Genomic DNA, 72,089 nt, shown 5'->3' on the forward strand with positions numbered 1-72,089 from the left:
TGACTTTGTCAACCGATCGATTACCACCCAAATCGCATCGTGATTTGACTTGGTTTTAGGTAATCCTACCACGAAATCCATCGCGATATGTTCCCATTTCCATTCGGGTATGTCCAGTGGCTGAAGCAATCTGCTTGGCCTTTGATGTTCCGCTTTAACTCTTTGGCACGTGTAATATTTAATTATCCATTCCAAAATTTCCTTTTTCATGTTTGGCCACCAATAATTTTCTTTCAAATCCTGGTACATCTTCGTACTCCCAGGGTGAATTGAAAATCTCGAGTTGTGCGCTTCTTGTAAAATCTCGTGCTTTAGTTCCACGACATTAGGTATCCAAATACGTGAGTTAACACGGTATATCCCTTTTCCATCCTTTTGAGCTTTAATTTCTTCTCCCATCAACTTATTCTTTTCGTGATTCATCACTTGCTCTTGACAGTATCGAATCTTTTCCAAAATTTCAGGTTGAAACATCATTGCATAAATAGCTTCATCTCCACATTCTGGAGTCTGCACCTCTATTTCCATTTTGTCAAAGTCCTTGATTAATTCTTCCGATGACGTTAACATATTCAACCTTTCCTTTCGACTTAAAGCATCAGCTACCACATTTGCCTTTCCAGGATGATAGTTTATCGCACAATCATAATCTTTGATCAATTCCAACCACCGTCTTTGTCTCATATTCAGTTCTTTCTGAGTAAAGATATACTTTAAGCTCTTATGGTCCGTATAAATCTCGCACTTTTCCCCGTACAAATAATGTCTCCAAATCTTAAGGGCAAATACAATTGCTGCCAATTCCAAATCGTGTGTTGGATACTTTTGCTCATGCGGCTTGAGTTGCCTTGACGCATATGCTATGACCTTCCCGTGTTGCATTAACACGCATCCAAGTCCTTTATATGAAGCATCACTGAATATTACAAATTCCCCTTTATCATCAGGTAATACCAACACTAGGGCGGTTACCAATCTCTTCTTTAACTCTTGAAAACTTTCCTCACACTTTTTTGTCCAAACAAACTTCTCGTTCTTTCTCGTCAACTTTGTCAATGGGATGACAATCTTTGAGAAATCTTGCACAAATCTTCTATAGTATCCGGCTAATCCCAGAAAACTTCTGACTTCCGTCGGAGTCTTGGGTCTTTCCCAATTCATTACAGCTTCTATCTTGGCTGGGTCCACTTTAATTCCTTCTTTATTAACTACATGACCAAGAAATTGCACTTCCTTTAGCCAAAATTCACACTTTGAAAACTTCGCATACAGCTTCTCTTTTCGCAGAATTTCTAAGGAAATCCTCAAATGTTCCTTATGATCTTCTTCCGTCTTGGAGTAAATTAGTATATCGTCGATAAACACAATCACGAACTTGTCCAAATACTGTTGAACACTCTGTTCATAAGATCCATAAATGCAGCTGGCGCATGCGTTAAGCCAAACGCCATCACCAGAAACTCGTAGTGTCTGTATCTTGTTTGGAACGCTGTCTTGGGTATATCTTCCGCTTTGATCTTTAACTGATGATACCCAGATCTTAAATCAATCTTTGAAAAGCACGAAGCTCCTTTCAATTGGTCGAACAAGTCATCGATCCGCGGTAGAGGGTACTTATTCTTGATCGTCAACTTATTCAGCTCACGGTAATCGATACACAATCACATACTTCCATCCTTTTTCTTTACAAACAACACCGGTGCGCCCCACGGGGATACACTCGGTCGGATCACTCCTTTATCCAGCAATTCTTGCAACTGAGCTGCCAATTCCTTCATTTCGCCCGGCGCCATGCGATAGGGAGCTTTCGACACTGTTTTCGTACCAGGAGCCAAGTCAATCGTAAACTCGATCTCTCTGTCTGGAGGTAGTCCAGGCAATTCATCACGAAACACATCCGGAAAATCTCTTACTACCGGAATATCGTCGATCTTTACAGATTCTTTCTCCACGTCCACGACATGAGCCAAATAAACTTCGCATCCTTGACGTATTAATCTTCTTGCCTCAATAGCCGTAAGAAATTTCTTCTCTTGCCTCTTTCCTTTAAATATCACTTCCTCACCATCCTTGGTTCTTAACTCCACCTGCTTACTTTTACATTCTATTTGCGCCTCATGGTTTGACAACCAATCCATTCCTAGTATAACCTCAAATTCTCCTAACTTAAAAGGAATTAAGTCAGCAGAAAAGTGCCGACTATCTAGAGCCACATCACAATCGGGACAAATCTTATTAACAACAACTTTCTCCTGATTTCCTACCTCTATAATCAAATTAGGCTCTAGAGGGTACGCAACACAATTTACTTTATCAAGAATACTTTCAGAGATAAAAGATCTAGTTGCTCCAGAATCCATCAAAACTTTTACTTCTACTGAGTTTATAACAAGCATACCTGCTACCACGTCCACATCTTGCACCACATCTTTCATTGTCATGTTAAAGGTTCTAGCTCTGGGTTGAGCTGATGGTGCTGGGAGAGACGGCGGTCCAGCAATTCTGAGAACATTAGCCTTCTGCACAGGCTCCTTGCAATTCCTGGCCATATGGCCCACTTTGCCACACTTGAAACAAGCCAAATCAGGCTTCCTTATTCCATTTAAACATTCTGAAGAATAATGCCCCTTCTGGTTGCACTTGAAACATGTTATGTCCAGCTTATTACACCTCTCTGGGTGTCTCTTTCCACAGTTCCTGCATTCTTGTATCTGGGGTCTGCTATCCTTCCTCGGTTGTCCAGCTTCTTGGAAACGGTTCTTCTGAGCTCCATTCCCGGGTCTAAACTTTTGGAACTTTTGGTTCTGACCTCCACCATTCTTCCCAAACTTCCCTCTGAACTTTGAGCTTCCTTGCTCTTGCTCAGCTTTTGCAACAACCTGTGGCCCCAAAAGTTGGAAATTTCAAGCACTTTCAATCAGTTCATCCTCCAGAGTTCTTAGGTTTGCTAGACCTGATTAAAGCGCAGTCGTGGTTGCAACTTGTGACGCCCTCAATCTCAGGATTAGGAAGTGAGGACTCACACACCTCTAATCTATTAATTAAATATGCATAAACCCCGATTACTACTAACAGGATCAACATGATAAAGTATGAGACAAGATCACAACTACCGATTATAAAATATAACTTACAAACCCAAAATATTATTAAATAAACAATACCGATTCCGGCTGGGAACCGACAGATAACCCGTTGTATCTTTATACACTTCTTTCTAGGCGGAAGCTCACTCATAAAAACCACTACCTGCTCTGGCAACCGGAAGCCCTCAACACGGTAGGGACCACCAGGTACGCTTTTACGAGCAGTGCGCCTAAGCCTGGCCATCTTCTTGCTTAACTGCCATGGTTAGATTCAGACAAAATGAATGAGTATAAAACTCAACAAGTAACTATATAGCAGTTCTACAATATCAAATCACAATATACTTGAACAAACTAGGGCATTCTACTTTAATTAATCTAGGTGGCAGATTTCCATCTTTTGGGATAAGGAAAGGTATCCGACATTCATCACAAATCATTATAGGATCAAAATAGATCTTTCAATAGAGGAAAGCAACAGTTTTTCAAGATAGAATCAATCATATGATCAATAATTTCAAGAATCAGGGTTCTCGAGCTTTAAGCTCCACAACAACATAATCAACTCTTTTCAAAGCAATATAAACCATTTTCATTTCCATAGATCAATTTACTGAATAAAAGTTTCAGTTCCCTTTTAATCAATTAATTAGAACCCTTGATTGGATCACTTTATCTTTCCATTTCATTATGTACGGGTGATCAGCCCGTATCGACCTCCATTACGGTCTTTAAGGTACCGATCGACATAATTTCAGCCTTAAATTGGACTAGTCCCACTAGTCTCTTTCCATGACTGGACTAGTCCCACTAGCCTCTTACGTCTCAATCCAATCCATCAGGAATTCATTTGGAAAACCTTGAGTTGGAAAAAAACAAATAGCTTTTCTAAAATCCATTTTATCATTACCAAGCATTAGAAATCATTTGGACTCTTTCAAGTCGAAACTCATTCTTAAATCAAATTTTAAAGAAACAAGGTTCAGGGAGTGAATCAAAGATACGCAAGGAACAATTCACAAGGATTCTGTGTCAAGGATAACAAAGCACAAAATGTGAAGGATTGACATTGGTTTAGGGATCAATAGGATGATCAGAGAAACAGAATATCATTAAACAGGGTTATCCAAGATAATCAATAGGTTCAATATGATTCATGGCATTATAGGTAACTTGAACAGAAAGACAGATTATCAAAGGGTGAAATCAATAGGATTATCAATAACGGGTTATTAAGAACAAGGGTACTTCAAATCAATATCAGGGTTTCATAAAGCAAGGGTTTCATATTTTAACAGTTCAATACTCTACATGGTATGAACAATATTCTCTTTATAATCGTTTACACAAGTAATCAGAGTTACTTGCTTGGATTTGCTTTCCTGAAGGTTGTACTACTGCCACCTAGTAAATCCTTTCCTTTCCTAGCCTGAATGCCCTCACGCTTCGAATCTACAATAAAACCGAAATCTTAATCAGATTCTCAACTCTCGTTCCCGGAACGATCACTCTATATGATAACTCGATTATATCTTTGACTCGAGCATACGAATATAGCTTATACATATAAGCACATAGCACTTAGCACATAGCACATATCATATTCCTTTCTTGTAGCTTTTATATCCTTATATACAATTAAAGCGTACTCGCTTAACCTTGGCTATTTCTCAAATCATACTATCATAACTCTTTTACGACCATAGCTATCACTTATAGCTCTTAATAACAAACGATTTAATTTCCTTTTTCTTCTATCCCTTAAGTCAAACCATACATACAAAACACATCCACATATATTCAATTTCAACCTCATATAAACAAACACAACTAATGCAATTCACAAGGATCATTTTAGCACTTAAACTTCATCCCTTTTTAACAAAAAATCCGAATCCTACTTTCATTAAGGATCGAAATCAACACTTTTGTTTAATTATTAAAATTCGAACATACCACTTCTTAATCTTTGTCATACAATCAAAATCTCACTTAGCAATTCAATTCACTCAATTTCACCTTTTATTCCTAAGAATCAACATTCAAGAATGGATTTTAACATGCAAAGCAATACATCATATTTCCCACTTATTTTAGTTCTTAACTAGATCATTCCATTCACTTAAACATCAAATCATACAACAACTAACTCATTCAACCAACATGCATTTACTTAATCAATAATTAACCCCTTTTTATCTTATTTTCATTCGGCAAAAACATAGTTTTCAACTCAAAGACTAATCACTAACATAAATTAATTGATCTTCTTTAAAACTATCATGCAATCACTTTTAGGCTACATAAATTTAGTGTTCAACAAGATTAATTCACAAAAACCGAATTCCTCTTCTTTATTTAACAAAACCCGAAGCAAAAATTCACATGCAACCTCAATTTTTGATTTTCTAAGCAACAATCATGTGCATGCATTCATTTACTTCCTAACACAATCAATGGAATCATTTAATCAAACATCCACTTGAATTTCATCAAAGAAGCAAAGCCCTTTTCTAAATTTTTCAAGAAATCTTAACATGCATGCATCATTTCAAGTTTATAAATCACAAACTTTCTATTAACAACTATCCAAAATTGATTTCATTGTCGAAAACCAACTTGATCACTTTAAAAACAAAACCCATTCGGTTATATAGATAAAGACCACATGCAACCACTAAAATTAGAGTATACTTAGTTTAGAGTTCAGTTTACACATCACAACTCACCACCGATTCACCGGAGTTCATCACCGGTGGCGGTGGCTTCACCGTGGTGCCCTCATTCGAGGGTGTCCAACCACGAAACCCCCGATTTTGTCAATTACGCAAGATAGACTAACATGCACACACTTCTACCTACACATAAGTGTTTAGCAAGAAGATTTAGGGATGATTGATGAGTTTGATCATGGAAAAAGGGAGGTATACCGAGAGAGATTGAAGAGAGAGCCGAGAGAGAGAGTTGTGAGAGAGAGAGAGAGTGAGAGAAAAAAAGGAGAGAAAAGAGTGAGTGCACAGAAAAGAAGAAGAAAATGGGGGAGGAAGGAGTAATTTATACTACACCAACACAAGGGCAAAATGGTAATCTAATAACTCCTTTTTCAATTCACATATTCTTTCTCTTTTTACTCGAATGCAACGAAATCCAAAATAAAAAATATTTCTCTCTCGGAAAGTCGAGAATTATTGAAAATGACAATTTTAACACGTAGGTCTCGAAATTAGCTTTTTATCCATTACTCATAATGTATTTTTGAGTGAACAGTTGATTTTATATGAATTTCGCAAACTTGCTTTAATAAATACATTTTTCTCATAAAATCAATTTAAAAATGCAAAGATCAACAATTAAATTCACTCATTATTTTTAAAAAGTCTCTAGGATCTTTACGAAGATAACAAAACAAATCCCATATTTTTATCCTTCTCGGATGATTTTATAAAAATGCGCGAAGGTTAATTAAACCTTTACTTAAATCACGTAATTCCTTTAAAATTCAGAAAATTGACACAGAACACATAGTCATGCATACAGTCAAGCAATCACACATATACAGTCACATAACGACTCAAGTCTGATCATAAAATTCATCCTTCTTCATTCTTTATCCTCTTTTACGCGTACCGGGTCATGTTCAGCCTGACGGCTCGACGCTCAGCGTTTTGATTACGCTTCTCAATATCTTTACCAATCAACACGTCACTTAGGACGAAATACTTTATTTACTCATTCATTCATTCAATCATATAATTCATATTTTATATTCTTTAACTCCGTATTAGGACGGGTTCCGTTCTACCTGACGGCCCGACACCACATCTTATCTTTTAAGCTGACTCTTTAAATTGGAATGTTTTTATTCATGCTACTAAACTCTAGTATACAGATAAGACAAATAATCATCACTTAATCACATAATTATAATCACATCACATAACTCACTATTTATTTACTTAATTACGACGCAAAATTTCTCAGTCGTCACAGATGAGGCTCCCAAGGAAACATGGATGACGCCCATTCTGGCTTATATTCGCAAGGGAACACTCCCCGAGGATAAGTTTAAGGCTCACCGACTCCGCTATCAGGCTACAAGGTATGTGATATACGACGAAGTTCTATACAAGAGAGGGTTCAACCAACCTCTGCTTAGATGTGTTGAAGAAGAAGAAGGAAATTACATCCTAAGAGAAGTACATGAAGGAATCTGTGGCAATCACTCGGGGGCTAGCTCGTTGGCAATGAAAGTTTTGCGCCAGGGATATTACTGGCCCACAATGAAAGAAGATGCTATAAATTTTGTCAAATCATGTGATCGCTGCCAGCGCTTTGCAAACTACTCATCTATGCCGGCGACACTCTTGACGCCTATGGCAAGCCCGTGGCCGTTCGCCATGTGGGGAATTGATCTTATCGGAGAATTGCCGAAAGCTAAAGGAGACGTCAAGTATGCAGTGGTTGCGGTCGATTACTTTACTAAATAGGCGGAAGCTATGCCACTGGCTACTATCACCGCAAAGAAAATCAGGGATTTTGTTTTCAACTCCATCGTATGCAGGTTTGGAATCCCTTACAAGCTTGTCTCCGACAATGGAAAGCAGTTTGATAGCAAGGAGTTGCGACAACTATGTGAGGAGTTGAAAATCAAGAAGGAGTTTGCAGCGGTCTATCATCCTCAAAGCAATGGACAGACAGAAGCTGTTAACAAAATAATAAAGCATACCCTCAAAACCAAACTGGAGGAACGCAAAGGGAATTGGCCTGAAGAACTCCCAAAGGTGATGTGGTCATACAACACTACGCCACGATCTACTACGGGAGAAACGTCGTTCATGCTGACTTACGGCTATGAAGCTATGGTCCCCGTGGAAGTTGGATCGGGATCGTTTCGCAGAGATTGTTACAGGAAAGAAGATGCTGAGGTTAATCAAAGGCTTCATTTAGATCTCTTAGAGGAGACGAGGGAGAATTCTCAGCTAAGGCTAGCGGCGTATCAGCAACGCGCCGCAAGGTATTATAATAAGAAGGTAAAGGGACAATTGCTGAAGGTGGGAGATTTGGTACTTAGGAAAGTGATGCCCAACACAAAGAACCCCCAACATGGAGTGTTTGGAGCTAATTGGGAAGGACCGTACAGAATAAAGTCCATCCTGTGGAAAGGGACTTATCACCTTGAAGATATGGAAGGGAAGCTGGTTCCGCGAGCTTAGAATGCGGAACATCTCCGAAAGTATTACCAGTAAGGCGCGGCTTTGGCCCCTTACGTACCTCTTTTATTATATATTTAGGGTTATGCCCGGATTATAGGCTAGAATTAAATAAATTCCTCCTAGCCTAGGGGGTAGTGCATGTACTACTTACCTTGGAACTAGTTGAAGGGTCATTTTTTCGAATTTATTTCCCCATAGAGCATAGTAGCCGTGGGACTGGTGCACTTTTGACACCAGAGCGCATTATAAATAAAATCTTTGAAATTTTTCCAAAAAGTTATTTTGCTTTATTTGCTTGGTTGCATGACGCGTCCTAGCCATAGGGCGCGCCCTGATTGATAGTTCTATGCGAATGCTAACTGAATTAATGGTTGTCAAAAGGATCAATAAAACTCAAGTAAAAATGGAACTAGGAAGTGTACTATTTCCAAGGACGCGCTCAAGTTATCTTGGTTGATGCTCTTTTAGACTGAATGTTACTGTAACTTTGACAAAACATAATTAAAAAGGAAAAGTCCTTGCTAAGGACGCGTCCTGCCTGAAGGATGATGTGTTTTTGGATCGAAGGTGAGGCGCGTCAAAACCTTAAGACGCGCCCAATTGTGCTTTGTGCCTTGATTAAATACGCAGGTACGACATGGTGCCATGCTCATAAATTTTTGAAAACAAAAATATTCATTAATTAATTAAAAGACGCGTCCAATCAAAGAGGACGCGCCCACGACGGGTATTTGCTTGACTTGTGATGGTCAAAATAGACGCGTCCTAAGAATAAGACGCACCCATATGAATGGCAAAATAGAATACTGAAGTAAAAATATGCATGGATAAGGCAGAGAGGTTTTATAAAAAAGTGCAAGCGAATGAAGTTCAAAAATAGATACTACAACTTGCAAGGCTTCAAGGGGCCCGCACCATTAAAATAGTTCAAGTACATAAAAAACAAAGGACGCGTCCTAAGCAGGAGGCGCGTCCTGAGGCTTGTCTTGGTCGTCCGCGGGGGGAGGCTGAGTCTGAAGCGGAGCAGGATCTAGGGACGCGTCCTCTTCCTCTAAGCCCAGAAAAATCCTTTTGTTCTTGATAGAATCTGCGGCCCTAATCCTAAAATCATTGACCCATATCTGGTTGTCTGCATCAAACTTTGAAAATGTATACCCTGGGTCGTTGGCAATAAACCTAGAGCACCACTCTTCAAACCCAGCCTGGAAGCCATGCTGGTAAACCAACTTTTTCTCCTCCGTCCATCCATGCAGCCTGTCATCGTTCAGAGTGTCAAGCTCCAGCTACATGGTGGAATTTAGTGCGATAACACTGTCCATTGTTTTCTCCATTGAGGAGACATTACCTTCCAACACAGCTTTTTCTGACTCTAGACGCGCCCTCTCCCCCTCCAGGCATTTGATCTCAGCATCTTTCTTTTGGACAAGCAGGGTAATGTATCTCTCCAGGGATTTAACCTTGTCTTCGGCCTGGCTCCTTGCAGTGTCGGTAGCAGCAAGACGCGCCATAAGCCTTGCAGCCATATTAGCACTTTGTCTAGCGTGCAAGTGGAGCTCAGCTGCAGCCCTCACCATGGCCTCTTCTATTTGTTGCTCTGTTCTGAAGGTCCATCCTCTGACTTCATCCTCTGTGAAATCCCCAGTTGAGGACGCGCCCAGATATCGAAGCACGAAGGATTGATCATCTGGCACTACCTTTTGGTGTTTGGAGGGCGCGTCCTCCACCTTCTCGGGAATGTCTAACACAGTAGTGTCAATTATCTTTGGTGGAGGAGAAGGAGTTACAACAGGAGGTGGGGTTTTTGCCTTCGGATCAACCTTTGTAGGGGCCTGTTTCCTGGCCCTTAGCATTTTGGAGGCCCCAATTGCGAATCCTTTGGGGAGAGAGGCCATATCTGAGATATAAACATAAAAAAGTATTAGTTAAGTACAAGAGGACGCGTCCTGAATATAAGACGCGCCCATATTATGATGCTACATGCATGACAGATAAAGGTGGGGAGGGGCATGAAAAGATGGCAATCAAAATGTATAAATGCGTAAAGATATAACAAGGAAAATGAAAGACATAGGTAATGCATATATGTATCAAGCAAAAAAATACGCGCCCTACACATATAGCGCGCCCTGCCTAAGGATATATTGGCTATGACAGGTTATGGAAAAACATAAGTCGTGGGAATATATAACAAGTCCTAAGTGACAAAACACAGGACGCGTCCTGTGAAAAAAGACGCGCCCTTAGAAGATGTATGTGCATGAAACACCCTTGAAACTTATGTAAGTTAACAATTTTTGAATGGGGAGCTAATTTTTGTAGCTGTGGACGCGTCCAAAATTTATGACGCGTCCTCCCTCACTTAAACTTACCTTGTTCTAAGTTGAATTGCTTACTAATGTCAATCTTGACCACCTATACGGCGCTGAGGCCCCTGGTTTTTTCTGAAGTTGTGAGAACAGGTTTGCCGTTATGAAATTCACGGAACTTGCAGATAGAGCCAACCCGGGATGATAACGCGCCCATCAGTTTAAGGTTGTCTTCTGTAATCATGTCCTTGAGATTAAAATGCTTCTCTGCATACTGAAGAACCTTGTCTGCCCTCTTTTCCTTTTCCCTGATAGTTCCTTCTGGACTCTTTTGTCTAGAGATAAAAGATAGTAATAATTTGTTAAGGGAGAAGGGAAAAGTTTCTTAAAGGAAAAGGAAGGATGTGCCACATCAAGAGGACGCATCCAGTGTATGAAAACATGCTTTGCGAGTCACTTACTTGGTTCTAGGTTGAAACGAACACGGGATTTCTTGACGTCATAGATATAGAAGAAGGGTTCTTTCCAATCCCTTTCATGGCTAATCTTACCTTCATTAAATCCTTTGTTATTCAGCCACTTGTTGACAACAAATAAGTGATAACCAGGAACTGATTTTCTTATGCTGTAAAAGAAGCTGAATTCCTTCATGGAGGGCGCGCCCAGCCTGAGGTTGTGGTACATCATGTACAAAGCCCAAGCCAGTTTGTATGAGTTTGGAGACAATTGGATCGGGGCAACGTCATACCACTTCAGGATCTTCTTAATGTATGGGTGCAAGGGCGCACCCACGCCTAGAGAAATCAATTTTGGTATAAGCACTATTATGGGGATCCTTTGGTTCCCGATGTTGAAGATGTGTGGTCTCATGGTCCGAAGAGGGCGCGCCCAGATGCCTTCCATGTCGTAGTATTTCATGTGCCACTGGATTTCCAGGTCAATCGCAGTAGAATCAAGAGCTACGCATGCCAGCTTACCTTCTTTTTTCCTTCTAGCATTTTTCTCTGCCTCAGTTAGGGCACCAATCCTTGCCCAGTCACAATCTACTTCGACATCTGAAGGTTCCCAGTGTTCCAAGGGAGAATCGGATTTTTGGGGGGACACATGGTATGTCTCGGGGTCAGGAACCCTCCTTTCAAATTCGCTCACACTGAGAGGGGACGCGTCCTGAGAAGGAGCCGCGTCTTGAGAATCTGACGCGTTCTGAGAGGTGGAAGCGCCCTTATCAGAAACAGCCTTTCCTTAAGGCTTTTCGCCTGTGGTAGGTACAATCTCATCATCCGTCCAATCTTCGATGGCGGCCCTGGTATGGAGAACTGGAGTTCTTTGCCTTTTAACTCCCTTCTTTTTCATTCTAGAACTTATGGGGACATGATCCATGGAGTCAGAACTAGAATCAGACATTATAGAGCTTCTTGATTTGAGGGAGCCGAAGACGCGTCTTTCTGCTCTAAGGAAGGAAATCGTCCTGTGAATTTCGGGAAAGTTGGGTTTGAAAGAGATTAGGTGCGGGGAGTAGATTCCAAGGCGTTTGTTGAGGACTTTAAATGGATGAAATGGTGAGGAAGAAGACGCGTCCTCCAGCTGCAAAAGAATGAATAAAAATTTGAGGACGCGTCCATATATAAAAAAGAAAAGAAAAAGAAGAAGAAAAGAGGGGAAGAAGGGGAAGGAAAGAAAAAAGAAGGGAGGATACTGAAAATATGGAAGGACGCGTCCTAGAAATCTACCGCAAGGGGTGTACTATAAAGACGCGTCCTAAGATGCCTCTGGCCCTATGTTACACTTGCTTGGAGCAGCTTAAACGTGTCTTAAATAATAGGATATAAGACGCGCCCTGACGGGATGACGCGTCAGTTATGGTTGCAACGCAATGGAATCTTAATCGATTACAGTCGATTTTGGGGAAAATTCTCTAAAAAAAACTAGAAACATGTGACTACAAGATTGAAGAATCAAAGTATGATACAATTGTAGATATATACACATATACATACAAGGAGAATTAAGAACATGCATGGAAACTCGAAGCATATGAACGGGTTTTTGCTCATTAAAATCGATTTACTCAATCGAATAAGGAAGTAAAAGAAGATTTGTGTACCTTGTGAGTTGGCGGTTGGATTGAGCTAAAGAAATCGGGAAATGGCTGGATAGATCGCCGGATTTTTGGACCTTGAAACTCCTGCTTAAAAGGGCGGCAATGGCGGTTTTGGGGAAGAAAGAAAATAAGGTATAACTGTTAGTTGGGAGGATATTTATAGGAGGAGGACGGCTACGTGGATGACCGCTGTGTGCCACGGGTATAAGGTGAAAGCAAGACGCGTCCCGCGGCCATGACGCGTCCAATTGTTTTGGGCCAAATTTTGTTACTCGGATTCAAGGATAAAAATTCCAGTTTTGTTGTTAACTGCAAATGGAATTTGGGGGGTAGTTGTTATACCCAAAATTTGGCATTGGAGTGACTCGGGTCAGACGCGGGTTGATTAGAGTCAAACTCGACTCTGCAAAAGGGGTGACGCGCCCAGTTCCCTAGGACGCGTCCATTTTAGTGGAAGTGTTTACCAAAAGGCGCGCCCATGAATGTAAGACGCGCCCACGTTTTGTGGAATGTTTTTTGTGATAATTTTGTTATAAGAAGATTTGAAAGCACCTATCTGGTGTAGGGCGCGTCCGGGAACGGTAGGCGCGTCTACTGTGGTGGAAGTATCTAGCAATGGTGGTCAATGAAGGTTGAAGTACGCGTCCAAAGGCTTAGGACGCGTCCTTTCTCTATGGAATGTTGTGAGGAGTAGTTGGAAGAAACAATGCAGGTTTTATGAAGGTCAAGATGCGCCCAATGTCTTAGGACACGTCCTTTGTGTGGCAGATGCATTCTCAAGGATGAACTCAGGACAAAGCATGCATGGAAAGGAGAAGTGGAGAGTTATTGTTACTAACATATTTGTTGCAGGTACTCTTTGAAGAATTCCCTCCTTGAGACGGTCAAGGAGGGGGATGTCCGTGAAAAGCTTGAAGGCCTCCAGGGGTATGCCTGATGATTGAAGGCCACCTCCTGTATTCAACGGGTGTCCTCGTTGGGGATGCGGGGTTAAATTTGGTGTGTGCTTTGGGAACTTTGTTCTTGTATTCAACGGGTGTCCTCGTTGGAGAACTTTGGAGTCATCCTGCACTTTGCACCCAAGAGCTTGGGATCACCTGTCCTGCTATCTGGGGGGTTATCCTCATTCGGGGGACAGGGACGTGTCTGACACTTGGGGTGAACCGTGGTTATACCTGGGTCCGTACGTCAAGGGAGATAGCTGTAGCGGAGTGTTATCCTTGCACAGGGAGATGCACTATCCGTGAAGTCCTGCGATTACAGACGAGCCTTGGGCCTTCGCGGTTGGGTCTCATAGTTGGACATTCCTAAAGCTAGCGGAAGGCGGACTTTGGATAGGCTTCTACTGGACCTAGGAATAAGAAGTTTAAGCCCGTTAGACTTCTTGTTCTACGAGAACTACGTCATGCTTGATCCCTATATAAAGGGTACGTAGGCACATTGAGAGGGTAAGAAGTTGAGAGCTGATAAGAGAGCCACCACTTACTCTGATCAATCTCAACCTAAAACAACCACAATCAACCACACACCGCCTAAGTTTCTGACAAAGAACCACCGTCACAGATCTTAATTCCGGCGAGAAACCTCAATCTTTGTTGTTACCAGATTCCTCCGTCAACAGAGGAGTAACAAAAATATCACGTAACAAAAATATCACGTTTCATGCGCCCCTCCTTACACTAGCTTGGATATGCTACGAGCCTACAAGGCTTCATCTTTTTTTTTCGTGTACAGGAGATAAGCCTTGTTTTATTATCTTATGAATTTAGGTGGCGGGGGGTACGGCGCACCTCTGCAGGAAAAAAACTTACACATTGTACATAATAGGAGTTTTTAGGTCAGCATAATAATTCATCAACTGCATGCAAGACACGTAGCACATACGCGGCAGGCCTCGGGCTTCCAAGCTGCTAAAAATATAATTTAACTATCATTATAAAACAAGTATATATAGTACATGAGTAATGTGATATATATATTGTACAGTTGATAACATCGATTTGCCCAAGTTTATTTATTCATAGCATATTCCTCTGCAACAGACATAGTACTTGTATTTGACGGCGAGAAATGCATTATGTGAAGGAGAAGGTGAGTAACGCAGCGAGCGCTGGTCAGGAGCATGTTGACATCACCAAAGCCCATCTTCAAGAAAAGGTTTTTTTTTTATTTAATAGACATACATATGTACATATCCATAAGATTGTTATCAACAGAGGGTTTATATTTGTATGGAGTGCAGGCAGAGAAAGCAACAGCAAGAACAAAAGAGGAGAAAGTGTTGAGAATCTCACTAACAAGTATAGCAACATAGAGGCAAGTGTATAAAGAATTTAACAAGTTTAGGCCAAGACCACAGTTAACAAAACAAAACATGCAGGTAAACAAAATCAGTAACTGAAATAACGTAGAGAGAAATAAAGATGTACCCGAAACCATAGCTTTCAACAGTGACTGAAATAAAGGTTTACAGATACAAAACGCCAAGAAAATGATTACAGCTGAGTCACCAGGCCTTGCTCGAAGTCCTGGCTGCTCTTGAAGAGATTATTGCCCCCACACCTGCTGCGTTTGGGATGTGCGCAATATCTCTACCAGGATAAAACAGCTCGGAGTTTATGTTAACAGCAGCAACAAAACCTCCACTTCGACCAGCACCTCAGTCGCCGGAAAATATCAGCACTTCAGTTCTTGTGGGAGAGAAATGCAGAGAGGTTGAAGAGAAGAGATGAGAATGTAGTGTGTTGTATTATATTATTCATTCAGTTTAGCCTCTATTTATAGGAGAGGAAAAATGAAACTGTCAACACACTTAATGTCTGAATTAAACTGCTTCATTAATAAAAAATAAAAACTGATCAGATTTTGAATTCATTAATGAAAAAATCAAAACTGATCAGCTTTTGAATTTAAATTATTTGTAACAGCTTTTCACATTAACACCCACATTATTATCAGAACTTAAGTTAAGTTCTGATTTAACTCATCAGTACTTAAGTTCTGATTCGACTCATCAGTACTTAAGTTCTGATTCTGATATCAGAACTTGTTAAGTTCTGATTTTATTCATCAGTTCTTAAGTTCTGATTCTAATATCAGAACTTGTTACAGATCAGATTATTTGCAGGTTCAATATATTTAGACTACTTAGCCTATTTCAGAACCCAGCCCAATAATCCAATCACCGATAAATAAATTCGAATTAAAATAATTCTCAAATAAATAAAATCCTCGCCCAGGTCGCCTCGCGTACGCGAGACGCCGAGACATTCGCCCAAATCGCCCTTCGACCCGACCCGGTCCGGTCCGGGGCGTGGCGGGGCGGGCGCGCGCGTGTGTGTGTGTGTGTGCGCGTGAAGCACACAACAACACAATGGACCATCACACACCTTAGTAGTTGTATACTACTCATGTGGGTAATACCATATAAAGCACACAACCCCCTTTATTTATTTCAATGTGGGACAAACATTCTCAAATTTTCCAAGCTTTTCCAAGCTACTTTCAACTCTCATTTCATATGGATTTCATTAAGAAAATTCTTAAAACCATACATGAAAATTTAAGGTCAAATATCATTGAACAATTTCCAATCATTAGATTTTAGGATTAACATCAAGAACATAATTAAATAAAGCTCTAAAATCCTAATTTTCTAACAATCCCCCACAAATCCATACAGAAATGTGATCAATTTCCCATCATGACTTGTTTTTCAGAGTCGGTACCCTTCCGGGTTTGAACCCTCCTAATTCCTCTACTTCAATGGCTATCGGACTCAGATGGAATGTTTCACCTTGAATCTTAATCCGTTTAGTATAACCATATTCCATAGACGACGACAAGTCAAAGGTTATGGTGCCAATCTACGGCTTTGAGACATTAATGGTCATGTCTCGATCCTGTTCGTCGAATGCTTCAAGGATTAACCCTATCCTCTAATTGCGACCACACAATTACATTCGCTTAGCTGGGCATCTCCAGAGATATACTGCCTCTATCTCGTCAAATGACTTGATCCCATTCAGAGTTTTAACACTCTTGCTTTTCTGGCAGTGTCAGTACCTTCTAGGTTTACAGGGGATAGACTCAGATACTATAGTATCATCTATGTAGCAAAGGTACTACCAACTCATCCTTACAGCTTGTTATTACCCATTGAATACACTTCGAGGGATCTCCTCTCATGTGTATTGGGTTCCCACTGTTGATGAATTATGATGGGTTGACAATCCCATCCCCAACCTTGACTTAAGGACCACTGCAGGTTCCAGTCCTTTAGTAAGAGGATCAGCTATATTATTCTGAGTTCCTATGAACTCTATAGCTATGATCCTATCAGTCACTAAACCCCTTATAGACTTGAGTCTAACTTGGATGTGTCTCTTAGTTTTAGCATTATGCTTTTTACTGCTAATCTTGTCGATAGTTGTTCGACTATCACAGTGAATAGCAATAGCAGGGAGCGGTCTGCTTACTACAGGTATTGCAGACATAAGTCCGTGTAACCATTCAGCCTCCGTCCCTGTGGCATCAAGTGCACACAACTCAGCCTCAAAAGTAGACCGAGTAACAATAGTCTGTCTGCTTGACTTCCAGGATATTGCTCCACCAGCCAAGGTGAACACGTATCCAGTCACTCCATTGGAACCAGACTTCTTAGCTATCCAACTTGCATCACTGTACCCTTCAAGCACACCAGGAAATCTCCTGTAGTGTAAACTAAGGTACATTGTGCCTTTTAGATATCTAAGTACTCTATCAAGAGCATCCCAATGAGTTCTGTTTGGACAGCTTGTATATCTCACCAATTTAGACACAGAATATGAAATATCTGGTCTAGTACAGTTAGCAAGATACTGCAAGCTCCCAATAATCTGAGAATACCTTAACTGAGACACAGGCACTCCTGAAGTATTCTTGACAAGGGCAACTTTCGAATCATAAGGTGTACTAGCGATTCTACACTGTGAATAACCATATTTCTCAAGTATAGATTTCTCTATATAATGAGATTGAGTCAAGGTTATTCCTTCAGTGGACTGAATCAATTTGATTCCAAGAATCACACTTGCCTCACCAATATCCTTCATTTCAAAATGCCTTTTCAAGAATTCTTTAGTCTCGTTAATAATCTCAATATTGGTTCCAAACAATAAAATATCATCCACATATAGGCACAAGATAACACACTCATTACCTTTAACTTTAGTGTAGACACACTTATCACTTTCATTAATCTTATAACTGAAAGGCAATATAGTTTCATCAAACTTTTTATGCCAATCTCTGGGAGCTTGTTTCAAGCCATAGATGGACTTGATCAACTTACATACTTTCCTTTCATTGCCTGATGCAACAAATCCATCAGGCTGATCCATATAAATCTCTTCCTCAAGTTCACCATGAAGAAAAGCCGTCTTTACATCCATCTGATGAATGATAAGACCATGGACTGAAGCCAATGCTATAAGCATTCGGATTGTTACCATTCTTGCAACCGGAGAGTATGTATCAAAATAATCAATTCCTTCCTTTTGCTTAAAACCCTTAGCTACCAGTCTAGCTGTGTACTTATCTATTGAGCCGTCAGGGTTCAACTTCCTTTTAAAGACCCATTTGCACCCAATAGTAGAACACCCAGGAGGGAGATCAACCAACTCCCATGTTCCATTGGAAACAATAGAGTCAATTTCACTCTTGACAGCGCCCTTCCAGTGCCTTGACTCAGAAGAATCCATAGCTTGCCGGAAAGTTAAAGGTTCGTCCTCGATATTGTAAGTGATGAAATCACCTCCAAAATCCTTGACTATTTTTGCACGCTTACTTCTCCTTGGTTCCTCTAATTCCTTAGGAATAGAGCTACTACTAGGTTCCGCCCCCACATTTGTCATCTTTTCCACATGATCAGGAATAGAACTTGATGTGTGAGTAGGATCTTCCTCAGAAGTCGTTTCAGGTATTCCAGTCTTCATAGGGTAGACATCCTCAAAGAATGTCGCATCTCGAAATTCAACTATCGTGTTTGCCACTATACCATCTATGTCAGATTTTAACACTAAAAATCTCATAGCTGTAGTGGTTTCAAGATAGCCCAGAAAGATACAGTCAACAGTCTTTGGACCTAGTTTCTTTCTCTTGTGTTCAGGAACAAGCACCTTAGCAAGGCACCCCCACACACGAAGATACTTAAGACTAGTCATCCTGTCTTTCCATAACTCCAAGGGTGTTTTATCCATGTGTTTCAGAGGGACTCTATTCAAAATATGGCAAGCCGTATTTAGAGCCTCTCCTCACATGTATTTAGGCAACCCAGAGTTAATAAGCATACTATTAATCATATCTTTAAATGTTCTGTTCTTTCGCTCAGCAACCCCATTAGACTCAGGTGTGTATGGTGGAGTAACTTCATGAACTATACCATTGTTTGCACAAAATTCATTAAAAGCATTACTCGTATACTCACCACCTCTATCAGATCTCAATCTTTTAAGTAACTTACTAGTTTGTTTTTCTACTTCAGTTTTATATATAATGAATTTACTAAGTGCTTCATCCTTATGTCTAAGTAAATAAACATAACAATATCTACTACTATCATCTATAAAAGTAATGAAGTATCTAAATTCAAACTTCCCAAAATGGGATCCGCATTAATAACAAATAAACCATTTGACAAGTAACCCTTGCCAAAGAATGTACCAGTGTGAATAAGAACTACTTTATTACACTTGAACGAAATTTCAAAACCACTAGAAACTAAACAGCTTCCACTTATTATATTTCTACGCATGTCGGGAACATGATGCACTCTCGTCAGAGATAGAATACGTCCTGAAGGGAACTTCAGATCCACGTTTCCAACTCCATGTACTTGAGCAGCACTAGCATTCCCCATCTTCACAGTCAGGCTATGACTCTGTTGATAAGATACAAATAAACTAATATCAGCACAAATATGTACATTAGCTCCAGTATCTATCAACCATTCATTTGACAGATAGGTAGAAAATATCGCAGGGTTGTAGGATACATACCGGTCAACGTTGGTTTCAGAAGCCGTAGCCTCACCAACAACCATGTTCACTACAGGCCCACTTGCGGTTCCAAGCACAACATTTGCTTGTGCTACCTCGGTTTTCTTCGCTTTCTTCGTAGGGCAGTCCTTACTCCAGTGCCCAACCTGCCCACAAGACCAGCATGGTTTGTTTGCCTTGGGTTTCTTGGCCTTGTCCTTGTCACTCTTAGGTTTATTACTATTAGCTTTCTTAGCAAAAGCCTTCCTCTTTTGTCCTACAGTTGCTATGTTTACCTTCGAGGTACCGTGTTCAGTTGGCATCACATGTCCCTGTTTGGACTTGTGTTGTTCTTGTACCGAGATGTCCAGCATAAGGTTGGTCCAGGTGATCTCTCCTTTCTGTCTTTTCAGGGAGAGAGAGAACTCTTCCCAAGACTTCGGGAGTTTTTCAATCACACTCATCACCTTGAACTTCTCCGGGAGATTCATTCCAGACTCCTTCAAAGCATGCACTATCATCTCGAACTCATGCACCTGCTCAGTCATGGACTTATTGTCCACCAGCTTGAACTCGAGGAACCTTGCCACAGAATACTTTTCTAGACCTTGTGAGTCAGTATTATGTGTCTGGTCCAGCTTCTCCCATAAGAGTTTTGCAGAGTAGGCATCAGAAGAATAGACATCAAACAAAGTGTTTGTTAGTGCCGCAAGAATGGCCGCTCTAGCCACTCCATCCTTCTCAGCCCACTTCGCAAAAGCCTTAACTGTGTCAGCCTTCTCTTGATCCACTACTGGTTTCTCATATTCCACAACCGGCCACAAACCCTTTATAGTCAACCACAGCTTCATCCTTTTCTGCCAGCGAGAAAAGCCAATGCCACCGTTGAATTTCTCCGGTAAACCGGTTAGTTCAACAGCCTGTGGGAAACTATAGGTGGTCCAATCAATGGCCCCAGCAGTTACACCCGAACTGCTACCACCACCAACGATAACCTCACTTTCGTTAACCATTATGCTAAATTCTAAATAACTAATAATCTCTTCAAGAATGTTGAGAATCTCACTAACAAGTATAGCAACATAGAGGCAAGTGTATAAAGAATTTAACAAGTTTAGGCCAAGACCACAGTTAACAAAACAAAACATGCAGGTAAACAAAATCAGTAACTGAAATAACGTAGAGAGAAAGAAAGATGTACCCGAAACCATAGCTTTCAACAGTGACTGAAATAAAGGTTTACAGATACAAAATGCCAAGAAAATGATTACAGCTGAGTCACCAGGCCTTGCTCGAAGTCCTGGCTGCTCTTGAAGAGATTATTGCCCCCACACCTGCTGCGTTTGGGATGTGCGCAATATCTCCACCAGGATAAAACAGCTCGGAGTTTATGTTAACAGCAGCAACAAAACCTCCACTTCGACCAGCACCTCAGTCGCCGGAAAATATCAGCACTTCAGTTCTTGTGGGAGAGAAATGCAGAGAGGTTGAAGAGAAGAGATGAGAATGTAGTGTGTTGTATTATATTATTCATTCAGTTTAGCCTCTATTTATAGGAGAGGAAAAATGAAACTGTCAACACACTTAATGTCTGAATTAAACTGCTTCATTAATAAAAAATAAAAACTGATCAGATTTTGAATTCATTAATGAAAAAATCAAAACTGATCAGCTTTTGAATTTAAATTATTTGTAACAGCTTTTCACATTATTATCAGAACTTGTTACAGATCAGATTATTTGCAGGTTCAATATATTTAGACTACTTAGCCTATTTCAGAACCCAGCCCAATAATCCAATCACCGATAAATAAATTCGAATTAAAATAATTCTCAAATAAATAAAATCCTCGCCCAGGTCGCCTCGCGTACGCGAGACGCCGAGACATTCGCCCAAATCGCCCTTCGACCCGGGGCGGGCGCGTGTGTGTGCGCATGAAGCACACAACAACACAATGGACCATCACACACCTTAGTAGTTGTATACTACTCATGTGGGTAATACCATATAAAGCACACAACCCCCTTTATTTATTTCAATGTGGGACAAACATTCTCAAATTTTCCAAGCTTTTCCAAGCTACTTTCAACTCTAATTTCATATGGATTTCATTAAGAAAATTCTTAAAACCATACATGAAAATTTAAGTTCAAATATCATTGAACAATTTCCAATCATTAGATTTTAGGATTAACATCAAGAACATAATTAAATTAAGTTCTAAAATCCTAATTTTCTAACAGAAAGCAATGGCTCATGAGAAAAGAAAGGCTAAAGAAGCTGAAGCTAAGATGAATCTGCACGAGGCCAAAGCTGAACACGCGGCTGATAAGCTCCATGGGAGTCACCACCTGCCTGGACAACCCCACCACAACCAACCACTTGGAAGTGGCAGCGTTGCAGCTCCTACACACCCGCTTGGAGGACACCTTCCAGGACACAACACTCATATCTAGGGAGTAGCCTATATATATCCCAAGTCTTTGTACTTACAGCTTTTCTCAGTTTCTGTAATAAATGTCTACTTTAATTTGTGGAATTGTGGTTTGTGATTTGCGTTTGTAATTGTTGTACCCTCTTTGTAGCTTCATGATTTGGTTTATGAAATCTCTGTTGTGTTGCCTTCATTTCTTTTTCTCTAATTTCTGTCTCGTTCCCCTCCACTGAAACTTACCCAACAAATTTATAAAAATGCCATTTTTAATTGAGCATAACTTAATTTCATGACGGATTCCTTCATCTCTACTCATACATATGGGTTTGTATAATATTATTAAATAAATTATGACTTGTTTATAATGATTCTTGAGTTTTCATTTCTATATTAAGTTAAGGGAGACGGCTGTTTTTTGAATTTTGGATTACACACAACATTGTCAGGCTTACCTGCCCCCCATTCGTCTGTCAACTCTCTCGGAGAGATTTACACGTAGCTTCATACGTATAGTTTTGAAATTTTTGTTTTCAGCACTGTATTTAAAAAAAATTAATTTAGTTTATAATCGCAGATTATATATTTTAATTGCCGATAATAACTTATAATTATCATAATTTATTTTATATCAAGGTTTAATAGTGACGGTCGACGAACCCGAATTTGGGGTTACATGAGACACCTATCACATACCTGCACGTCTCCAAAACTCGAAGCCTACTTTTAAAACATGCAAGTATTTTCATTCAACAAGTATAATTCTATACAAGGCAATATAGAATAGACATTTATATGTTACATTGGTATTATATATCTATCTTGTTCTTTAGCTATATAATTTGTGTTGAGAAACTAGCAATAGAGCATAGAGCGATATCATCAAGATGAATCCTGTGGAGGAGGAGGTGAGTAAAGTAACACAGTTATACATTTAGCTACTGCTGCTCAAGAGAATGTTGTTATCTACAAACCCTTCCTTTTCCATATTTATATGTTTGCTTTTCCATATTTTCTTTTTCTTAAGTAGAGATTCATAATTTTTAGTATTGTAAATGATATAAATTGTGGCTATAGGTTTCGTAGTCTAAAACAGAGTTGTGCTGAATGGAATTCTGTTCGACTGCAGGCAAAAAAAGAAACAGGAAGAACGATAGAGGAAGTAGTTACAGCCCGTGAGAACAAAAAAGCCGAGGAAGCTGAAGCTAAGAAGCACCTGTTTGAGGCTAATGCTGAACACTCGAACCTCCCCTATGAAGATAACCCTGTCCTTCCGGGGCAAACCGATGTTGCAGATGGAAGTAAGCTGTGGCCACCGAAACCGGCCACAACCTGCCTGGACCTGGACCTCGAATCACTCCGGCTCACACTCATGATGTGTAGGCCTCTGATTCGTGATTTGTCTTTATTAATATGTAAAACAATGCGATGAACGCTTGATTGTCTGCTACACTTGAGCTTTAACACTATTTGGTCTGTGTATGTATGTGTGTCTGTTGCTAATTTGATCTTTTTGATACCTTCAACAATACTATATTGTACAATGTGGTGTACTTGGCTGCTCTTGAGTCTTGCTTGATCATCTGATTGTGAAGTTTATTTGCTATCTGCTTAAATTCTGCTACAGTGACCATATTCACTTTAGAATCTTGGATGGGAGGGGAAAAAAAGAAAAAAAAGTTGCTGTGTTTACCAACTGGATCAGCTTAAATTATTTGTGGACAAATTACTTCTTTGGGTAGTTCAGCCAATCGGGCCCTAGTGACCAATGCCAAGGAAATATAACCATACTTTAGCCAAACAAAAACTTAAAAGATTTACAGAACCTCAACTCCAGCAAGGTATGCTGTAAACATAGCAACAAATTTTGTTAAATCACACCAAGTACCGACAAGTAGCAACCTTAAATATCAAGTAACAAGTAGAACACTTGAGTAAAGGCAGCGACAACCTATTTTGCACACTAACAGGTACAGTTTACACTTTACAACAATCTATACCACTTATCAAATGCTATCATGACATAATTTGATACATAATTTGTTATTAAGATGATTAGAAAGTTGTTCTTACATATGTATATAGGTATCTCTAGATATCCCCGTGCAATGAATAGGTCAAAGACTACAGCCAAAGTACCATCAGCCAAAACCAACTGCCAACTAAAGATTACACAACCTTTTTTCCATGGACCGAACAGAATACAACAAAATAGAAGACTGAAAAAAGAATGCACAGATGTTGCCACAGTAGCATATCACTAAACCACAAACACCCATTAAGGAAAATTTTAGACCACTAGTGCACATATCAAGCACTTCTTCAGTTAAAGACTTCATTCATCTTTCGACCACACATCAGTTATATTTAGACCCACAGCAATCTTCCTTGATGTTCAACACTATGTTGGATTCTACCTTCGGTTAGCACTTGACTTTTCACCTTGGCAGGCAAGGTGCTGTACTTCACTTCAAAAGTTGGTAGAGATCTGTGCCTATTTTCTCCTGTCATGGACACTGTTTTAACCTCTGGTAGAACCTCATCCAAGAATTCATCTGCAACGTCTCCTTCTTCATCAATCCTGAGCCGTCTCGCATACCATTTAAACCCCTGAAAGCGGTACACCACTAAGAATATAAAGATTCAAATACCACAAACACATAACAAGGATATGCAAAAAAACATTCAAAGTAAGAGGTCAAAGCTGTACTTTTTGATGCTTCTAAATTATGTGAATGAGTACTTCATCATTTGGGACATCAGACAGCTATGGCACAAACTAATCTCCTCAAGATTGGCCAAATGAGGGAAAGAAAGAAGACTGCATATGTGAAGAATATAGTCTAAATTTTGCTTTTCTCAGTCTCATTGCCCTCCGCACAACTGAGCCCAAAAACAAATAACCCTAACACTCGACGACTCCGGTCTCCAGATAGCAACATCTTTTACTATGTGTACTAGAGCAAGCACTACCAGGCAAGTTATAAATTCCACTAAACCATTACACACAGATAATAATAGATAGTTTATGGATAACGAAACAAGAACAGGAAATAGATAGGCATCACATAGGATTGATGCTCTATTTCATCACTGAAATGAGCATGAACTTGCGGTAACCTACTGAGTCAGAAAAGATTACAATCATATCACTTCGTTAATCTTAACTTGCAATGAACACTTAAAAATCACAGCAATGGAAATATGTGTGCCACATATGACGCCATATCATATTCCAGAAAAGCATCCCACCTCAATAGCTTAGTTGGATCTAGATCGTTTCACTACAAACAAAAACCCATATATTTGTTACACATATATAATCTATTATTGCAACAACTTCAATCGTAATTGTAAGAATTTTATCCATGTATATAAAAACATCTAGTAGATATTTAATTTAGTGAAGTGTGGGTTGTATTCTCTAACATTTATATATTATATAGTATATATGTATACAAACGAGTTAGAATAAACATAACGAGCAGAAAAATCAGCTCTAAGTATACATGTATCTATATTATGCATTATGTTGTATGTATAAACAACTCATTAGACATGTGTATGTGTTTGTTATCAAAATTTTGAATAAAACAAGGGAAGAAACTGTTGTTGATTGTTAATAAGTTGTAATGGAACTTCAAAATGTTGATTGTTCAGTGGGTTTAGTTGGATTTGTTCATTAATTTCAAATAAATTTGATATTGATTATTGTTGTTGATTGTTGATTTGGGAAAATTTTGTGGGAAAGAAAAGATAGATGGAGATCATGAAGATGGATGATGAAAGAGAGAGAAGTTGGATCAAGTTGTAATCCAAAAGGTTCGGGCTGGGTGGGTTTAGGTTGAGTGGGTTAAGCTTATGTTTGCCATGTCATTGTACCACATCAATATTCCGTTAAATAAATAACGAGACTAACGGACAAAACCTATATGAAATGTTTAAAATGTTCAGTCAACTGTAAAAAAAAATCTCGATAGGCCACTTGCAAGTTGTGACTTCCGTGATGAAATAGAAGCAAACCTATCACATATTATAGATGACATATTCAAGTTCAAGTTCTCCTAAACATGCATAAAAAAAATTAATTCTTATTGCTAAATAGAATCTCTATTTGAAACAGCTCTCTATCAACGCAAACTGTTCGCATCCTGAAAAGGGATATACAAGCATTTAATACAGCTCACTATTACTTGGGTTTACTAGAGGCGGTCTCTTTTTCATGCTGGTAAGAGTATAGATGGCAGTCCATAAAAACAGCAAATTATGTCATTGGGCACTACAAAGTGGCAACTTACTAAGAAAACCACCAAAATGCTATTTCTATTTCAAAATTTATATCCCTCATATATCTTTATTTTTTACTGCGTACACACGGAGTCAACTTTCTATCATCATTCTCAATCATAGAAGTGCAGCCATCCAATAATCTATAAAATATGAAGTAGTAATATTCTATTAGAGCTGACATAAAGCATGTTACTATGTAATATTTTAGATTATACAAGCCCTAATATTTTCTGACACGAGTATATAACCAACAGAATTTTGGCTCAAGGGAAGATAAACGAGGGAGGGATGCTACATAGACGTGGCATACCCAAGTAGTGGACAATGAACAGCCAGATTTCAACCCAAAACCTTTTGTGGAGCAATAATAACATATCACTACTTTTTCATTTAAACACTTCTGGTTCCTAAAATTCAGATAAAGAAACAGCTGGTCTGCTAATATTTTTTAAACAATAGAAGCTAAATTCCAGCAACCATTATGCGGTTCTCGATTAACTAAAAATCTTACGGAACCCCAATGAGACAGGGATATGAAAGCACAACAGTCTTCCCATGCTATGTACAGTGGAAAACATGTACATGACACTATGATGGAACCACCTACTTACAACGATTAGCTGTACCCAGAAAAAACTTATCAAGTTTCTCCGGTCTTAAAAATCCTCCTTGTTCCCTTACTTTAAACATCCCACAATTAGTACTACATGAACCAAAAAGCTTTTCCTTACATACAAAACCTTCACGCATGTCAGTATTACTAGCACAAACTATGCTATCAAAGAAACCTCTTACATTTCCCAAGTTATGTCATAACGCTCAATAAATTTGGAGCTTCCAGCCTTCCACCGCTTCAAGCAACAAAACTGTTCCCTCGGAAACTCACATCTAAAATTCCTAAATTAATATATCTTACTCCAGTCTCCAACACAGTGTTCAAAAACTTAGGCCTTGTCAAGGAATTTTAGTTCAAAAACTGAGGCTTTGCAAAGGAATTCTAGCTAAGAATGCAACTACATTTCAGTAATTGTGTTAGCTAATTTACGAAAATTACAATATTGCATTTAACTCAATCGTAAATTAAACCCGACAGTTACCACCACCGAGCACATAACACAAACTAATCACTAGTACATAAATTAGGAACAAAATACAACTCAGCACAAATAAAATTACGAAACAAACAAAATCGAACTAAAGCACCCAAAAAAATCAAAAAACCAAAAAGTATTAAAATTACCTGCACACCGCCATCACGACCGCTAGTAGGAAGCAAAATCGGACCGGTCTGAGCTCTTTCAACCGGAACTTGAACCGCAACACTAAAGCCTTTACGAGGAAGATTTCGTGTTTGATTCTCATCTAAAACAACTCTATGAACATCATCCAATTGTTCATCTTTCAATTCGTGCGATTCGTCTTTTGCAAGCCCCAACATCCCTGCGATCTTCTTTAAAAACTTCATTGCCCTAATTCACGACTATAGTCTGTTGCGCATATACGTGTGTGCGTGTTTGTGTGTATATTTATGGTTGTATAAGTTGATGAATAGGGTTGCTTAAGAGTCGCCGCCGGCGATTCGATTTCACGCAAATCTTTAAAATGGATCGTCGGCTTTGGTTAGTAAAGAGAGCAGAGACTCTAGAGAGATAGATATTATCGTTTTTAATTGGTTTTCTTATCACATTACTTGGAAATTAATTTATCACTACGTTTGCTTAATATTTTTTTTTTAGCTTATCTTGTGTTACATGCTTGTAAAATAAAATAAAAACATACTAATGTAGGTTTAAATAGATATAATAAAATTTTAACTATCATACAATTATAACTAGCATAATAACTTATCCGAGTCACATGTCATTTTCTACAATTTTTTTATACATCATTCAATTATAATGTTCTTAGTTGTCATTTGTAAACATTGGACAATATCTAACGTATATCAAATATGACTTGATTGTTTATCTATATCAATGAGTATTATTTTCATACAAAACATTATTATATGGATCCTGTTACTTGCAATCATGTGTCAGGGAACTGTTAACCAACACACTATTTCCTAGCCGTTGGATTCCAACGGCCGAGATTTAAAAAAAACCACTGTCGGCGCTTTTTTCCCGCGAAACGCTGCCTTTCCGCGCTTAATATATGCGGAACGGGTAATGACAAAAATGACCTTAAATTGTTTCCGCGCTTATTTTACGCGGAAGGCCTGGAGAGACGATTAAACACGAATTCGAACCTGATAGCAGTTAGTCTTATATTTCAACCACAATTACACACGATTCTGAGTTGTAGGAGGGCGATTGGAGATGGATTCGAGAGTAGAAAGCATAAACACGATTCAACACCCATAAAGAGTCCGATTTTTATCTATTTCTATGTAGTTTTGTCGGGTTATTAGGGTTCAATCGGGTTTTGTTGGGTTAGGTTTGTTCTTCAACACGATTTGGTGATGATGATCGTGTTGTTGTCGTTGATAATCTGTGTGCTTGTGCTTGAATTTGTATTATGTATATTTTTAATCATGTATTATTGGTTAATTATGATTATGTATGTGATTTATGTATTTATATATATATATATATATTATTGAGTTTTTGTGGTTAAATTGTTGTGAGAAATCGAGAATTAGGTCGAAGATCATTGTTTATGCGATTAGTTTGATTTGATCTGATGAATTTTTATTGTTTTTTGAGTGAAACTAATTGAATTGTTAGATTTTGCTAGATTAGATTGAATTGAATTGAATTGACTTGAATTGAATTGAATTATCAACGGATGTGTTATTGGAATTATCAACGAATGTGTTAGAGGTTGAACATCCATAACTCTGAATGTTCAGCGGATGTAGATTATCAACGGAAGTTAAGATTATTATTAATTTTTAATTCTTGTGAAAGCAGGTTCCATTGTTAGTGAATTGTTAGTGAATGTATTGCTGAATTTGTGTAACTGCTTGGTTCATTATTGAAGGACTAATTCAGATTTAGTTAGTGATAGGATTGTTTGATTATGTAGTTCGTAGTATATATAATCGAATGACTGTGTTATTCTTTCGGAAGACGAACGTTATTTGTGAAAGTAGTTAAATTATTGAATAGAATATTCAAAGTTGTGCTTATATAATTGAGAATTGTTGTGTATTATTGTCGTTGGGATAACTTATACATACAAATTTGTGGATTATATGATTTACGTTAGTTTATTGAATTGTTTTCATGTTTATTATTTCAGGATGGATAATATATTGTCGGGTCCAGTTAGTCATACTGTTATCTTTGATAAGGAGTATCACGTGAGTTCGGATGTTTGGGAGGGACATGAGCGGGGTCCTTTGGAGTGTTATTGTGGGAACATGAACATGCATAATTGAGTACTTTCTGATGCACAGAAGAACTTGTTGCATAGTATCGGTTTTGGTGTATTTGCAAATCCAGGTGTTGTTTTGCAGAATGATGCGAGGCTTGTCACGACACTTGTCACGATACTTCGGGGGAAATGACAGTGACTTTGGAGGATATTGGTTATATCTTGGGTTTACCGGTTGCTGAACTTCCGTTTGTTGGCGATGGTCTGGAGAATGGCTAGGGGTATTTTGCGAGACATTGGTTTGAGCCGTTGGATGAAGATGAAGTGAAGTTGGCATGGGCCAGAGCCAGCATAAAGTACACATGATTGTATCAGAGATATGGGAGGGTTGATCCGGGTCCTGATCCGAGGAGGATCGCTATCCACACACAGGCATGCTTGCTCATGGTTATTGGATGTTTTTTGTTTCCTACCAGTAGTAGGAATGTGGTGCACCTGAAGTACACTGAAGACCTCCGCTTTCTTACGGGTGTTCAGAGATGGTCCTGGGGTTCTACAGTTCTTTCATATCTATAAAGGGGGCTCAAGCATGCAGCACAGAAGGGGGCGAAGAGGATTGCTTGTTGTACGTGGTTGTTGCAGTTGTAGGCATATGAGCGGTTCTTGATTGGGAGACCTCTTCCTGATCCTATCAGAGATTCATATCCAGTTGTTGAGTTCTGAGCTAGGCCGATTGATGAGGTGGTTGCTGAGGAGGAGGAGGACGAGGAAGAGGAGGTGGAGGAGGAGGCGGAGCCTAAGGGGAAGAAGGGGGAGAAAGGGAAGGAGGTGGAGGAGGTGAAAGGGAAGCAGGGGAAGGAGGTTAGGGGGAAGAAGGTGACAGAGGTGAAGGAGGTTAGGGGAAAGGGAGGGAAGGGTAAGGTGCAGGCTGATGTTGTTCTTGATGATGCTATGGATGAGGATGTTCCTGGGACTGGGATTGTTGTTAAGAGGAAACGGGCTATAGGTAGGCATGATAGTAGATTGGCGCCTCATCATAGTTTGCCACATTATAGAGGCGAGTTTGATGGAGTTGCAGCTGATATTGTGGCGTGGACGCCATATGCCCACTTTCACGAGGTGGAGGAGGATTCAGATGGGGATCATGACATATTAGCTGAGGATTGGGAGGCTCGTTTCTTTGGTCTTGCCAGGATTCTAGTGTTATGCTATGATGTTGTTGAGTATCAACATTCTGATAGGGTGATGAGACAGTTCGGGTTCAGACAGGGTATCCCACGGTCACCTATTAACATGACAGAATATAGGAAGCCTATGATTTCGTTTAATCCCTATGACTGGTGGGGTATATGGTTTGCTGAGATTGGTGAGTGGACCCGTTTTAGTCAACACCCCGAGGTTGTAGTGGCTCATCAGCCAGACTCAGTGGATGACACAGGCTACATGTAGTGGTACTCAGAAATTACACGAATGCATGTTGGGAAGCCACAACCATTGCCAGAGCCACTGTACAGCACCCGGGAGTTATTTAACTCACAGGCATTTGACCTTGTAAGTTTGTTATAATTCCCCCCCCCATATTTTTTATAATTGTTTCCTCCTTTGCATTATAGTAGCATCTGATTATATGCCACAAATGTATTTACAGATACAGAAGGGTTGGCATGTCTGCAAGCTATGGATAGTAGCATTCCCCTGAGTATGATCAGGAGTTTGGGATGATTTCCCCTATGTTTATTGAGCCAAATTGTCGATTCATGCAGGATGTTAGAGGTCCGACATATAAGGCTCCAGTGTTCCAGCATGTTCAACTATCTCCCGAGGCGATGAGGCCTACAGTTGGAGGAATTTGAGAGCCCGATGTCATTGACATGTCACAACCGTCTCAGCAGGTGTCACATGCCCCTACATAGGCATCTGTATTTGCATCAGGGTCGTCTTCGAGGGGTGAGAAGATGGATATCTGCCGCCCTGTGGAAGAGAAATGAGAGATAAATAAGAGACTAAAGTGGGAGAGGATGAAGGCTATTAGGAGGGATAGGGGATGGGGAGGTTTTCCCGGGAGTGGTCCTATTAAACACGATCTTATATGGACCTTGGACACAGATGTTATGCAGAGTTTGCAACCCAAAGGATGCTAGATGATAGGATCATATATGCTTACATGGTATAATCTTTGACCTTCTTTCATTTATGTTGTTCTTTTTATTTCACTTTAAATTTTTATATTTTACAATTGTTGTGTGATAACCTGTTTCTTGCAGTGGTTGTTGCGTGATCGTGAGAAAGCCATAGCTGCAGCGGGGGTGTATCCGAGGATGCCTTCATATTACTTCATGGATCCACTTTTTATGGAGTTGGCGAAGAAAGTGGACTACTCACATCCCTATTCTGCAAAGACCATGCATTTTTTTCTTACTTGGGCGAGTTGTAGGGTAGGTCCACCAATTAACAGGTGGACTACATATTTGTTCCCGCAAATGTGAATAAGAATCATTAGATTCTCATGGTATTTTACGTGAAGGAATGGGGCGTGATGGTACGTGTTCCTATGAACTACAACGCTAAATATCCCGAAGAAGAAGAGTGTGTGATAATAGTTCCTTGACGACACCTTATATTGTAGTTTTGAAATCTTTCCTTATTACTTTCGTGAACTGATGTTATTTTTTGTTGTGTGTTAGGTTGGAGTTGTTGGAGGTATGCTTCGTTATGTTGGCAAGAATAGAAATGTCCCAGATGAAGAGCCTTTAGTTCATGTTTGGGATGCAATTACCAAACAAGATAACTACTTAGATTACGGTGTGTACGCAAATATATGGACTACACCTTGCAGGGATATGACCTCGCTAAAGTGCGTTGGGATCCCTCAGACATGGAGATCTTTCATTAAAGGATTGCTAAGGAGCTTCAAAGAGGGATGGCTAAACCCATACCAACACATCGCATGAGGAAAATGATGGAGAGGGTAGCCGGAAAGAGTAGCAGTTAGGTCATTCATCTAGTTGTGTAGTTTGGTTGAACTTGTGTAGTTTAGTTATTCTTGTGCTTGTGTAGTTTAGTTGAACTTGTTTCCTTACATTTGAACATCAGCGCGTACCTTTTATTCGGTTTAATTACAAGTGATGCTTGTTTCGTTTATATCGATCGTTTATCGACCGTGTCCTTTTCCCGTCCCCTTTTTAGTTTTTTTGTTTCTATTTTTAATTGATTTGTATATATAATGGCCCCCATCCACTTGGGGAGGTTATTCGTTAAATCATGCTAGTTCCTCGCTCCATTCACGAGCAATTACATCCAACTCGCTAAATGTTGGTGACATACAATCCTCGAATTTAGAGTCCGAGTTCGAGAATGTGTTGCTAACGTGAGACACCGACTCGTCATCCGAAGTATTGGCCATTTCACCTACATATAACAAGAAGAAATGCATGTTAGCAAAATGAGGTAGAACTAATAAAATTAATATAAGTGTAAAGCACAACAAAACAATATATAAGAGAGTGTTATATAAAATTAGAATTACAGTTGGCCATTTGACTTTTTCTCAACTCTTCCATTTTCACTAAACATTTTCTAGCATCATGTCCCTCAATATTGCAATGGCCGCATTTCTTTTTTTCCTTGCAAGTTCCTCAGTGGGACTTTTAATTCGGTGTTCCTTTTTGCGCCCTTTGGTTTTCGAAATAACGGGGTCAAGAATAGTTTCATGCAACTTCTCTCCACTTTCTTGAGTAATTTTGGTATCAAATTTACTTCCAACACCTTCCACCCCATGAACGGGCATTTTCTCAATAGTTTCGGTCTCTCGATTAATAACTCTCACGGCATACTCATAGCGTTCCTTCGATGCCATACAACTATGACTAAACCCCATAGTGAGCAAAGTCATGTGATTAAATCTTTCCATTGGAGTCAAATCATGGGATGGGGCATCATCTTCGGGCATGTGATATGGCAACACACCATCAACTCTATTGGCATCCCTAGTCCACCTCCGTTTCACAGAATGTTCCGGTAATTCAGCCACACACCTCTTTGTCAACACGGCAATAATATGACGACACGGCATGCCCGAATGCTCAAACATTCTACATATGCAAGAACCCCGAAATGACAACTTGTTGAAGGTAACAAGATAAGTGGTCTCTTAGACTCAATTGTTAGTCTCTAAACACGCGCTAATAATACACACAAGTATACGCGTTCGCAAGTAGTATAAGATATAAATCAGATTCGTTCCCACAGAGACTCTTTGGTTAATTTAAGATTATGTACCTATGTAACAATGGTATGGTTATTATCCAATGCTAAGACGAATAACAAGGTGAGATTGTTTTTAACTAAACTTAAGCTAACAACTATAAATAAGAGAATAAGAATGGTTGAATTAATATATATATGACAAACATGGGTTCTAACTTCATTAAGTACTTCATTCAATAGCCTTTTCGTTCTTAACCTTGGCATGTAATGGTGATGACACTAATCAGATAACACGAAACTGATAAACGCTAACTTTCGTTGTACGAATACCATACTACCAGATATCCACAAAAGAGATAGAAGCTGAATATACACCAATTATATTGAGACCCTTTATGTCTATAGAATTTGACAAATAACGTTTTAATGCACAAGTTATCTATCGTGATTATATAGGGCAAGTAAGATGGTTAAAATTACCTACGAATCATGCATCAATACATGAACCTATGCTAGCATGGAAAATTCTAAATCCTTAAATTCACTTTCGCTTCATTAAGAATTAACACACTATCTTATAAGTTCGCGACGCTCATAAGACGAATAAGCACAACCAATACTAGGTTATCATACAATCACCACACACTAAGGCATCGAAACAAATCAACTAAAGAAATCCATAAATAAATCCGCTAGAACCTCACGATAACGATTAGCCCATGATCGGACTCATCATCAATGTGGGTTCCAATGAAAATATGGTATAATAAATATAGTCTTTATAACGAATAATAAACAAAGTACGAAACAAGAGTATAGGTTAAAGAATAAGAAAATTAGCATCCAACGTTATAACTTAAACAAAGAATCACAAGAATAAACTAGATCTTCTTCGCCTTGGTTGAATTGTGCTAAAACGGTCTTCTTACGCCTTCTCCTTGTGCTCTAGTGCATCTCCTTGTAAAAAATGAGCTTATTTATATATATATAGTAGCCCCATGCAAAGTAGAAGTCTTCTGGATCAAAATCAGAATAGAAACAAAATTTCTTTTCTCGACCTGGCGCGGCCGCGCGCTTCAACAGCACGGGCGCGCTGAGCTTCTGGACTTTGGGCGCGGCCGCGCGCTATCACAGCGTGGGCGTGCTAACCTCCTGATTAAAATTTTGATTTCTTCTTTTTTCCTTGCTGATTTGAGCTGGTCTTCCACGAGCTTTTATTCCAACACCTTTTTAACACCAAATTAGCACCAAAACAATGCTAATTCACCTGATTACCTAGAGAATGCCTGAAAATGTAAAAACACTAGAAAACACATTAAAACACCAACAACTTGAGTACAAGTACACCAATTCAAAGCTTTCGGAGCGTAATAAAGTGTCATAAATGCCACTCAACATACCCCCAAACTTGAATCGATGTTTGTCCTCAAGCATAAACAGACTCAAAGAATAAGAAATAAAAATGCATGAATGCAACTAAATGAATGCAACGATCCCCATAGAATAACTAAACTAATCAACAAGCAACATCTCAATAAATACAGTTACTCGCATAAAGATCAATCAAATGATATAAATCAATCTACGAACCAGAGACGTGCGTGTGTGCAAATGCTTACAGATATACTATTGTGACTAGATCAATAATCATGACTCAATACTCATCAAAGCAATCGCAAGGTTATAAATAGAATAAAAGCTAGACTCAAAATAACTTATAACACTTCAATTATTATTTTAGAGTTTTACATGGATTCATGCTTTTATTCACAGCAAAACAACACAAGTATGCTTATTTGACCGTGCAATGAGTGAGGTCCACAAAAGACTTATACAATAGTACCCATGTAGCGAGCGTTAGGTTAGCGGATCCCAGACTATAAAAGCCTTAGGTCACTAGGCACAAATTCCCCTAAGAACTTAATAATTCGAGTACTAAAGAGCCCACTCGTGATCAATTATACATAACACTTATTTATTTTTTTCTTTTTTCACAAATTTCTGAACGAGTGCGTTTCGCTCCATCTCGCTCAACCCTATACTACTCATATAAATATGAGCCGGCTACTAGCCATTTGACGCCTAGCCATAAAACTAGCTATGAAATCCAATTTCCTCCAATTTTTTAAATATTCATGTTAATTTATTATTAAGAGAATATCCTAAATTCTAAATATAAATAAGCGACTACACCTCGACAAATAAACAAACCACGACCATGATCTAGCACTCAAGCAACCTATAAGACTTAGTGAAATACAAATATCTCTAGCATGTAAACCAATTCGATAAGACTTAACGTCACTAAATACAACATCACTACACTAGCATCAATATCACAAGTCAATTGGAAAAATCATCTAAGGGATCATATCAATAAGAAAATGCATGAAACTATATTAACAAACTATCATAAAAACTACCAAAAATAAAAAAAAACTACATGGCAAAATATACAACTATATGTATCAAACTATCATGAATATGCAAACTATATGCAACTCACACAAAATATATTCCTTAAACTACTACCCCCAAACTTAAAATATTCACTTTCCTCAGTGAAAGTAATAGCAAGGAATCAGGCATACCTAATACGAATCAGGATCCTCATTCTCAACGGGTGGAGTGTCAAGCGTGTCTGGAGGTGGATATACGGAATCCTCACCAAAAACTGGCCACTGGATGTCAACACTGGTGGCTCTGAATGCAGTCCCAAGTGCCTGGGTGAGATCACGCGCAAACCTGCTATGAATGTCAAGCATAGCATTCATCCTCCTCGCTAGACGCCTATATTGTATTGTACTCAAACCAGCTCCAACCTCTGCTCCTGCTTCCTTCTGCTCCTGCTGCTGCTGCGATGGACCAGCTTCTGCACCCAACTCAGCTCTCCAAGCCGCCTTGCTAGCCTGTTGTGTACCAGCAGCATATGACTGAGGAGCTGGACGTCCTCCTGGCAGATGATCATAAGAATAACCAAGCCCCTTAAGATTAGGCTTGCCGCCATACCACTCAACCATGCTCAACAGCGTAGAACTGTCGATAGGAGCACTGGGAAACTACAGCTGCTCATATGCTGGCCAATGAACACCAACTGCCACACACAACTTTGTCACAATGGAGCATAGGGTATCGAACCCGTAGTACCTCCTCTCAAGAATCTCAAAATCCCCTGGTAAATAACCATCCCCAAATCAATATAATCGCCCTAAAGAATACCCCACCACAGACGAGCACGCTCCACCGTAATCTCATGCACATGTGATGATGGCATGATGTTAGCACAGATAGAAGAGTTCCAAGCACGTGCAAACCTGTTCATGCACGAAGCCGGGAACGTGGAGTAATCAGTTGTGCCCCTCTTTAACTTCCAATGAGTCTCAGACACACACAAAGTAGCAACAATCATATCCAAGTTAAAGTCCTCTGGAGTCTTATCGTTCCAGGTGTCCGGACCGGGCTTCCTCGCGGGCAGCTCAATCACCCTCCTAATCGTATCAGCACTATACTCCACAGTCATCCCCCTAACCACAGTGAAATCATTCTTCTCCGCCTTTGCATTAGCATAGAACTCTCGAACAACACTCATGGGAACAACAGCAGGAGCCTCATAAAAAGGAACCCAGCCCATCTCCAGAATCATCTCCAATAACTTACCATCCTTCCCTGATGGGAGAAACCCTCGCTCCTTTGCTATAGGCTTCAAGAGAAGCCTCGTGTACTCCGCTTCATCCTCGGGAGTAGAAAACCTCGGCCTCACACCACCTGCAGATGAAGACTCGGTGGTGCTGCTGCTTACTTGTGTTCTTTGTCTCTTGGGTGCCATTGGGATTGAATAAGAGAGAATAAAAGATAAGTGTTTGAGAGAGAATTGTGTTTGAGAATTTGTGAAGTGGTGTAGAAGTTTGTGTATAAGTGTATGTATATATAGGTGGTGAGAAGAGAATTAGAAAGAGAATAGAAGTAGGAATTGATTATGGGAATCGTGGGAATACTAGGTTTGATTTGGAGAGGGAAAATTGGGATGTGGAAGAGTAAAATTCGGGTGGAAATTGATTTTGTAGTAAAAATCCCGATTTTCTCTTCACAAACTGCTCTTTTTATTTTTTTCTGATACAGGACCCCGGCGTGGCCACGCGCTAGACCAGCGCGGGCGCGCTCACCTTCTGCAAAATCGGTGCGGCCGCGCGCTAGATCAGTGCAGGCGTGCTTGGTTTCTGGAAAAACAGCGCGGTCGCGCGCTAGATTAACGCGGGCGCGCTCAGCTTCTGGAGTTGGCCCTGAATTTTTTTCCTTTTCTAATTTTTTTGTGTTTTTCTCCTTTCTTCTTGCTTCCTCTACCTACTAATGTACAACAAACTTTGGTTGCCTCCCAATAAGCGCTTGTTTTACGTCGTTAGCTCGACGTAGAAATGCAAGATCAAACGGATAATAAAATGACACTAACCACCTCACGGTTTATCGTGTCACCATAGTAATTCTTCAACCTCTGACCGTTAACCTTGAATGCTTGGCCCGAATCATTCTCAAAAATTTCCACCGCTCCATGTGGAAACACAGTTTAAATTATGAAAGGCCCTGACCACCTTGACTTCAACTTCCCAGGAAAAAGACGGAGACGAGAGTTAAACAAAAGAACTTGTTGCCCCAGCACAAATGATTTGAGTACTATACCCCTGTCATGCCACCTCTTGACTTTCTCCTTATACATTTTATTGTTCTCATAAGCTTGAAGTCGAAACTCGTCGAGTTCATTCAATTGAAGCATCCTTTTTTTCAGCTACATCCAAGTCAAGATTTAACTTCTTCAAAGCCCAATACGCCTTATGCTCGAGCTTCACAGGCAAATGACACCCTTTACCATACGCCAACTGAAATGGCGACATTCCCAATGGAGTCTTGTATGTTGTTCTATATGCCTAAACAACTTCATCAAGCTTCAAAGACCAATCTTTCCTTGATGGACACGCAACTTTCTCTAAAATGCGCTTGATCTCTCTGTTAAATACCTCAGCTTGACCATTTATCTGAGGATGATAAGCCGTAGCAATGCGATGATTCACATTATACCTCTGCATCATAGCAGTGAACTTGCGATTGCAAAAATGCGACCCCTCATCACTGATTATGACTCTTGGAGTTCCAAATCTTGTGAATATCTATTTGTGAAGAAAATTAAGCACTACTTTCGCATCGTTCACTGACAACGCTTTTACTTCAACCTATTTTGACACATAATCAACCACCAACAAGATATACTGATTGTTACAAGATGAGACAAATGGCCCCATGAAGTCAATTCCCCAAACATCGAAGATTTCAACCTCGAGAAGCACATTAAGAGGCATATCATCCCTTTTGGATATATTACCCACACGTTGACATCAATTACATTTCAAAACAAACTGATGAGCATCTTTAAACAAGGTTGGCCAAAAGAAACCTGCTTGAAGAATACAAGCTACTGTCTTTTCTCCACCATATTGTCCTCCATAAGCCGTTGAGTGGAAATCTCGCAAGATCCCCCCCATTTCGTTATAAGGAATACATCTCCTGATGATTTGGTCAGCTCCTTGTCGAAAAAAGAACGGCTCATCCCACATATACCACTTCACTTCATGCAGAAACTTCTTCATTTGAGCATACGACAAGTCGGGAGGCATGATATTACTCACAAAGTAGTTCACAATGTCTGCAAACCACGGGTCCTCGTCTTGCGCTCCGAAAAGCTGCTCATCGGGAAAAGACTCATTGATTAATGTCTTGTCGAATGAAGTAGTACTTGGATCTTCTAAACGCGAGAGATGATCATCGACTAGATTCTCAGTCCCCTTTCTGTCCTTGATCTCTAACTCAAATTCTTGAAGCAAAAGAACCCATTTGATCAATCTAGGCTTCGAGTCCTTCTTCGAGACGAGATAACGAATTGCCACGTGATCAGTGAAAACTGTCACTTTAGTCCCAAGTAGAAAAGATCGAAATTTCTCAAAACCATAGACAATAGCCAAAAGTTCTTTCTTCATAGTAGTATAATTCAGTTGAGCACCATTCAGGGTCTTACTAGCGTAGTAGACCACATGAAATATATTGTTCTTTCTCTGCCCAAGAACTGCTCCAACTGCATAGTCACTTGCATCACACATCATCTCAAAAGGTTCATTCCAGTCAGGTGCAATTATGATAGGTGTCGTGATTAAACTCTTTTTCAATGTCTCAAAAGCGGCAAGGCACTCGCCATCAAACTTGAAAGGGACATCTTTCTCTAGAAAACTGCATAATGGCTTCGAAATTTTAGAGAAGTCCTTGATGAAACGCCTATAGAAACCCGCATGACCAAGAAAACTGTGAATTCCCTTAACAGAAATAGGCGGAGGAAGATTCTCAATGACCCTCACTGCGACGCCCTCAATCTCGGGGTTAGGAAATGAGGACCCACACACCTTTAATCTATGAATTAAATAAGCATAAACCCGATTAGCTACTAACAGGATCAAACAGGATAAAGTATGAGACAAGATTACAACTACCAACCATAAAATATAATTTACAACCCAAGATAAAACCAAATTTACATAGTCGATCCCGACTTGGAATCGATAAATAACCCATTGTATCTTAACAACTTTTCGGCTAAGCGCTTGCTCACTCAAAACTGGTAATACCTGCTCTGGCAACTGGAAGCCCTCAACACAGTAGGGACCACCAAGTACGCTCTTACGAGCAGTGCGCCTAAGCCTGACCATCCTCTTGCTTAACTGCCATAGTTAGATTAAGATAAAACATATGAGTATAAAACTCAACAAGTAACTATAAAACAGTCCTATGATACAAAATCCACAATATACCATTATTGATCTCAGGGCATTTTACTTTAACATTTCTAGGTGGCAGATTTCTATCTTTTGGGCTATGAAATGGTTACGAAGAAAAGCTTTGTGCTTTAAAGGAACAAGGCTCAAGATAGGGTGAAAGCCGACATTCATCACAAATCATTAACAGGATCATAAATAATATTTCAAATGGAAAGCGAGAATCATTTTATCATTGGGAATCAATTATACGATTGATAATAGAGTCAAAATCAGGGTTCACAAGCTGTAAGCTTCACAATATCACAATCAACTCTTTTCAAAACAATATAAACCTTTTTCATTTTCAAAGAATCAATTACTGAATAGGAAATTCAATTCCTTTTTAAATAGTTATGGAACCCTTGATTGGACTTCTTTAACTTTCAATTCATAATAATACGGGTGATCAGCCCGTACCGACCTCCATCCGATCTTTAAGGTACCTATGGCATAATTTTAGCCTTACACTGGACTAGCCCCGCTAGCCTCATTATATGACTGGACTAGTCCCACTAGTCTCTTACGTCTCAATCCAATCCATCAGGAATTCGTTTGGAAAAGCTTGTGTTGGAAAAATAAAGGTTTACTGAATCCATTTTATCATTACCAAGAATATGAAATCATTCAGACTCTTTCAAGTCGAAACTCATTCTTAAGTTCAATTTCAAGAATTCAAAGGAAGTAAATAAACCAAAGGTAAGCAAGGTTCAATGCTAAGGATCTTGATGAAATGATAACAAGGTATACAAGTTAGGGAATCACAACCGTTTTAAGGATCATTAGGGAATAAGGTAAACAAAGGAATAAAGGATCATCACACAAAGGGGTTCGCAAAGGTTCTTATAGGGTTTACAAGAATTCAAGGTATTAACAAGTGATCAAGATAAGAAAAGGTTACTTAAAAAGGTATGAACAATAATCTTATCAATAAAAAGGTTCACAAGGACAATGACAGGGCATCTCAAGAATCAATAACAGGGGTATATCACTATAATAGTTCAATACTCTAAATGGCATGAACAATATCCTCTCTATAACAATTGCACAAGTAAGTAGAGTTACTTGCCTGAATTCGCTTTCCTGTTTCATGGAAGTTGAACTACTGCCACCTAGTATACTTTTCCCTTTCCTAGCCTGAATAACCTCACACTCCGAATCTACAATCCAAAAAAATCAAAACCTTAATCAGATTCCCACTCGACGTTCCCAGAACGCTTTAACATTTCCCTTAATCGCAATACCCTAAGAGTATTTATATACTCAATTATAATCACACAACATGTCTATACCATAACTTGTATACTTTAACCATATAGACTTCGATTCACGTATTACGATGCAAATACGACACATAGCATTTAATCCTTGTATTTCAAACTCTATACTCGAGTTATCATATCAATACATAATCTCATATCAAGACGACTCAAAAACCTCCTTTTTACATCTCTTAATTCGAACCAAAACAAACAAATAAACCACATAATTCTTAGAAATCTCACATGCATTCACTTGGTAAGATATTGGATTCAAATCAGTTACTTTTACAACCATAAACCATTCGGCTTTATTACATAACACAAACAAGAGATCTAATGATTCTTTTAGACTCTAATCTTGTCAAATACAACCTCATATCTTAACATGCAATCCTTATTTCATCCACATCTAACTCTAATTCATCATGGAAACACATAAGCAACACTTTAAGCACATAATCCATCTTAATTTTCTATAAATTCGACTTATACCATTCGAATTTCTCAAGAAACATCACATGCAACACCACAAATTGACATGCAAGGATAGGGATCATTTATAATATTTTGTTCAAGCTAAAATTCATCCTTTAAAACCTTTTTCAAACAAAACCGAAACAAATTTAAATCCTCAAATCAAAACCCTTTATAAACTTGAATCAAAATCAAAAATCCCTTTTTAAGAAGTAAAAATTCGAACTAAAACCATTTAATCAAGACAAAAGACTCTTTGATTCTTAAACCTTAAACACCTTAAGCAAACAACTACTCCTCTCCTTTTTATTTACACAAATTCGAACCAAACACTAGCACAAAACCAACCAAATCACTTGCAACCATTTTAATGCTACCATTCATACTATCACACAATAAAAATTATTCTTCCCACATAATTTTTAAGAAAATTCGAACCTAACAAAGGTTCAAGACCAAAAGAAACTTAGAACATTGACATGCAATGACTTTTAGTGACATGCATATAGATTCTTATGACATGCATCCCATTTCAATCAACTAGACACCAAAATCACTTAGTAATAATCCTTATTTCCCATTTTCTAAACATAAAACTTCATTTACCATCAAAACTCAAGAATCCATCAAATATTAAACATGCAATTTATACTTTAACATGAATACGTCACTTCACTAAGAATATCACACTCCTAAAATGCCACCGGCTCTCCTTGGATCACGTCCAGTGGTGGTCAAACTCAAGAGTTCCCAACACGGGTCTCCTATTTGAGTTTTGAACCTTAAAACCACAAATCACACTTGTTTACATTCCTTTATGATCACATACCAAGAAATTACACTTTTTTGAATATGACCAAAGAAATTAAGCTAAGAAAAGTTGCTTAGAAACTTACATGCAAAGTGTAAATGAATGGAGGACTGAAAATAATGATTATTGATGGGTAGATCTTTGAATTTGAGCTATGTTTTAAGGTTGCATGTAAGAGAGAGAAGAGTGATGGAGAGAGAGCCGAGAGAGAGAGAGAGAGAGAGAGAGAGAGAGAGAGAGAGAGAGAGAGAGAGAATTTGGGAGTGAGGGAGGAAAAATAGAAAGAAAAGAGAAGTGAGGGAAGAATGGGAGAAAAAGAGAAGGGTGGGTGGTTTATATAATGGTATGGCAAGGGTAGAATGGTAATTATGCCATAATTGATTTTCACTTCTCATTTCTTTTATTCTCATTCCCAAAAACGAATTTGAATATTATATAGCTCTCTCAGAAAATATTAAAATGGAAGTAATATCAATTTTAAAATATAGGATTCAAAATTAGCTTTTCGGACATATTTTCAGAATAATTTTTGAGCGAACAGTTGATTAAATACGGATTTTACAAGATTATGCTGCAAATAGCATTTTAACTCCATAAAATCATTTTAAAATGAAACGATCACAAAGTAAATCCGTCTATCATTTTTAGAAAGACTCTAGGACTATTTTGAAGGTAACAAAATAGATTTCACGCCTCGGCCTGATTCACACATCACAACTCATATCTGATCATAAAATTTCCTTTTGTATTATTATTCCTCTTTTCGCGTATCGGGTCACGTTCTGCCTAACGGCCCGATGCTCAGCGTTTCAATTACACTTCACGATTATCTTTACCATCTGACACGTCACTGGAACGTAATACTTACTTAAACATTTCATTTCACATATCAACACATATTTCACATTTAAACACTTTAATCCCTTTTTAAGACGGGTTCCTGTGACGGCCTCAACCCCGAGGTCTGGAGTTGATGTCATCAATAACAATAATAACAACATAATATAATCCAACTCAATATTATTATATAAACCCAACCCTTTTTTTTTATTTTCCAAGATCTTTTCCAGGTTTAAATATGACATAGATTACAATCCTCACAAAACCAACTTACTAAAGACAATCCTGACAATACTATCTTCGTACAGCAACTCAACAGACCCGTTTGGGTCCAGCACAACTACCTTAGAGGAGCCTGACAAGGACGGAACTGGAACTCTGCCCTGACTACCACGGGAGAATCCCTTAGGCATCTGCAATACATATATAAAATATTTTGCAAGGGTGAGCAATCAATTGCTCAGCAATACCACTATATGAATAATAATCAAAAACAGTTTATGATAAATAATTATAGGAACAGAAATCATAACTTGCTAGAAAACAAGTAAAACATGTATGAACTGGATATCAAAACTAGCATGCTCTGTAAAACCAAATCATTAGTTGTGTGTTGTGCATAAATATCAATTTCTAATTTAGCATGCTTCTTTCATTTTAAAATCTTCCATCCCATCACAGGACACATAAACCATTTGTTCCGTTACGGGAACCATAAAACTTATCCCATCACGGGATCTATAAAACTCGTCCCATCACAGGACCTATAAAACTTGTCCCATCACAGGACCTATACAATTTGTTCCTCTCCGGGAACCACAAAATCACTTGCTCAGATATAAAAGTATTGGATGATCCCTAGTGAGACAGCTGATCAGGCTATCCTATGAAACTTGTTCCGGAACTCAGAGACTAGCTAGGTCTCTGTCACGCTGGGCTGGTGGTTATAATAGGGTGCGCAACCACTTCGCCTCTTACGCTAACTTCCAGGCCGTTACGGACCTTCTGCGCACACTCATCCAATTATCTGATCATTTATATCCAGTTTTCCAAATCACTTACCTATCTCTTGTCAAAACAATTACAACACATCACATTTTCCAAAATATTTCCATTTTATTCAAAACTTAGAGATAGGTATTTTCAGAAGTTACTTTTCCCCCAAAACACAAGTTAACAAAATAATTTGAAACCCAGGGGATACGTAACTTAAATCGTTTTGTTCCACTACGAGAATAAAACAAAATTATATTCATATATGCTGAACCATAAGAGTATGGTCAGGGATACTTGCCTTGCAGAGCTTTACAACTAATACCGATTGACCTTGAGCCGACACGAACGCTCAGACTTTATCGCCTAACCACTAGATTACCCTGGCTTCGACTTCAACACTCAGGTCCTTCGATTGGAACCTTACTGAGCTCGTCGAATGTCCACTAGGCTATCCAGTGCCAACTTTTGGGCTTTCCGACTAGCACCTACAAAGTCGAAACACCCTAACTTAGACGTTCGATTATGCTTGACATATCCTCGCTAACAATCTACCCGATCATTAACAAAACCTGACTCGTAACATATTCAATATTATAATACACATATCAATTAGGGTTCACATCTTCGAAAGTCGGTTCGGTGTTCATTTTCAGAAAATACGCATACTCGTCCTTTTACGAAATTAGGGTTATTGAGTTTTGGAAAAATATTCATCACAACATACAATCAAGTTTCGCACAAAATATATGTATATACTTATTTATACTCGCTCGACGTTCCGACAATTACAGGGCATGTCTTGAATTTCCAAATTTAATTTCTAAAAATTCGGGCAGTACCTCCTCTGTTTATCGGCCTACCCCTCGAATAACTCGACGTCAAATCACAACAACAAATCCACAATCAATCCAAATACGATTCCCAACCTCCGATTTAAGTCAATCAAAATTCCACACAATCCCAAGTTTCAACTTAAGTACACTTATTAATTATCATTCATATTTTATATTTATTTATTTTAAAATATTAGGACTCAGAATACTTCATCACGGTCCACCGACGACTCGCCAAGGCTTATTGTCGTCGGCAATACAATTTATTGGTACCCGAATTAATACGGGTTTCCAAATAAACTGCATCGATTAATTCACAACCTTCAATAATTCAACATCACCGTGACTCAGAAGATTCGAAGCTGATAATACGCGCACGCACGCGCGGCTGGCCGGAAAAAAAAAACGACCGCCGGCAACAGCGGCACCAACAACAATTATAATGCTGAATTACCCACAGACAAGAGTATACACACACAGGGATGGAAATACACGCGCCACAACAACCCCTCGCCGGAAAGCCAGGGATGGCGGTGACCGGAAACACAAGAAAACAGGCATCACATGCTTACCAGAAAACACAACGTAGCCGGAAAGATTCACCGAAGAAGAAGACGGAGAAATCGGGAGGAGATGGAAAGAAACCGGAAAAAAAATGAAGCTGCTACGATGGGGAAACAGTGGATGGGGGGTAATGGGTTTTTTTATATATATATTAATGTCTTCCCCCAATAATCAATTGGCAGCAAACTATACACCTTCTGCAAATTCGACACGTGTCCTAGTACTTCCAGACTTAATTACTTTATCCCATATTTTATATTTTATCGAACTATGGTGCGCATAAAATAAATTTATTAAATTACAAAAATAGTCTTAAAATGTTACAAATATCCCAAAGTTCATAGAAATATAAATTTCGTAATTTTAAAATAATTTCTGAAATGCAATTTATACCCGCTTTTAACAATTAAGCGAATCGACGCGCGGGTGAAATTAATCCCAAAAATTTCCAAAAACATTTTAAAATTCCCGGAATATTCCCAACTTGAATAAATATGAGTTTCATAATTTTTGAAGAATTCGGGAATTAAATATAGATTTTACAAATAAATACAATTAGAAAACCATACAGGGTTAAATAATTGATGAAATATTGATTTCTAAATTTTATAAAATCCAAAAAATAATTATTGAGACTATAAAGTCATAAAAACAATTTTAGAGACAATCCACATATTTATGCAAATATATCTGCAGTTAAATCCACTTTTAAAAGTGGAAACAATTCAATACAAGTCCATAATTAATTACACGAACACCACAATCACACATAATTAATTAAAATATTAACAAAAATAATATCCAGCTGACTGAACCCATACACATACTTTATTTATGTAATTATTTAATAATTACACATTTAAACAGTATAAAAATATACGAGTCGTTATAATCTTCCCCCCTTAAAAAGATTTTGTCCTCAGAATCTGAATTTTAACCAAACAAGTGAGGATATTTGTCAAGCATATCTGACTCTAACTCCCAAGTAGACTCTCCTACTCGAGGATTCATTCAAAGCACATTCACTAAGGATATATACTCATTCCTAAGGACTCACTCATAACGATCTAGGTTATGGGTCGATCATTCCACGCAGAACAATTTGGACAAGAGCCCATTGGCTCCTACTCAACGATTCGGTTCGAATCAAGAACATATCGCTTTAACAATAACATGCAGAACATATTATAAATGTCTGCAACTGTAATGACAATGCTAACTCATGAGCACTTCATCTATCTTCCTCGATACCTCCAACAGGTACATATATTTAGGGCTCAACTCGCCCCTTCTAACTAAACCTAACCAATCTCTTTCAAGGTTCCTACTTTTATATCCATACTCTTTCGATGCAAATCCGTCTTCTTTCTTTGTCCATCCCAAGCTGCTTCAACTCTTTTCTGAATCAACACCACTACGTCCTTGGTGCACTGAATTTACTCAGGATCTAACAATATTTCTACTCCCACTTTCTCTCAATAGAGGGGAACTCACACTTATGCTCACACAGGGCTTCGCAAGGTAGCATTCCCTAATAACATGATAATTATTAACATAGAGGACTCAATCATTGGTAGGTGATTACCACAGTTTCTTTTTAGATTCAAACTATATACTCTCAGCATATCTTATATTGCCTAAATCATCCTTTCACTTTGACCCTTCTTCTACGAATGATAGGCGGTGCTCATTTTCAATTTAGTTTCCAAACATTCAAACACCTCTTGCTCCTCACCATCAGTTAAGACTGGAAAATAATCTCCTATCTTCACTTCTTCTCACCTTTAGATATTTGAACTTCACATTCCATTTTCCCTATTCCTTTATTAACTCCTTAGCGATGTTAATCACATTCAATCCTTTCCTTCTATACAGGGCATATGTTACTACACCGACTTTGCTTAAGTGATCTTTGATAAAATGATCTGTATCCCTTGTTTATCTCAGCTACAACTCATCCTGGAAAATTTAGCATATAGTTTCTTCCCTTCTAATCTTCATAGGGAAATCTTTGAGCGTTCTACACAGACTTTCTTAATCTTTAAATAGCTGAGGATGTTATCAATAGATACAATTCGCTTATCCAAGCACTCCTTATACACCATGTTCCTTAATTCCTTATAGGCAACGGATACACTTACTATTCCATATAATATCAACATAATTTACAATGCTCATAACTCATTCTAATCGCCATCTTTAATACGTCCTCAGGCTGGATCTTAAGTCAATCCCCGAGAAATAACACATTCCTTGAATTAGGTCACCTAAATAGTCAATTCTTAATAGGGTTACTTATTCCTATTCGTCGTCTTGTTAAACTCCCGATAATCATTACATACTCTCATAATTTCATTCTTCTTTTCAGCAACATTTCTGGTGTAAATCAAGGGACTATATCTAGTATGCTCACTTTCCTTACTAATATCTTTTACAATTATCGATCTAATTATTTCGTCCCACTGGCCTTCCAAGAAACTCCCGGAAATTTATATATTACTCAATTTCCTTCAGCTTAAGTATTTTCTACTTCTTATCTTTACACAAGGTGGATCTACTTTATCTCTTTAGCTTATTAACTCTTTTCTTCACACGATTGGAAAAGCTTCTTATCTTGCTCCTTCCTTTAGCAACTCACCCTACTACTGGCTTCCATACACTTTACTATTCGCTTCTGCTAAATTAATCTTTGCCTTATGAAAGGAAAACCAACTTGTTACTAAAATCATGTCAAACTCCTCTAGCTCAAAGGGTGTCAGATCAGCTGCACTACGTCCGAATTTCTAAATACTCGATCTTTTGGTCACTCTGGAAGTTCTGCCTCTAGCCGTGTTGGATATTGGCCCTTGAGATGTAGTACCTTGAGTAACCGTTCCACAACTCCTTGTAATAACCTTCCTAAAATGGTAGCGAACAACTCCTGGATTTTCTGGATTACATTCCAACGCAGCATGACCCTTATGACCGCATTTGAAACATTGAACATTCTTTGTTTTCGAATTTGAAAACCACATTAGCATTTAACTTCATATAATTGGAACCGACTTCTACATAACTGACCATTAGCTGATAAAATTAACCAACTCTTCCTCTTGAATTGACCAATTGGAGTATCATCTGAAACCCCACTAACACATCATAGTTACGTTGTATCTTTAAAAGTAGGGTACTTTCCAAAAATTTGGGCAGTATTTCCTCTATATTACTGACTACCAGTCGGACTCGAGCCGACACCAACACTCAACCAACAACCATATCAACCCATCAACATCAACCAAACCACCAACAAATATACTAACCATCTTTCACCACTCCACTCCACAGTTCACAATACTGTGACACATAACATATTAATAACCATATGTATCACTAACCAACATAATAAAACGGGGTTAACTATTTCAGTCACAACTACCAACAAGCAACTTCGCAAACTAGGTCAACTTAAGGACCTCTGCTAGGCATAATAATCCAAGTTTCAGCCAACCATACTTCTAAAGGCGGTTCCCTATCATTTGCCATAGACTCGACAATCGCTGAATAACCTTTCTAAGATAACAACCTTTTCTAATGGCTCACAAATCCTTACTGTTGCGATCATTCCAAAATAGCAACCGGATACAGAACTTTTATTTCTCCTGACGGTCAACTCTTCATTTACTTTCCATAATTAGGACGATCTGACCATATTGGTTACCGAAGGAAATTCATTGTCATAAAATACCAAATAAAATTTCGAAATCAGGATAATTCATTCTAAAAGAAACGTGAAGGGAATGCGGATATGACTGGGAGCAACCATACAAGTACGTAAGATGGCCAATCTTAGTATCATACAGTTTACAACACATAATTCGGTGGCGTCCCACCAGACCCTTTGTTACACAGACAAATAGTCACATCATATGTATTGTTTGCCCCAATCAACCGATAGAACCTCCGAGGAAAGAAATATAAGGGTTTAAGGTATAAACCTCAGTACTAATCCACATTCGCTATGAAACTCGGCTGTCATGGCAGCCGCTGACTATTACCCTTCCACCTGAACTTTCATGATCAGATTCGCTCGCTCGAGAAAAGAAACTAGAAACCTCAACTAGACATTGCCAATGATACCTATATATACACGGGAGACTTACTAAAATATAGGGCAGTTCCAGCCAATCCCAAACAGACATCAGGGTTACGCCTTCGAACCCTTGACTAAACTCACAGACTCGCTCCTCTGGTTGAGTTGCTGAATCATATCTATATAGAATAAACCTTCTTACACTCTTCTGACTCTATTCCTAACCTAAATCAGGGACTCAAACCTGTAGCTCTGATACCAACTGTGACGGCCTCAACCACGGGGTCAGGAGTTGATGTCATCAATAAAAATAATAACAATATAATATAATCCAACTCAACATTATTATATAAACCCAACCCTTTTTTTATTTTCCAAGATCTTTTCCAGGTTTAAGTATGACATAGGTTACAATCCTCACAAAACCAACTTACTAAAGACAATCCTGACAATACTATCTTCGTACAGCAACTCAACAGACCCGTTTGGGTCCAGCACAACTACCTCAGAGGAGCCTGACACGGACGGAACTGGAACTCTGCCCTGACTACCACGGGAGAATCCCTTAGGCATCTGCAATACATATATAAAACATTTTGCAAGGGTGAGCAATCAATTGCTCAGCAATACCACTATATGAATAATAATCAAAAACAGTTTATGATAAACAATTATAGGAACAGAAATCATAACTTGCTAGAAAATAAGTAAAACATGTGTGAACTGGATATCAAAACTAGCATGCTCTGTAAAACCAAATCATTAGTTATGTGCTGTGCATAAATATCAATTTCTAATTTAGCATGCTTCTTTCATTTTAAAATCTTCCATCCCATCGCAGGACCCATAAACCATTTGTTCCGTTACGGGAACCATAAAACTTATCCCATCACAGGATCTATAAAACTCGTCCCATCACAGGACCTATAAAACTTGTCCCATCACGGGACCTATACAATTTGTTCCTCTCCGGGAACCACAAAATCACTTGCTCAGATAAAAAAGTATTGGATGATCCCTAGTGAGACAGCTGATTAGGCTATCCTATGAAACTTGTTCCGGAACTCAGAGACTAGCTAGGTCTCTGTCACGCTGGGCTGGTGGTTATAACAGGGTGCGCAACCACTTCGCCTCTTACGCTAACTTCCAGGCCGTTACGGGCCTTCTGCGCACACTCATCCAATTATCTGATCATTTTTATCCAGTTTTCCAAATCACTTACCTATCTCTTGTCAAAACAATTACAACACAGCACATTTTCCAAAACATTTCCATTTAATTCAAAACTTAGAGATAGGTATTTTCAGAAGTTACTTTTCTCCCAAAACACAAGTTAACAAAATAATTTGAAACCCAGGGGATACGTAACTTAAATTGTTCTGTTCCACTACGAGAATAAAATAATATTATATTCATATATGCTGAACCATAAGAGTATGGTCAGGGGTACTTGCCTTGCAGAGCTTTACAACTAATACCGATTGACCTTGAGACGACACGAACGCTCAGGCTTTATCGCCTAACCACTAGATTACCCTGGCTTCGACTTCAACACTCAGGTCCTTCGATTGGAACCTTACTGAGCTCGTCGACTGTCCACTAGGCTATCCAGTGCCAACTTTTGGGCTTTCCGACTAGCACCTACAAAGTCGAAACACCCTAACTTAGACCTTCGATTATGCTTGACATATCCTCGCTAACAATCTACCCGATCGTTAACAAAACCCGACTCGTAACATATTCAATATTATAATACACATATCAATTAGGGTTCATGTCTTCGAAAGTCGTTTCGGTGTTCGTTTTCAGAAAATACGCATACTCGTCCTTTTACGAAATTAGGGTTATTGAGTTTAGGAAAAATATTCATCACAACATACAATCAAGTTTTGCACAAAATATATGTATATACTTATTTATACTCGCTCGACGTTCCGACAATTACAGGGTATGTCTTGAATTTCCAAATTTAATTTGTAAAAATTCGGGCAGTACCTCCTCTGTTTATCGGCCTACCCGTCGAATAACTCGACGTCAAATCACAACAACAAATCCACAATCAATCCAAATACGATTCCCAACCTCCGATTTAAGTCAATCAAAATTCCACATAATCCCAAGTTTCAACTTAAGTACACTTATTAATTATCATTCGTATTTTATATTTATTTATTTTAAAATATTAGGATTTAGAATACTTCATCACGGTCCACCGACGACTCGCCAAGGCTCATTGTCGTCGACAATACAATTTATTGGTACCCGAATTAATACGGGTTTCCAAATAAACTGCATCGATTAATTCGCAACCTTCAATAAAATAAAATTCAAGTAATACCGAGGGTTTATTCAAATAATTAACCAAGTAATTCGAGTAAATATTACTTCGAATTTTCAGAAGCTAATCGAATAACCAGCAAAATAATTACTCGAATTTCAGCAATTCATTACATCCAAATATAATCACAGAATCAACATCACTGCGACTCAGAAGATTCGAAGCTGATAATACGCGCACGCACGCGCGGCTGGCCGGAAAAAAAAATGACCGCCGGCAACAGCGGCACCAACAACAATTATAATGCTGAATTACCCACAGACACGAGTATACACGCACATGAATGGCAATACATGCGCCACAACAACCCCTCGCCGGAAAGCTAGCGATGGCGGCGACCGGAAACAGAAGAAAACAGGCGTCACAGGCTTACCAGAAAACACAACATAGCCGAAAAGATTCACCGAAGAAGAAGACGGAGAAATCGGGAGGAGATGAAAAGAAATCGGAAAAAAAATGAAGCTGCTGCGATGGGGGAATAGGGGATGGGGGTAATGGTTTTTTTTATATATATATATATTAATGTCTTCCCCCAATAATCAATTGACAGCAAACTATACACCTTCTGCAAATTCGAAACGTGTCCTAGTACTTCCAGACTTAATTACTTTATCCCTTATTTTATATTTTATCGAACTATGGTGCGCATAAAATAAATTTATTAAATTACAAAAATAGTCTTAAAATTTTACAAATATCTCAAAGTTCATAGAAACATAAATTTTGTAATTTTAAAATAATTTCTGAAATGTAATTTATACCCGCTTTTAACAATTAAGCGAATCGACGCGCGGGTGAAATTAATCCCAAAAATTTCCAAAATAATTTTAAAATTCCCGGAATATTCCCAACTTGAATAAATATGAGTTTCATAATTTTTGAAGAATTCGGAAATTAAATATAGATTTTACAAATAAAAAAAAATCAGAAAACCATACAGGGTTAAATAATTGATGAAATATTGATTTCTAAATTTTATAAAATCCAAAAAATAATTATTCAGGCTATAAAGTCATAAAAACAATTTTAGAGATAATCCACATATTTATGCAAATATATCTCCAGTTAAATCCACTTTTAAAAGTGGAAACAATTCAATACAAGTCCATAATTAATTACACGAACACCACAATCACACATAATTAATTAAAATATTAACAAAAATAATATACAGCTGACTGAACCCATACACTGTAATATACAGGATGTATCGTGTAATTATTTTTGCTAATAAATAATTAGTATGTGTGTTCAGTATATATTCTGTGAGCTAATTGTTAAGTGTTATATGTACTTGAATATTCAAAAATAATACTAATTGAGTATTTTAATTTTTATATGTCCAAAATAAAATATAGATAATTGTCATATCTTCCTAATTATTTTTATGTTGGTTTATGGATTTATAAGAATCATATGAAATTTCTAAAATCTTTTTCCAGGTAATTAAAATCTATTTTATAAAAAGGGGAACCAACCGACGTCAACCGTTGTTACGTTTTTGGAACCCGAAACTCTTTCGAGAACTCCTTCCTAACCTAATTGCAATATTCCGAGCATTTTCCATGTTTCGACTTTTTCGATCCGGCGTACGGTTTGTCCTGCGCGGGTACCGGCGCAACATTTTCGATACAATATTCGTTTCGGTAAATCAATAAAACCCGTATTTTCGATAAACGAGAGCTTTTTATTAAACTATCCCAATTATCACCTCGTAGTACGTGTAACCAGGCGCTGAGACCAAGACCGCAGTATAAATTGTACTGATTTGGATAATTATCCCGAAAACCGATACCGTTTGGATCAGTTTTTATAAATAAATGTACCGTTTTATATCCGGAATGATCCAACGGGATACTAATTCTCCGTAATTATAAATAGCCTTTTTACCGTATTTTATTTCGTATCAAAATCATTTGCAGATAGTTAATTATATAATTTTCAGAGAAAAGCCCTAATTTTCTAAAACTGTTCTATGAATCAAACAGCAAAACGAAGGCGTTACCGATCTCTGTTTTCAAAGCTTGAGTAACCAAAACGAAGGATTTGAAGTGTTCTATCAGATTCTGAGCTTTGTTTCACTGCAGAAATCAAGGTTATTTTTCTAAAAATTTATTTATTTTCGAATTTATTTTATTAAAAATATGAATTTTTGTTCGGATGATTGTTTGTATGATTTGATGATTGCATATTGTAGAGCTTGTTTTCCTGATGATTTTCATATGTTATACGTCTGATTTGGAGTTCAATAACATGGTAAAATTTGAGTTTGATTTTCGAATTTCAAAATTAGGGTTTATAACCCGTATGAATGTTCTTAATTGAAATTTGGGGATTTCTTATTCTGTGATAGATTGATGTTGTGTTATAGTGGGTTGTGTTCCCTATAAAATTTGCAATCCAGTCGTATAAATTTCATGAATCAACGAGGTCTGTAGAGAAGGGAGTTGTGTTTTGAATATTTCCGAAGTTCGCCGGAAACTGGCAAACTTCACGGCCAAATTCCGCCCAACTCAGGGATTGTTAAATCGATTTGATTGCATGGTTATGTTCCTGGTAATCCGTAGATGTGATCTGGAACTTGTGGCAAGGTGAGGAGGCCGGAATCGTGTTCTCCGGCCACCCCTGTGTTTTCCGGCGACTGGACTGCAAAATTGCAGTTTAGTCCCTGTAGTTTTGTAGATGATGAAGTTTAGTCCCTGAAGTTTCCAAACTTTGCAAAAATTGGATTCCTGTTTTAAAAATGTTTAAAAATCATATTTCCTATTTATTTTTATTATAAAAATCCGTTTTTAATTTCTGAAAATTCTAAAAATTATTATTTTAATTCCGAAAATTATTTTTAATTCACAAATAAATCTGAATTAATTAGTTAATTAATTTCAGTTAATTTTTAATTGATTAATTAGTCAATTAATTCGAAAATTAATTGATTAATTGATTTAATTAATTATTAATTGATTTTAATTAATTATTTAATTAGATTTAATTATTTAAAAATGATTTAAAAATTTCGAAAAATAGTTTCGAGCTTTAAAATATTATTCTAAATTATTTTCAAGGCTCGATAATTATTCTAAAATTGTTTCGGAGCCAGAATTGGCCAACCGAACCCTGTTTATTATTCCGAAATTGATCCAACGACCCGTTTTAATTCCGAAAAATGTTTTAAAAATCATTTTAAATACCAGAAAACCTATTTATGACCCGAAATGTCTTTATAAATGATATGTCATTAATTACGTGATGTATTATGTGTGACTTGTTGATTGACTGTCGGTTTATATATTCGATGATTACTGTTTATGGCATAACTTTCAATCCGTTAATCGGATTTGGGTGAAACGAAGGGTAGATAGAAGTATGTGTTGAACATAATCGTATGAGTGGAATATTGATAGATACTTATGATGCCTAGCAGATTAAGCAAGGCGTAAGAAAGAGAAGCAGGTGATCAGAAAATAGAATTGACATGTAGAAAATACAGCAAGTGAGCAGAAATTAGAAGCGAGGCATAGGAGAAACAGATGAATAGTGGTTGAATGGAGTCGTAGACAAGTACAAGTGAGGTTGGAATCAATTATGATAAGGCAAGTACTTCTAAACCTTTCTCGAGATTTATTGCAAATATTTGTAAATTCTCTTGTGACATATTGTTAATATTCAAAATAGCTCTCTTTTATATTGGAAATACTTTGAATCCTCCAGCCTTGAACCTGAGCCACATCATTTGATCTTTGAGCCGTAAGCCTTATTCTTTGTGAACCATTTCTTGTGGATTTACCAAATATTAAACCACACAAATACGATACTACTCCACAAATATATATCCATCATATACCAAACACTGGAACAAAATTGTTTATATATACAAAAACTTTTATACTTAACCATACCTTGTGATATCAAAGCACTAAAACTTTGGAAAAACACTATTCATCTAATACCCGATTATCCTACCGGCTGGAGGCCACTTCTTTTATGTATTTTGACATACCCTTTTTGGTAACTATGAACTTTTACCATGCTCTTGTACAAATGTTTTATGGTTATTGGTTATGATCTGGTTTTATTGAACTCTATTGTTTATCATATTGAAATACTTTAGAATTGGATAGTTTTCTTTGTATGGACCAGATTCGTGGTTAGTTTTCTTTGTATGGACCAGATTCGTGGTCAGACCATATCGATGGTCAAGTTAGGCCAATGTGTGCCTTGGATCCAGTAGTTAGAGCAGTGTTGTGTGCTTTGCTCGGGGTTAGTGCTTGACTGATCAGCAGCCTAACCTTGGTTTAAAAACTTAAAATGAATAATCCAATTCTATTGGTTGTTTAACAAGAAACTTGATTCCTTTGAATCATCTCATTTATTATTGTCTAACCTCAGTTATTGATAATATGACTTGCTGAGCTAGTTAGCTCACTCTTGCGAATTTTTTTATATATTCTACAGTTAAGAAGGATACGGTTGATAGCAAGGTTTCCCAGTTCAATGTTTGAGCTAGGATTCCAGATTATGATTGATCGAGCTAGCAGGAGCTTATGGCAGTAGTGAGATAGCAAGGTTGTAAGAATGATTTTATTATCAATTGTAAGTTAAATTAGTTGGGATTTGGTACGATGTAATAATTAAGGTTGTGGCTTGTTTTCATACTTTAACCTGTTGCGATCCGTGGTTTTGTGAAGCAGGGTCATTATAAATAATATTTCTTATACAGGTTGATATATTGTGTTTGTGTTGTGGACCCCAAACTTCTGACCCGGGTTTGGAGGGCGCCACATGTTGGTATCAGAGCTACAGGTTATAAGTCACTGAAACAAGCCTAGATTGTCAGGATTGGGTAGAGGGTTAGGATTAGGAATAGGAAATAGAAAGATAGGTCATTGTGAGGTTGAGTGCGACTATATAGTAGGTCTCCGGTATGGTTCGTGTTGCGATTCGGGATTCTTAACTCGCGACGTGATATCCAGGCAACGGCAATGGCAGATCCTTATTTCCCTGCATCAACTGATCATTTGGAGCCTTCCGTTTAAAGATCGTCATCTTCTCCCAGATTCGATTTGCGCCTTATTCTCCATCAGTATTAATGGTATTACTTTCTGTTATGACAGTTGCGCCTCTCCAAGTTATTCAATGCTATTTTATCATCTCTCGATATGAGACTACCTATTCTAGAACCTTCATTTGCTTATTCTTGTTCTTTTGAACATTCAACTATGAATGTATCTTTTCTGTCTATTATACACCATATTCTACATCCTTAGTTTAAAAACCTTTCTACCGAAACAATAGCGTTTGCGAGAAGGGACGCGATAGCGGCAGTAAACGGTGAGTATTGAGATATAAATTAAGGTGAGAAGGAGTTTAGAAAGAAGATTCAAGTGTTCTGGAGGATGGCTGTATCCGGTTAAAAGAAGCTATTAGTAATTAGGCCACTCATGACTAGCTTGTGGCTGTATCCGGTTAAAAGAAGCTATTAGTAAATAGATGGGGATACTTTTATTGCATTTCACTTTCTAATTCCCAAGTTGACTCTTCCACTAATGGATTCTTCCACAATACTCTAACTAGAGGTACAACTTTATTTCTAAGTGTCCTCTCTTTCCGATCTAGGATTCGAACTGGCTGTTCCACATAAGACTAATCTGGTTGAATTTCCACTGGTTCCAATTCGATCACATGGGTTGCATCAGCATTATACTTCTTTAGAAGAGATACGTGGAATACATTGTGAAGATGTTATATTTACGGAGGTAGCGATAATTCATAAGCCACATTTCCAACTTGTCGTAGTACTTCGAATGGTCCAATATACTTAGGACTTAACTTCCCTTTCTTTCCAAGTCTGGTTAAACCTTTCCTAGGAGATATCTTTAACAAGACTTTGTCTCCATGCTCAAATTGCACATCTTTTCGTTCTTGATTCACGTACTTCGTTTGTCAATCTTGAGCAGCAATTAATCTTTTTCGAATCATTTCCACTTTTTCTTTCCTCTGTTGAACTAGCTCTGGGCTAATTAATTTGTGCTCACCAACTTCATCCCAATATGTAGGGGATCTACACTTTCTTCCATACAACGCTTCATAAGGCGGCATTCCAATACTTGCGTGATAACTGTTGTTGTAGAAAAACTCAATCAATGGCAAATGATCGTCCCAATTTCCTTTAAAGTCTGTTACACAGGTTCACAACATATCCTCGATCGTTTGAATTGTCCTTTCACTTTGTCCGTCAGTCTGCGGATGATATGTCATACTCATTTTCAGCTTGGTTCATAAATGATCATGAAATTATCGCCAAAATCTCGAGTTAAACCTCGGGTCTCTATCAGACACGATAGATATTGGAACTCCGTGACGTATCACAATCTCGTCCAAATACAATTTGACCCATTTTTCTAATGAAAACCTTTCGTTTATCTGCAAGAAATGCGCTGGTTTTGTCAATCGATCGATTACTACCCAAATCGCATCATGATTAGATTTGGTCTTTGGTAATCCTACCACGAAAACCATCGCGATATGTTATCATTTCCATTCTGGTATGTCCAGTGGTTGAAGCTGGAACACCCCCAAATCCGGGGTCGGGGATCAAGGTTGTCACGAGTTCCATTTCCCTTATCAATACTTAATCTTAACAGTCAACCAACTACTGCGTACTGTGACCCCACAATACACACACACACACCACAAGTTATAGTCTCAGAGATGAATACCAAAAATAACACAAGTCATTTTATTCCACAACTATAAACCATTTCACCATAAAAAGGGTTTCTGAATAATTTACATATTTTTTGCCATTATTACAATTCATAAATATACATAAGTCTGGAACAACAAAAGTTGAAAGCCTAGCCTATTGGTAGTTCCTACCTCAGCTACAGCGACATCAACGCCTATAAGAAACTGTGGAACGTTTCCTATCCGCTCACAAATTGGGAGCTTGGTCCTGTTCATCTTGTATATCTGATGTTGTGTGATGAGAGAAGAAAGCAAGGGTGAGCAACAAGCCCACCAAAATAATATGTATAATAATTAACAATATATGAGCATTCTCATAGTACTCATGAAAGTCTTGGTCAAAAAGAAATGAACCAAGTTTGTTATCTTAACGCGACCAAGTCGCAAAACATTCAGTATATATATACATATATACTTTTCACAATCTTTAAAATCCTCTGACATGTATAATATACACAGAGTTCCAGTTTATAACTGTATAAAAATATCATTACAAGGTGATCTCATATATCTAACCTTGTCTCAACGTTTTTCTGAAAATCTTTGACATGCATAAGATAATCATTTACTAGATATAAGTTTAAAAGATGAAGTTACAAGATACTCCAATATACTTATATCTTTTCCAAATACTACTTGAACTACCACCGTTCAAGTTATAATCAGTTTCAAAAGTTCATCACACTGATGAGACTACAAGATAAGACTTGAATAGATTCAATCTTTGAAATATCATTTGAAAGAAATCAAGTTACGAGGTACTTCATTAAGTCCCGATATATATATACACCTATATATATATACATTTCATACACTCCTTGAAAACCTCTGTTATGAAAATTATAAATAGAGTTGCAATATCCAATGAATTTGGAAAGAAGAAAACCTTGGCATAAACCTGATATCTTGCTGATCAGGCAAAGATACCAATTAAGTAACCTTTTATACTAGTAGATGGACGAATTCCCCACTGGTCATCACCCTGGCCGCAATAGGACCTTATGCTGGACTGCCACTCAGCCACTTACGCATTTGATGGACTCCCACTGAGCCACTTACACTTTCATGGACGCCCACTGAGCCCATGTTGCTTATGCCGACTCAAATAGATGAACTTATTTCCCGAACGATGGGCAAGTAATCAAGATGTTTTCTCAAAACAGCAACCTCGTTGCGAATGTAAAATACACCACTGAGCCGGATCCCTCAGGTTTTGAGCGAGTATTTAAATCCCCTTCGAAAGAAAGATCTTAAATATACAAATGAGTTTTGGGATTCGCTCTAACTTTTAAAAATCATTTTGAAGACTCGAAAACATTTTTAAGAATATTTGGAGTAATGCTGATTTAATGAAATAAATCAGTCCCGATATATTAGAAAATATCTGAATATTATTATTATTTAAATAATATTCCCATAAGGATAATCTTTATAAAAATAATTTGAAGTAGAAGTTTTAAAACTCATACTTGAAATGAATAATAAATAACCAAAGATATACTTATACGAAAGTACGATCTTTATTTGAATAATCGAAAATAAGTTTGATTATCGAAACATTATTCTTTAATAAAATAAAGAATATTATATAATAAATAAGTGGAGTCATAAGTCCTCAAATGAATATTCAAAATAATATTCATTCAATAAAATAAACGGAGTCATAAGTCCTCGAATGAATATTCAACTAATATTCATTAAATAAAATAAACCGAGTCATAAGTCCTCGAATGAATATTCAAAGTAATATTCATTAATAAAAATAAAGTTATCGAATAAACCTTATTCGATTAATAGTTTTGAAAACTATATCTATATATATATAAATATATATAATATACTCGGGAACATTGACTCCCGGTTTTAGAAAATGTTCGCTTTTGCGCTTAACGATTCACTTAAGTCGCTCGAGTACCCTCGGCTCCACCATTTTTAATAAATTAACCACTAGGAATTTTAAGGTGATTCTTTCGCGAGTACCCTACCAACTGCCTAATACACTTTACATAAATTTTTCATACTCCAATTAGTCATTTAAGGGCCTTAACCAAGGTTTCAAAGTAAGGCGAGGGGTAATGGTTCGTTCGCGAAACGCCGTTACTTAAAACGGTCGTTTCTCCTAAACCGTACATCGGATTCAAGCGAACCACATATCAAAACGAAGCTTGTAACATGAACTATCTAAATATGGCAATGGTCAAAACCTAATAGTGAGTTCACGGGTCCTGATGTTAAGAACAAAAGCAGTCTAAGGTAAATCGGGCATTACGACGGCTATGTTTACGCGATTACCAAATTTGTACAACTCCAAATCAATCCACAATCAATCTCACAATCATTACTACAACTAAACTCCATCCATACAATAATACAACAGCCCCAACACCTCAAGTTCTCCAATTTATACTACTTCTCAATCATGAACTAAAAGCTTACTTAAGTTCATTAACCAATAATCAAGATTTACAACTCCAAACTCATTATAAATCCAACCCAACTATAAATATACATGAATCATACTTCTCAAGAACTAAACCAAGCATAAAAACTCTAAATATTCAAAATTAGGGCTAGGGTATGAGATTATACCTTCCTTGGTGAGTAGAAGTAACTAAGGAGCTTGGAACAACCCTTGAAAATCCTTACCAAAGCTATATCTAAACAAAAACACAAGATCAAAAGTTTCAAGTTCTTGAAAAACACTATTCACTCTCTTCTTCCATGAATTTTAGGAAGAGATTGTGAAGGAATTTGAAGCTTAGACTTATAGGATATCTATATCTATGTACAAGGAACCTTAGATAATTACCTCACTAATTAACAAAGCTTGGAACTTGGATTTTGATTTTCTTGTCTTTGAAAAAGTGAAGAAGTCGAAAGCTTCTTGCTTGGAAAGGTGGAGAAAATGTGTTTTTGTGATTTGTAATTTGTTTTGTTGATTGTTTTGCTTTTGTTTTGATTAATTACCTTTTAACCATGGTAAATTTGGTGTGGTTTATAATCAACCAACACTTCCTTCCCTTTGGTCATGCTTATGTCATTTTCCTATGTCACCTTCCCACACTTGTCCTCTTCTTGTTGGTGTGATGACATCATCATCATTAACCTCTTTGATTAACTCCTAATTACTTGGCTAATGACCGCTGATCTGTTATACGATTCGCTTAACTTTCGTTCTCGTTTATCGTTTGAGGGATCATACCTGGGATCTTATTACTTGGGTTTCCTTAACCTTTCTCAATACATTATATTCCTTTTATGATCCTCTCTTATAATCCTTGAATTTAAATTCTTTTTATCCTGTTACCTTATACTCAATTCTTTCGGTATCTGGTGGATTTTCGGGAAAAATCAAAGTGTTCGAATTTGGATTCTGACGATCTTTACATACACTTATATACCATATAGAGTACTAATAAGATCTCAGAATAACAATAGAAGAACCCCTACATAGTGTGGCATGAAAAGTTTTCTTATTCAGCATAATCAGCAAAAACACTATTCATAAGGGTTATAAAAAGTTCAAAATTTTGGGGTTATTACAGTCTCCCCTCCTTAAAAGGATTCCGTCCCGGAATCAGATAAAAATGAATAGGGATACTTTCTTAGCATTGCACTTTCTAACTCTCAAGTCAATTTTCCCACATTGTGGTTCTACCATCAAACTCTGAATAGTTTGATAACCCTTCTCCTAAGCACTTGTTCCTTTTCAATCTATAACCTTTCCCGGTTGCTCCATATAGGTTACGTCTGGTTGCATGTCTATGCGCTTATATGCCCCTATTTGTCTGGCATCTGAATTACACCTCCTTAACATTGATACGCGGAACACGTTATGAACTTGCTACATGTTCAGAGGGTAGGGCTAGCTCATATGCTAACTTCCCAATACGTCTTAATATATCCAAGGGTCCAACAATTTGTGGACTTAGCTTTCCTTTCTTTCCGAACCTCATCAATCCTTTCCAAGGGATACCTTTAACATTACTAGGTCCCCTATTTCATACTCTTTGTCCTTTCGAGTCAAATCAGCATACCTCTTTTATCCATCCTGGGGTTGCTGTCATCCGTCTTCTGATTAGATCCACTATGTCTTTGGTCCATTGGACCACTTTGGGTCCGAGCATCTTGTGCTCTACAACTTCATCCTAGCATAAGGGAGATCGACATTGTCTTCCCTCAAGGATCTCATAAGGCGACATCTCGATACTTGACATACGATCTATTGTCATGAGAAAACTCAATCCGCGTTAAGTGATCATTTCAAATTATTTTCAAGTCCATCGCACAGACTCGCATTATATCATCTAGCTCTACAGCTTTTGCTTCTCATTACCCACTCTTTTCCAGTTCGTAGTCATTACTATCTTTCGTACATAATACTATACTGGTTACACTTTTGCTCGTTAGTATTCTATAACCTTTTAATAACCGCGTCAACCTTAGTATCATGAACGCGTTAGATTCGGAATACCACCGCGCTGATACTACTCCTTTCTAGCTGCTTCTATCTTCAAAAGCTTGGTCCTTCATATAGAAGTAAAAGAATTTATTGAGAGATCACTATGATCATGAACACTTGTTATATCGCATAGTTAGTACAGAAGGTGGCCAACCTTTAGTACTTGACAAGTAATTAAACAACATGTGGTATCCTACTAGGCTTCTATCACACAGATAGATAGTCATTCGGCAATACCTCCCCTTCTGGAAGGGTTGTTCTTCTCAGCTTATACAAAATGAAAAGGAAAGAAAAGAATGAATTGAAGAGAATTGTATATATATAAAATATACTGCCACAAAATATCTGGCTTGGAATCTACCTCTGAACTATAGAGGTTTGTCATAGGAGAACAAAACATATACGTATATATATCAATATCAGGTATTATAGCATCGCATTTCACGTGCCAGAATATTTACTATTCCGTCCATCATTCCATGGACCCATGCTCTTGCTCGAGCTCATAAACACTCACTTTTTAAACTCCCTCGACATCGAAACTCGAATAAGGGATTTCGTTCTAGATATCATCGTTACTGGAATCCATTGCTACACCGCAACCTTCTTCGTATAGTAATACTACTCTTTAGCGATAAGAAGGAATAAATATTCATAGGTAAATAATCGACTTAATTAGTCTATCAATGATAACTTATAAATCACCACGACCCGATTAGTGGTACTCAATCTCAACATCCATTCTAATACAACTCTTACGGTTGTAATCAACTCATTACTCGCAGAATCATTGCTGCATTACTATGGTCCATCGCTGACTCACTGTAGTCATTCGCTTTCCTCGGAATCTTAATATCTAATCATACAGAGTCTATATCTGCCGTATCAAAATCTTTTAAGGAGTTAACATAATCACCATTCATGATTTATGAAGAACACTCCAGGTCCTGACGTACATTCATGACATGAAGCAGATAAAATTGCAGAAGAGTTTCAATCAAAGCAATGATAGCAGGTTAATACCATTCTTAATCATATGTCTTTATTAGGAGACATAAATCTCAAAGGTTCATTTAGACCTTTCGTAACATGGTCCTGGCTTATCTCAAGATATGACCTTATAAGATAGATAGCCCGCTCACGGCGATTACATAAATTAAATCTTTACCAAACTACTATCACGGTTGAGTATCGCACAATCATCAGAAGGAATGTCAATCTTTCACACCATAATACCACCTTCACGGCTTTAACCATCATTACTGTATTCCTCCAGCACGAGCGCTTATAATTGTCCTCTTACACTTAAAGTGTCGGCCACCTCTTTGGCCTTTCCTGATAGTAAAATTTCCTAACAATCAATGTCATTTTAACCACCTCCAACTAAATTTTCTACCTCATTTCAATCACTGCTTATGTGAAAATGCTTTTCTTAAGTCCTGGTGAGAAAAAAAAAATTCACCATTTTTCTATAAGTCATTGCCTTAGTCTTTAGATGTGAACATTGTCACGACTGACTCTCGATCATACTTAGGACGTCTCTTACCTTGGGTCTTTCTCTTTTTCACCAATCTCGACCTTCATTGGGTCGATCTATACTTTCTTATGGTTCAACACGTGCCCACCTGGCATTATTACAATTACGTCACATTTCCTTTATCAAAATTTCTATTCTTGAGAACTTTGAATATTACCTTTTTCCTTGTAAAACCTCTAAGGTTATCCTTGAATCGTTCCTCCTGTATTCCCTAGATACAGGGCATATCAAAATACCATTTACTAATACTAGAACCATTGTCTATATAGTTCTGAAAAATTTCTCTACTGATCTTTAAAGGTTGTTGTTACCTTAGTCCTTTCCAATTCATACTGTCAAAACTCATGATGTCCCTATTAAGGGCGAAATGCCAACCTTTATGCATTCCCCTAGGATTCATTTTAAGTTACCGAGGTTCTATCCTTAATTCCACCTTTAAAAAGGTACATGCATCCTTCCATGGATAAATCAAGTCATATATCCTTGATAGATTATCTTATTTAATCATTCCCATCTCGATAGTCTATACCAAATTTCACAATAGCATCCTTATTCAAAATGAGGTCAATCAATATGGCCTCCAAAAGATAACAACGGTTATCCGCTTTTCTTGCCTGATTTAGTAATGATAACGTGGATGTTCTGGAAGATATTGGTCGTGTTCAACGTGAACCTTTTAGTTATAACTACTCATTTACCTCTTTTATTTATCTCCACAGTCATCTCAATGTTGGGATATCTTTCATACCTGGCGTCTCCCTTTCTGGGTATTATGCCCCCGGTCTTACAATTCACATTCTTGAAGGTCACTTCCTTCATCCAATTTTCTTAATTTCTTACTTTCTTGTCTCCTTAGTCCATCCGTGTTTCCTTATTAATCAATCGATCTATCTCAAATTTTCATCGAATATTGTCAACTTCAAGGGAATTAACTATACGTATTGCTTACGCCTTCAAACATTGAATTTATCTCATGATCAGTCACCATCGCGCTGATGATGACACACTTCTCTATATTTATTGCAAGGGTTTCTTAGGGTTTCCCATACCTAACTCCCTTATCACTTCTCAACTCTATTTCCTTTATATCCCTTTATACTTCTTCCCTTTTCAGTCTTTCATTTTCTTTCTATTACAACTATTTCATGAACCAACACCACATAAGCATTGATTTCAAACATCCCGTCATTCTGGATTCGTGTCCTTCAGACGAACCTTGATGACTTTCACAACCTAGATTCATGATTCATCATACTTGTCCGCCTTTGTTCTGGCTCTAAAGCTTTTACACTATCTCTATAACCTTGGGAAGTACTTTCCCGAAAAGAATTGACTAAACTTTAATCGTTTTATTATAACCTCTGGCCCCGTGTCTTTTTTTCGCCTTTCACCAGCGGGTGGCCTCTCTCTTAGGAAGTTAAGTGACAAAAACAGTCTTTTGTGCTTCATGAATCATTTAGAATCTCAAATGATTCCTATATTTCCTTTAGCCAGGCTCTCGCCTCTACTGGGTTCGCTTGTTCCTTGGAATTCTGAGAGCTTAGCGACTTAAAGGTCCTGAAAGAATTTCCCACTGCACTGTCTCCTCAGGGTGGTGGTTGGGGATAATAGTCTAAGTTCTTTTTTAGACAGGTCCATGAATTTTCGTATAGGAGTACCGTCTCGGGTCTCCTTTCCTTACTCGACTTTCTGTTTCCTTAGTATGAGATGTTTCATCCTTCTCCCATACTTGGGGTTATCTTATACGTTAAAATCTTTATTTTCCACTTCATTATATTTCGAGTCCCTTATATCTTAATTGCGACCTCCCTGATTATCACATTCAGGGTTTGCTCTAAATCTTATTCTTTGTGGGAGCATAATGCTTGGGAAAAAAATTTGGAATCTCTTTATATTTATCTTACTTACTTTGCTTAATCATTTCCCTCGTTCAGCCCTTACATGATCGCAATTTATGAATTCTCAAGTTCTATAAACTTCATGACACTCTTAAGTGTTAATAGTGCAATTAACAATATGAACTCATCACAAACAAACTGATCTTAACTGAAAGGAACGAATATATACATAACCATTTGGTCGAGGGTACAACAACTAAACACATAAAAGAGAATTACATCATTTGGCCTGATCGCTTCTATCCCAAAAGTACTACCACAGATAATCATCTAGTCAATAAAAACTTAATCATTCATAACTTAGGATAATCCTCCAAAAGTGGTGCTGCATGTAATTCTTGTCTGATTGCTCAGACTCTGCACACTACCATGGATCAAGAAATACGGGCACACACGACATCCCTCACCTGCTCCATTAAAGCGGTGATGAGGTCTAAGATAGCCGTAAGTAGAGCTAGATCAATCTGACCCTCAAGATGGCCTCTGGCTGTAATTCGGGAAATAGCCTCAATCCTTTCCATGCTATAAGCTAATCCTGCCGGAAGTACCCCGCCCTCAATCCTTGGTGTAGTAAGTCGATCCAACAGATCACTCCTAACATTACGGGCCTCAGACAGGCCACCCAAAGTCATACAATAATTGGCAATAAGAGAAGCCTAAGTGGTAGCATCTAGCAGTCCATGGGGTGCAGGTGGTGCAGACCCAGGAGATCCAGATGGATAACCAAGCACGGTATCAGGTGAAATGGTGCAGGAGATAAAGGTGGCATTTCCTCAGTAGGTGCTGGGCTCTGTACAGGGGAGGGAACAGGAATTGGTGGAACCTCATGGATGTCTACAGAAACCTCTGGAAGAGGGTCTGATACTGGTATAATTGGTGTCGTGGAAGGCCCCACTCCTTCTGCCCTCATTATCCTTTGTGCCCTTGGTAACTCTTCATTCTCTAGTACCACCCTCGCGGCCATTCTAGCTCTGGTAGTCTCCCTGACTACGGTCATCAATTCCTCAGCGGTCCTCTCTTCATTCTCGTCAGGATCCTCCACGGGATCCTCTTCAGCAACAATCCCTTCTGGGATAACATCCTCAACCGCAACATTCTCAATATGAATCTCATCCGGTCCCTCATTAGGGTACTCTATCGGATCCACAATCTGATCTCCAATAAGTAATAAAATATCATCGCATTGCTGCTCCTCAACCTCACGGTTCGGAGTCCCGCTACCATATACGATAACGAACTACGCTTCTATCACAATATTTATAAGGGTTCCCATAAGGGTTTTAACTGACAGTACTACGTTAGGTAGTCCGACTATGAACTTGGCAAGAGTTCTTATTATCTTAGTGAACTTATTATTTTAACGTCACATCATCTCTGAGGTTTATAACGCTTAGCTCTGATACCATTTCTGTAACACCCCCAAATCCGGGGTCGGGGATCAGGGTTATCACGAGTTCCATTTTCCTTATCAATACTTAATCTTAACAGTCAACCAACTACTGCGTACTGTGACCCCACAGTAAACAAACACACACCACAAGTTATATTCTCAGAGATGAATACCAAAAATAACACAAGTCATTTTATTCCACAATTATAAACCATTACACCATAAAAAGGGTTTCTGAATAATTTACATATTCTTTGCCATTATTACAATTCATAAATATACATAAGTCTGGCACAACAAAAGTTGAAAGCCTAGCTTATTGGTAGTTCCTACCTCAGCTACAGCGACATCAACGCCTATAGGAAACTGCGGAACGTTTCCTATCAGCTCGCGAATTGGGAGCTTGGTCCTGTTCATCTTGTTTATCTCATGTTGTGTGATTAGAGAAGAAAGCAAGGGTGAGCAACAAGCCCACCGAAATTAAATGTATAATAATTAACAATATATGAGCATTCTCATAGTACTCATGAAAGTCTTGGTCAAAAAGAAATGAACCAAGTTTGTTATCTTAACGCGACCAAGTCGCAAAACATTCAGTATATATATACATATATACTTTTCACAATCTTTAAAATCCTCTGACATGTATAATATACACAGAGTTCCAGTTTATAACTGTATAAAAATATCATTGCAAGGTGATCTCATATATCTAACCTTGTCTCAACGTTTTTCTGAAAATCTTTGACATGCATAAGATAATCATTTACTAGATATAAGTTTAAAAGATGAAGTTACAAGATACTCCAATATACTTATATCTTTTCCAAATACTACTTGAACTACCACCGTTCAAGTTATAATCAGTTTCAAAAGTTCATCACACTGATGAGACTACAAGATAAAACTTGAATAGATTCAATCTTTGAAATATCATTTGAAAGAAATGAAGTTACGAGATACTTCATTAAGTCCCGATATATATATATACACCTATATATATACATTTCATACACTCCTTGAAAACCTCTGTTATGAAAATTATAAACAGAGTTGCAATATCCAATGAATTTGGAAAGAAGAAAACCTTGGCATAAACCTGATATCTTGCTGATCAGGAAAATATACCAATTAAGTAACCTTTTCTACTAGTAGATGGACGAATTCCCCACTGGTCATCACCCTGGCCGCAATAGGACCTTATGCTGGACTGCCACTCAGCCACTTATGCATTTGATGGACTCCCACTGAGCCACTTACACTTTCATGGACGCCCACTGAGCCCATGTTACTTATGCCGACTCAAATAGATGAACTTACTTCCCGAACGATGGGCAAGTAATCAAGATGTTTTCTCAAAACAGCAACCTCGTTGCGAATGTAAAATACACCACTGAGTCGGATCCCTCAGGTTTTGAGCGAGTATTTAAATCCCCTTCGAAAGGAAGATATTAAATATAAAAATGAGTTTTGGGATCCGCTCTAACTTTTAAAAATCATTTTGAAGACTCGAAAACATTTTTAAGAATGTTTGGAGTAATGCTGATTTAATGAAATAAATCAGTCCCGATATATTAGAAAATATCTGAATATTATTATTTAAATAATATTCCCATAAGGATAATCTTTATAAAAATAATTTGAAGTATAAGTTTTAAAACTCATACTTGAAATGAATAATAAATAACCAAAGATATACTTATACGAAAGTACCATCTTTATTTGAATAATCTAAAATAAGTTTGATTATCGAAACATTATTCTTTAATAAAATAAAGAATATTATAAAATAAATAAGCGTAGTCATAAGTCCTCAAATGAATATTCAAAATAATATTTATTAAATAAAATAAACGGAGTCATAAGTCCTCGAATAAATATTCAACTAATATTCATTAAATAAAATAAACCGAGTCATAAGTCCTCGAATGAATATTCAAAGTAATATTCATTAATAAAAATAAAGTTATCGAATAAACCTTATTCGATTAATAGTTTTGAAAACTATATATATATATATATAAATAAATATATATAATTTACTCGGGAACATCGACTCCCGGTTTTAGAAAATGTTCACCTTTGGGTCCCCTATACTAAGGGTATACGCAACAACTGCTTATCTCTAGCATAGGTATTATGCAACTATAAGCATTGAAATCAACAGATAGATAATCAGATTACGAAACAGACATGCATATATATACCATATCAGCATACTTCAATATATCGCAAAATTAGCTAATTAACCAACATGCATCTATCACAAGATAATGCATATACATATATACATCACAACAACAGTATAACGGGTAGAAAACTTGCCTGAGTGCTCCCGGATAGACTTAAGCTTAGAGTGGGTCCGATAACCTATGAACAACAACATAAGTCGGAATTAAACCCCGGTCGCTTAAGAAACTAGACTTTAACCAATTGAACCCTAACGTTCGCTTTTGCGCTTAACGATTCACTTAAGTCGCTCGAGTACCCTCGGCTCCACCATTTTTAATAAATTAACCACTAGGAATTTTAAGGTGATTCTTTCGCGAGTACCCTACCAACTACCTAATACACTTTAAATAAATGTTTCATACTCCAATTAGTCATTTAAGGGCCTTAACCAAGGTTTCAAAGTAAGGCGAGGGGTAATGGTTCGTTCGCGAAACGCCGTTACTTAAAACGGTCGTTTCTCCTAAACCGTACATCGGATTCAAGTGAACCACATATCAAAATGAAGATCGTAACATAAACTATCTAAAAATGGCAATGGTCAAAACCTAACAGTGAGTTCACGGGTCCTGATGTTAAGAACAAAAGCATTCTAAGGTAAATCGAGCATTACGACGGCTATGTTTACGCGATTACCAAATTTGTACAACTCCAAATCAATCCACAATCAATCTCACAATCATTACTACAACCAAACTCCATCCATACAATACTACAACAGCCCCAACACCTCAAGTTCTCCAATTTATACTACTTCTCAATCATGAACTAAAAGCTTACTTAAGTTCATTAACCAATAATCAAGATTTATAACTCCAAACTCATT

At 37.9% G+C, this 72,089-nt stretch overlaps 2 protein-coding genes across 2 annotated transcripts; one reads left to right on the forward strand and one right to left on the reverse strand.

Moving 5' to 3' along the window:
* The first annotated feature begins 14,671 nt into the window (after positions 1-14,671).
* Positions 14,672-23,636, forward strand: LOC141664066 (uncharacterized). The gene is made up of 4 exons (XM_074469925.1): positions 14,672-14,863; positions 14,949-14,979; positions 21,965-23,062; positions 23,284-23,636. The coding sequence occupies exons 1-3, from the start codon at positions 14,777-14,779 to the stop codon at positions 22,177-22,179; spliced, it is 333 nt and encodes a 110-aa protein (XP_074326026.1). The 5' UTR covers positions 14,672-14,776; the 3' UTR covers positions 22,180-23,062; positions 23,284-23,636.
* Positions 23,637-24,178: 542 nt separating this feature from the next.
* On the reverse strand, positions 24,179-28,119 carry LOC141668114 (uncharacterized). The gene is made up of 2 exons (XM_074474814.1): positions 27,685-28,119; positions 24,179-24,764 (listed from the first exon to the last, which is right to left on the reverse strand). The coding sequence occupies exons 1-2, from the start codon at positions 27,907-27,909 to the stop codon at positions 24,522-24,524; spliced, it is 468 nt and encodes a 155-aa protein (XP_074330915.1). The 5' UTR covers positions 27,910-28,119; the 3' UTR covers positions 24,179-24,521.
* Positions 28,120-72,089: the final 43,970 nt, after the last annotated feature.

The sequence above is a fragment of the Apium graveolens genome, chromosome 6 (genome assembly GCF_009905375.1).
Source record: "Apium graveolens cultivar Ventura chromosome 6, ASM990537v1, whole genome shotgun sequence".
NCBI lineage: Eukaryota > Viridiplantae > Streptophyta > Magnoliopsida > Apiales > Apiaceae > Apium > Apium graveolens.

Coding starts and splice junctions, on each gene's coding strand:
- LOC141664066 (XM_074469925.1), top strand. CDS start 14,777: ATGCATTATGTGAAGGAGAAGGTGAGTAACGCAGCGAGCGCTGGTCAG. Junction 14,864..14,948: donor AAGCCCATCTTCAAGAAAAG/GTTTTTTTTTTA, acceptor TATGGAGTGCAG/GCAGAGAAAGCAACAGCAAG. Junction 14,980..21,964: donor AACAGCAAGAACAAAAGAGG/AGAAAGTGTTGA, acceptor TAATTTTCTAAC/AGAAAGCAATGGCTCATGAG.
- LOC141668114 (XM_074474814.1), bottom strand. CDS start 27,909: ATGAAGTTTTTAAAGAAGATCGCAGGGATGTTGGGGCTTGCAAAAGAC. Junction 24,765..27,684: donor GTCGTGATGGCGGTGTGCAG/GTAATTTTAATA, acceptor TACCGCTTTCAG/GGGTTTAAATGGTATGCGAG.